Source organism: Miscanthus floridulus, chromosome 9 (assembly GCF_019320115.1).
Source record: "Miscanthus floridulus cultivar M001 chromosome 9, ASM1932011v1, whole genome shotgun sequence".
Classification (NCBI taxonomy): Eukaryota; Viridiplantae; Streptophyta; class Magnoliopsida; order Poales; family Poaceae; genus Miscanthus; species Miscanthus floridulus.
In genome coordinates, this window is record NC_089588.1 from 108065434 (window position 1) to 108137522 (window position 72089).

The window sequence follows — 72089 nt, forward strand, 5'->3', positions numbered from 1 at the left end:
CTAACTGCGTTTAAAAATATCTATTTCTATAAGCAGTTGGAAACAACACCCACATCTAGAAAATAAATTATTAAATAACAAAATGCGAAAATAAGATCACAGCCGGTTCACCGAAAAAACCAGCAGTGATGATAGGCATAGCACTGCTGGCTCAAGTACTAAGCCAACAGTGTTGCTCAAATCAGTACTGCCGGTTTGAGCCCTGAAACAGCAGTGGTCACAGGAATATCACTGTCGGCTTGGGTGATAAACCGGCGCTTTTGTTCGACTCAACACCGCCGGTTGGCACCATGAACCGGCTGTGTTGGTTCAACAAAACACTGCCGGTTTGTTACACAAAACGGCAGTGAAGGTTGTCAGTGATAGGACCGACACGTCACTGTCGATTTGGTATTGCCGGTTCAAATTCCGGCAGTGATAGGGGCTTTGAACCGACAGTGATGTCCTGCTCCGAGGTAGTGATATATATATAATATATTTTTTAATAAAACAAAAAAGACAATTGTGAGTAGAATATAAAATATATCAATTCTATAGTTTCCGCTTAACGCATGGATATAAAAATGGCAATAATAAGATATCTTAGGACGTAGTAAAACCCCAAGTAGGTGCAATGCAAAGAAATAAAACACAAAATAATTTTTAAATTTACAACCAAATCAGATTATAGAGTATCTAACTGTGTATTATGTCACAAAATACTAAGTCTATCCACAAACCTTTTAATACTTTTAAGTAATCTAAGTTTTTTTGGCCTTATTGGAACATGGGTGATGGGCAAGGATTTGCTAAATTTTAGGTGCCTGAATTTTAGTTTTTTTTCAGGCGACGGTTATTACCACTACCCCAGATCTGGACATCACTGCCGGTTCAAAAACCCCCTTCATTGCCGGATTTTGATCTGACAGTGGCATACCGGCAGTGATGTGGGGTTGACATCACTGTCGATTCTTAAAAACCGACACTGATCTACAGGCAACAGTGTCAGTTCCTGGCTTCACCCGACAGTGTCTAGTTGAACAACACTGTCGGTTTGTAGTCTCAACCAGCAGTGATGGTTGCTTCAAGAGTGTCGGTTCTTGGCTCAAGCCAACAGTGTTGAGCAAGCCTACACTGTCGGTTCATGGCTCAAGCCGGCAGTGTTGATCAAGACAACACTGTCGGTTCATGGTTCAAGCCGGCAGTGTTGAACAGTCCAACACTGTCGGTTCATGGCTCAAGCCGGCAGTATTGAGAAATCCAAAACTGTCGGTTCATGGCTCAAGCCGGCAGTGTTGAGCAAGAAAACATTGTCGGTTCATTGCTCAAGCCGGCAGTGTTGAGCAAGAAAACACTGTCGGTTCATGGCTCAAGCCGGCAGTGTTGAACAAGACAACACCGTCGGTTCATGGCTCAAGCCGGCAGTGTTGAGAAATCCAACACTGTCGGTTTGTTGATAACCGGCAGTGATGGTTATGATAATACTGCCGGTTCGTTGCTAACCGGCAGTGATGGCCCATTCGCATTTTATTGTTTTATAATTGATTTTAATTTATTTTTTTCGTGAAATTGGGTTTCGCTTTATATACGCTACGTAGACGACAGGTCCATCAATATTAAACATTACAAATGTTACGGTTATAGTTCAAATGTTCTTATCCAGATCTCGATCCCTCAAAACAAAAAAAGAAATTTTCTCGGACTTCATAGATTGTGCAATGCTTCTCGGACTTCTTACAATAATCTGGTGAGCCACTCTGGGCCATACTGGTCCTTGTACCTCACGGATTGTGCAATGGAAAATACTCCATCTTTTTCCAATACCTCGGCTAAGATGAACTTTGCGAGCTCCGATTGCAGTGCGACGATCTCCATGTCTAACAGCCTTTGGTGGTTATATTTCTTGCGCTGTCGTTCAAAATAGATGATATCCAAAGAGGAACAGTAAATCATTTTGTTGAATTATTAATAGACATAAATGAAATGGGGATTATACACACCAACTTATCGGCTTCTTCCGATTTCCCGCCGATGTAGCGAAGCATTGCCCACATTACATAAAACCCGCATTCATTGTTTCCCGCCGACTGTGACAGGTACTTCCCCTCCATTTCGACAACCTTGAATGGGACCGGCGTCCCACCGACATGTCTTCTTCGGACACTGAGCAACATTAAAGGGAGAAACATTAGAAAGCGGTATGTGTGATTAGAAAATAATATATTATTAGAATAGCTTACTAATTCAGCACTGCCACCAGTGCATCCAAATGATGAAATGATTTTTTTTCGAGTCTCACACCTCGATCAGATTTTTGGTAAGATTAACACAAATGAAGACGAACTGGTTGCTACAATCATAGAATCCTAATTATCGAATAATCTTAACAAAAAAAGAAGCATAAAATTAAAAGCTGAGAACACATACTTGCAGTTGTAGGGTAGTAGTATGTGGGTTTTATTCTTCATCGTGAATTTGTCAAAAACAGCAATCAATCTCTGTTTCAGGTCTTCCACGTCACATCCATAGAGGCCTAGACATATCCTCTCATTGACTCGCAGGGGGTCCAAGAAGCCTATGTAATCCCATTTGCTTTTTACAATGCAAAATTTTGATATACACCTACATAAAATCATGGGAAGTGCTCAAAAGTTAACAATTTGTCTCGAGAGAGTAGTTAATTGTAATATCGCTCGTGTAGGGTACTTACATAGTCCACATCGTCAACATTTGAACATCAAGATCGCGTTTCTGGTATAGCTGGAACAAGCACTCCCACTCGACATCGAACTTCTCTTCTTCAGGATAATGGAAAACATGTGGCGAACGGATAATAACCTCAAAACCAAAGTCGTCCATCTCTGTTACTTGAGCCATGTAATATTCATGCAACTGGCGCATATATGTTGTCAGATTTTTATACTCGTCATCGGAAACCAAAAGATTGCCCCTTTCATACTTCATTGCCGGTGTTCTTGTCCCTTGTACATCATAATAGATGTTCGCGGCCTCTTCCATGGTTAATCCTGGGTTCTCTTCGATGTACTTCTGTATGTTTCTTAAATCTTTATTGTGTAATTCTTCGTCCCTTGTTGTAGCGTATTTATTCTGTGTTTGCCTTTTGAATTCGGACTTCAACATATACGAAGGCAGTGAGGCACAGAGATTGAAGAAACTAACACAATCTTCCTTCGAGATGTGTGCTGTAAATTTTTCTTTCATCAAGGTGGTAATGCTGCCACTGAACGACCTTTTTCTTTTCTGTTGGTCCACTTTGGGAGCATTAGCGAACGAATCCAAGGACCTTTTCTACGACTGCGAGGATGTCCTTGATCTTGTTTTGGGCTGAGGTGGAGGAGGAGAAGGATGAGGAGTCTCTTTTCTAGGGTTAATGAAGATGGAGTCGGACGAGGAGGAATAGAAGGAGAATTCTGTCTTCTCGGGGGTGATGGCACCGGATGAGGAGGGGAGTAATCTCTGTTGGGAGATGGTGAGTGATCATCGCGGGTGGGCAAAGACTCGTAGTCGTCCTCATCATCAGAGGACAATTGATGGTCAAGCTTAATGAAGCGCTTGCGCCAGGCCACTTGAGAGCCCTTGTTTTGACCAAGTTTCGGCCTGTCTTTCGCTACGGGGTACTCAATGGGTACCTTGTTAAACTTCTTATCAAGTATTCTGTCAATGGTGACGCGAGCGTACCCTAGTGGAATTGGGTGGCCATTAATTGTCCTGTCTCCCGTAGGCCAGGCCTAGCCGAGTGCCACCTTGTCCTTTGTCCATTCCTAACGGATGTACAACCTGACATTGACGGGTTCAGTGATGTCGTCCACCGGATGAGGCACATTCACCTCTTCTTCATGCGACCAGGGTGCTCCTTGGTTCTGAGTGCTTGGGTGAGCACGTCTTTCTCCCTATTAGAAGTTCGAGTCCTTTGCCTCACCTCCTCAGTTACCTGGGAGATCCTCTAGATGAGTTCGCTCTCGGCGTGCCGTACATTTCTCCCCATATAGTATAATACCGATCTGGGCTCCCAAACGGCGGTCTCAACCTGAACGCCTTCCTCAGCAAGGCGATCCATCTTTTGAAGTTTTGCTTAAAATTTTGGCATCTTTTTAGCGTAGCCACGAGAGCCGAGATGATGAGGATTCGTCGCTTTCTGCGAATTCTCCTTATTCTTCCTGCTCAGTTCTAAGTACTCCTTAGATAACCTGTATTCCTTGAAATTCTGCCAGAAGTCCTTCTGCTTGCTAAACTGTCCACCATCGAAATCTGGCTCTTTATTTTGGAGGACAAAATTCTTGTACAATGTCCCCTTGAAATTCTTGAAGCATGTCCCCATGATTTCTTTTGCTTTTTTCTTGACTAACTCCCTGTCATACTCGGCTGGGAAAGTGAAATACTCTAGGATCTTGACATCCCATTTGTAATCCTTCTCGCTTTCGGGAACCCTCCACCGGTCATCATCCTTCCCAATCCACTTCCTGTACTTAATCGGGATGAAGTCCCTAACAAGTAACCCGAGGATAGTATTGTATTTGGTCAAAGCTATAGGTGGTGAGAGTGGATCCCCGAATTCATCGAACTCAGTAATGTGCCAGTGTGCATTCCTACCAACAGGAATCTTTGCCATGCCTCGCTGGCCTTCCTGATACCCGAACCCTCTGGCTCCTCGGCCGGCGGAAGCTCCTGCTAGAGACACCAAGTAAGCTATGACCCTCTCAATTGATTAGCGTGTGTGGCTACATAGTGACATGATACCAAAGTTACCTGGCCATCTTGGTCATTTTGACCCAGATCGAGCAGGTCGAACGGGGTCCATGGCTGCTCGTTCTCACCGACCTGATTGACACCGTCACCGTTTGTCGGATCATGCGGCTCTCCCGTCCCAGTGATATCAGCTGCTTCTTGTTGCGGATCCGTTCTTCGGCGACGGGGTAACAGGCGACGATGAGTCATGGCTGTGACACGATCGTGGTTAGTTTTGGCTGCGGACAACTACTAATAGCATATTTCATATATATATATATATAATATGTTTAATGCAAAGTCTAATAATAAGTCCACATACAACAAAGTCAAATAATAGCATATGTTCACCTAGAACAAATTCATTGTTTAATTGACCACATACAACAAAGTCCACCTACTTTTCTATGAAACAAAGCCTACATCAACTTCCTAATAAGAAAAGCGATGACCATAGCCATAAATAAATGCATGACATCTTTCTAAGACCAAGGAGCAATTCTCCTAATCTTCACATCTCCGGCGGGTGGCTTCTCTTCGATCTCTAGTGCCCGCGGATGGCCATGGTTTGCATTCATTGGACCATAGTAGGCCGGTTGCCCATGGTTTGTAAGGTAGGCCGGATGACTATAGTAGGCCCTCAAAGCTTCAACTTCTGTGTTGTATTTTTTGTGCAAATTACCAGGGTAGTGATTGACTTGAGCATAGCAATCTTCCTAGGTTCGATAAATCCCAGGCATGTGACCAGCATGCACTACATACCATGTCATGGTTGCCTATACATTTAACTAAATTAGACATGTGGTAAGTGATAATGGTAACTCACTGAACAAGAGTTATTATTCAAGTTATATGGCCAAACTAAATCTATTTAATGTTCTTTATCCTTGACATGATAAAAAATTACCTCAATAATTGGACTGTTTATTATTCGGAGATCAATGTGGTTTAGTAATCATACTTGCTGCTGCTGCCGAGCCAATTTTAAAAGTTGTTTTTAACTTTTTTTCTGGAACAAACATCTATAGATGCCTTTTTTTAAGCATGCTATACATTCCCCCTAATATTGAATCCCCAAACAATCAAATATTGCTCTAGTGTGATTTGGCGGTCTAGGACTATGACAACAGGTCTCTGAAAATAGTATTATTTTTAAAATATACTAAAACTTATACAAGAAATAAATAATTTCTTATAGTATATATAAGAAAATATTAGATGAAAGGTCAAAGCAAAACATCTACAACAGAAATGAAATAGGCAAGTCATTGTAATTAACCAATATGACCAGTCAAATAAAGTAGGACCATATCAAAACACCAGAAAGTTTCTACAAACATATTTGAAGGACCATATCAAGGTCAGATCCTAGCTAGGGATTCAATAAACCTAAGGATTGTAAAATTAATTAAGATGAGATTGTAGATAACACCAGAACCAGACTAGCTATTACGAAGGGAGATTACAAAGTGAGATTAGATTGTAGATGGTAGTGAACCTGTTTTATCTGACTATAGACTACTATTACAAAGTGAGATTGTCTAAAAAAATAGAGGTGATTTTAATAGCCCGCATACATAAGGAATAAAAAATGTGTTTGGATTAGTGACATTGCATAACCTGCAATGGATAGAGTTGCATACATTCTTCATCTTTAAAACTATTTAAAAAAATTAAGTTAATTTCTTGTTCCTCCAAAAATAATAAAAAGTATACAGGACAACTTACTTCCGCATATTGTTTGTCAACGTAAAGTCCATTTCAGCTGCTATTGGGAAGACAACAACCGTGGGGCATTTCATTTCATCAAACACTTAGCGGGCAGTGAGCCATGCACTCACCGTGGGGGTGGGAAAGCAGTAGTACACCCAAATTAAAACCGACAACGGGCAGTGAGCCACTCATCACTGCCTATTTTTTAAAACCGACAGTGATATTTATATATATTAAAAAAATTCTTTTATATACGGAATAAATAGAAGCATATGTATTCCTTTGTCGAAATGGCTTGAAATTTTTTTGACAAGCGTGTACACCCAAATTAAGATCCCACACAGGATCTTAGGTTTTTCTGTTCATTTTTTTATTTATTATATTTTTCTGTGTGCTGAATGAGACAAAAGAGGGTGAATTTCATCTTGGACCCAATAGATTTTTTCATCCACCTCCACAAAATTCTTATCCCTAGGGCACATTAGAGCCTGTGTAAAAGTTTGGCACCATTCCGGATCTTTTCGTGGGTAGACTTAGTTCAACCTATAATTAAACGGTCTCGTCGTCCGGAAATTCAATTAAACCTCAGAAAGTAGCAAACCATCTCCGAAAAATCCCAAACTTGGTGTTTCCTTCATACGTGGCACGTGCAAGCCTAAGAAAAAGTTTGAGACCAATACGACACCGGAATGCCTATGAACCACAGAAACCTTGATAATCTATGTGTATAGTCATGGTTCGATGAAAGGGCACATGTACCTCTGTGAAGCATGTATACTCCGCCTATGTCGAAATGGCTTGAATTTTTTTTGGCAAGCATGTACACCCAAATTAAGACCCCACACATGATCTTAGGTTTTTCTGATCATTTTTATTTATTTATTATATTTTTCTCTGTGCCAAATGAGACAAAAGAGGGTGAATTTCATCTTGGACCCAATAGATTTTTTCATCCACCTCCCCAAAATTCTTATCCCTAGGGCATATTAGAGCCTGTGTAAAAGTTTGGCATCATTCCGGATCTTTTCGTGGGTAGACTCAGTTCAACCTATAATTAATAGGTGTCGTCGCGCGGAAATTCAATTAAACTTCAGAAAGTAGCAAACCATCTCCGGAAAATCCCAAACTTGGTGTTTCCTTCACACGTGGCACGTGCAAGCCTGAGAATAATTTTGAGACAAATACGATACCAGAATGTTACACGAATTACATGCATGATAATAATTAAACACACAAAGCCGTACATATTAAAATTAGAACCCAATTAAACTACGACCTTAAAAACCTAGCTACATAAACATTAATTACTATCGGAATCATTGCCGAGATCGATCGGACCACGCACACTAACATGCCTCTGTAGCCATATATGGTAATTGATGTCACGGATTATGTATCCGCTTGTATCGATGAAGTCCGATGCCCGTATGAGTGCATTCTCTCGTGCCTCACAATACCGAAGGAATGGTCGGCCATAGATGTAACCTACTGAATGACCACTGCCCCTGTTAGTAATCCTTATGCAGTACTGGCGTCCTTCTATAGTGAGCTGGCCGAGGTTTTCGTTGCAGAAGTCCCAATCGTACCCGAGTTGCTTCGTAGCTTGGTCTAGAACGGCCCACAAGCCACATGCAGCATAGGTAAGGTCCTGTACCACAATCTGCATGCGGAGAAAAAGAAAAAAAATTAGAGAATGTTATTACAATAATAAACAACAAATAACCATGACTCAGGTATAAGTGACCATTTTACCACATCTGCATGGTTGTAGCTTGCAAACCATTCGCTTGCTTGCAGGACGGGGATATCACCAGCAGTCAAAGAAAGTGCCTAGAAGTGCGAGAAATCAGGCACATCATAGCAAATACGTCGAAGTGCCTCTAAACAGATGCACATGGCACTTAATTGGGCGCTTATCATGTCCGGGCTCTATATTTCCGTCCTGTAGATATGGTTCCGATGATTTGAACCCCTCACAGGGATGAAAACACTGAGTTCACATGTCCATAGCCGACCACTTGCATTAGATGTCGTGTTCTCGACGATGTCCGAGATAAAGAACCAGCTAAGTGCTGTTCGCAGCCAATCTATTAGGGATATAGTCTGCGACATATATGCATGCAACAATGATATTAAACTAATTATAGTTATTTGTTAGCATCAAAAAATAAAAGATGTTGGAAAATATTTCATACAATAGCTAGAACAGGGAACCGTGGAATGGCCACATTAGGAGCGAATGGCTCATCGCCAAGGTAAAAACCTAGTTCTTGTGGTGGGGGAGGTCCGTTGTTCATACCACCTGATCGATAAAATGCAAAAAAAAATATGAACATAAAATATTTGCACAAAAAATTCTTCCAAGTAAAATGTGGCAACATAATTAAATATAGATCGAATGCAAGGAATAAGAATATATATATAAATGTAAAATGCAAAGAAACATGAATATAAATATAGATCAAATGAATATCAATTCCATTGAAAAATGCAGGAGCCATCACCAAATCACGTAGAGAGAGAGAGAGAGAGTGGATGTCTTGAGAAGTGAGAGTGAAATATGAGAAATGAGATTGAGAGAGTTCGTGGGTGGGTGGGATCGATGTATGTGGCCGGCAGTTTGTTTTATATAGGGGGGCATGGACATCACTGCTGGTTTTTAAATAGAACCAACAGTGAAAGTTACTATCACTGCCGGTTTTTAAATAGAACCGACAGTGAAGGTGACTATCACTGCCGGTTTCTAAATAGAACCAACAGTGAAGGTGCATATATGTAAAGGATATATTTATTTAGATACTACAGTTGGAAAGTTTTAACAACAATGATATATTTATTTAGATAGTAATGAAATACATCAAAAAATTACAAAAAATTAGAAAAAAGTTACACATACGATAGCAAAGACCTTACACTAAAATTTCATATACGATAACAAAGACCTATTTACATACAGGTCAATGTTACCATCAATGTGTATCAACACATTATAATTTAACCACTTTAGTAGCATTCTTCTAGCACCAATTAGGGTCAAACAACAGCACCGAGGTGGTCTACGAGCTATACCTGTTGGAGATGATAAGGTGGCATCGATGAATCCATGCCTCTGCTGTACATGGCCTTTTTCTCGGTACAGTCCAGAGCACATCGGATTCAGCTCGGCACCACAGTGGATGGCACTGTGAACCTCGTGGCATCTCCAATCTTCGGCGTTGCTCTATCTTCAGTAGCATTCTTCTAGTACCTCATGTGTGCACTATTTTGGTGGACTATGATGTATAATGATATCTGTGGTTTGTTGTGAGAGGAAAACATTATATCATGGCTGATAAGGCCTAGCTAAAACAATATGCATGGAGAGGCTAGCTCCTGGCCGAGGGCCATTTTATAGGGGCTAGCAGTCGTGGTACACTGTTGGCATGTGAGGAGCATCTACACATCACTGTCGGTTTTAGTTTAAAACCGACAGTGAATTGGGCCTTCTGTGTCGGTTTGAGCAACCGACTGTGATAGAAGCTAAGCTATCACTGCCGGTTTTTAAACCAAAACTGGCAGTGAAGGGCCCTGCCGCCAACTTTAGGTAAAAAATATAAAAAAACAGTGTCGGTTTGGAGCTACCATCGCAGCCTTTTGGAAAAAATATTAAAAAATTTGGCCCGCCTGAGATTCGAGCATGGTTCACGGGGTCGAGAGTGCGCGGCCTTAACCGCTGAGTTAGGATAGGGAGTTCGGTTAGAATGGTTTTATTTTTTCTTTTATCCCATTGTAATGCACTACTAAATAATAAATGCAAAATCAAAAAAGTTTGGCCCACCTAGGATTCGAGCGCGGGTCTCAGAGTATAGAGTGCGTGGCCTTAACCGCTGAGCTAGGATAGGGAGTTCGCTTAGTTTGCTTTTCTTTATTTATTTATTAATAGAAATAATGCAGTTAGTTTATATTCTAAAATAACACAAAAATTTGTGTCTTGATTATTTAATTCTATGATAATTAATTAATGGTCTATAATTATCAAATAATAGTGTTTGTGGACATCATCTTAATATTTGATTACATAGTCAATAATTAAATTGTAGTGATGCGCACAAAATATAAATTAAATATTTAGTGCGAATTACTAATACAACATCTGCATAATGATTACATAGTTAACAATAATCTAACTATCTTTAGGTGCATCAACAATGAGGGCCTCATTGTGATCAATTCATACGTAAGCAGGTTCGTCACCCTCTTGAAGGATAGGTAGGGGTATGTTCGCCCCGAATGGAGGCATTTCCTGATAGCCCCTGTAGTCTTCTTCGTCCGTCACTCCATCGGCACCGACAATCTTCATTTTTCCTTCTAGGACTACTTTTAGCCTTCCTTTTGTCTTGTTGTCCCTTGCATAGAAGACTTGCATAACATCTCTTGCAAGGACGAAGGGATCGTCTCTGTATGCGGTCTTAGTGAGATCAACGGTAGTGAACCCTTCGTTGTCAGTGTTGATTTCCTCGAGCCGGACCCACTGGCAGCGAAAAAGAGCTGCCTTCAACGGACCATAGGCTCGCTCCCATATCTCCTCTATGAAACCATAGTATGTCGCCTGCACGTTGCCGTTCTCGTCGTGAGCATCAAAACGAACACCACAATTTTGGTATGTGCTCTTTCCATCTTGCTTTTTTGTGTAAAATGTGAATCCATTGATCTCATAACCTTGGTACTTAAGATATGTACTCGAAGGTCCCTTGGCTAAGGCATCCAGTTGATTACCCAACTTTATTCCAAGCAAGCGACATCGCAACCAGCTGACAAATTCCTCCTTATGGTTTTTTATCCAGCCAAGCCTTTGACCTGCTGGGATACAGTGTTTGCAGCGATTGCCTGTGCTCATCAATGTATGGCATCACACCCTCGGCTTGCTGGAGAACAGCGAACTATGCCTGTCTGAAAGAAACAGGGTCGTCTACTGTAACAGATTTCCCCCCGATCGTTCCTTTGCCACGTAGTCTTCCCTCATGACGAGATTCTAGAACTCCGACCCTTTTGATGTCCAGATAATATGTGTAGAACTCAATGGCCTCCTCCATTGACCATCCTTCAACCATGCCCCCTTTTGGCCTGAATCTGTTCCTAACATACCTCCTGAAAACTTTTATCAATCTTTCAAAAGGAAACATCTGATGCTGGTACATTGGGCCAAGGGCTCTAATTTGGTCAACAAGATGAATGACCATGCCCCCCCAGTGTCCATCAAGGTGTTAAGAGTGTTAGCGCACACGTTTTTAGTGATGTGCATGGGATCAATACAGTGGCATACAGTCAGAAATGGCCAGTAAGGTAGTTTCTAGAAAACCAATTTTTTCTTCCAAATGCTCCCATCAGGCGCTGCTACTGCATTGTCCCCCTTCCCAAGGACAACCTCCAGTTTATTGAGTTCTCGAGGTATCGCAGGCCCGTCTTGATATTTCAGAGCTAAGCGTTTCTCAATAGTACCGTTGAAATTTTTTCTGTTCCTGCGGTAAGGGTGATCCTTAGGTAGGAACCTACGGTGTCCTATATAAACTATCTTTGAGTTATTTGGTAGATTTACCGCATCGGTGTCGTCCAAGCACTCGACACATCCAGTATAGCCTTTTGTCTTCTCTTCGGACAACGAACCTCGACCTGGCAGGTCGGTGATTGTAGCGATAAGTACTCCCTTGATCGTGACATGTTCCTTTTGTACTCGTCCCAAACATCCAGCACACCCTTTTCAAACATCTCCACTAGTTCATCGATCTCTGGTTCTAGAAACACATCGATGTCATTCCCAGGCTGTCTTGGCCCTTGGATCAGTAGTGGCATCTAGATGTACGACTGCTTCATACAGACCCAAGGTGGAAGGTTGTATATACAGAGCGTCACTGGCCAGGTGCTATGATTGCTTCTAACCTGGTCGAAAGGATTCATCCCATCTATGCTCAAAGCAAACCAAAGGTGTCTTACCTCTCCACCGATGTCCTTATAGAACATAGTATTGATAGTCCTCTAGTCATGCCCATCGGCGGTGTGCCTCATCATTTTGTCTTTCTTACGCTCTTCGCCATGCTAGCGTAATAGCTTGGCTGACTTTGCACATGCAAACAACCTATGCACCCGGGGAGCTATAGGGAAATACCAAATGACCTTTATGGGACCTCCTCTGGTCATGGTACCCTCATCTGACGGCCCTTCCTTGTACCGTGGAGCTTCACCCTTGGGGCACTTGTCCAAGTCTTTGTATTTTTCTCCACGGTACAATATGCAATCATTGGAACACGCGTGGATTTTTTCAACCTCGAGGCTGATGGGGCAGATCATTTGCTTGGCCAAGTATGTCTTTTCTGGCAACTCATTTTTTTTCTGGGAACATTTTCCTTATTATACCTAACAACTGATCGAAGCCTTTATCGCTCAATCCGTCTGTCGATTTGAACTCTAACAACATGATGTCGGCTTCCAGTTTGCTCATTGGACAATTCCTATACAATGGTGTTTTGCCATCTTGTCTCATTTTCTCTAGCTTTCTCAGCTGTCTTTCACTAAGACATCCGGTCTCTACATTACGTAGCAGCTGAGAAATGCCATCGTTATCCTCGGTGTCATCAGCTAGCGTGTTCCTAAACACATTATTAACTATGGCCATAGGTTCCGTGTTCACACCGGGTTCCTCGTCAGCATCGTGGATGGCTATGTCAGGCATGTCCACATCATCATCGTTTTCCCGCAGAACATTCACACCAACCTCGCCATGCATAGTCCATATCGTATAGTTTGGCATGAACCCCCTGGTAATCAAGTGCGATCGTATAGACTCAATTTGACGAAAGTTCCTATGATTCTTGCAATCTTTGCATGGGCAGAAGACTTGGTTCTCATTCCCAGCATGGGCTTTGCCATTGGTGATAAACTGGCTAATGCCATGCATGTACCGCTTGTCCATTCGGGACAGATGCATCCACTCTCGATCCATCTCTGCACAAAAAAATAATGAGACAGTAATTACAAAGAATTAATAAGAAATTGAGCTTCATGAACATTAATTATAGCTCGAAAGTACCATTTTTGGAAAACATTATTGTACACTAATTATTAGAAAATTGAAATTGGTAGCCCCGGCCTGTAAATTGAAAATCGTAGTAAAAAATAATTATTGCACAATATTGAAGAACAACTATTCTACTCTACTTCTAAGAACTAATTATAGCATCACACACTAACAATGATGATCTTGACCACCATGGAATAATTAGCTAGGAATTTAAATGTGTTCATAGACACCAACCTTTTGGATGATGGATTCACCACAATTTGAGCCTTGCACAAATGTCCAATTGGAAAAATGCTCTCTAGAATGGAGAAAGAACTAGAATGAGAATCAAGCAATGTAGCCATAAAAATGAAGCTAATTAAGCAACAAAATCAAAGGAGTGGATGTTTGTTACTAACCTTAAAGCAAAAAGATCAAGTCATTCTTCAAAATCCAAGCACTAGCTTTATGGTGAAGACAGCTGCAATAATGGAGGGAAGGGTCCAAACGCGCGCCTCTGTTCTCGGGATGGAAGAGAGGAGGAAGGAGAGGACGGCTGCAGCCTTTTTGTATTATAGGTTTATCACCGTCGGTTCTTGGCTAGAACCGAGAGTGATAGAGCCCAATCACTGTCGGCTCTTGGCTTAAACCGGCAGTGCTGAGTGCCCGCCAAAACACTGCCGGTTCAAACCACAAACCGGCAGTGATGTGGTCCTTCACTGCCAGTTTTAACCCAGCCCCAATCATTTTTTCATTTTCAAGATCATAACCGGCAGTGAAGGTACATCACTGCCGGTTCTCACAAATCCGGCAGTGATGAGGCCGGCAGTGATGTGCAAATCTGGCATAGTGGTACTTCAGGCGCGTGCTGACCTGAACCAGTATATTGTTACTAGCATCGTGTGTTAGAATGCCAGAATGATTTGTACGTGACACTTTTTTCTTTCTTCTGTTAAGCTTTCATACTTGACTACAGTGCGATTTTCTATCTATAGCTTACCTCATTTGAATAGTTCAACTTTTGATGGTTCTCCCGCATTTATTTCACAGATAGAGATATGATGCCATCTTTACTTTTCAAAGATAAAATATGTTTTAATCATTTCAGAAGAAAAAAATGTTGTATTAATCCTTTAAAATTTGATACCAGGTTCTTGTTGATGATTTCGCCACCAGTCACCAGTGCATATATCCATGCTTTATTTAATGGCTTCCACTCCACAGGATGGAAGGCACAGCAGGCAAGCACGGCAAAGTGCAGACCACCACAATAAAACCATCACCTTGCTGAAGTGCAGCTGCAGACCACCACATGAATGAAGATCCATAAGATGATCTCCTGCCCATGTACATGGCAGATGTCCATGCTCACTCTTATCACCAATACCCTCTTGGTTACATCAAACTCTGTATCTACTACTAGTACGTAGCACCCGGTTTTAAGAACAAAACCAGATACACACCATATGTGAGCTCAGGAAGTCAAATCTCACATATAGCTACAAATAAGGGTAATATCAAAAGACAATATCATGTGGCAGTGATCCAGCAAGCTGGTTGAAGCAAAGCTTAATTACATTGATAGAAGAAATATTGAAGAGTGATGGAGGAACATGGCCGTCAAGCTTGCTATTCATTACATCAAAGATGTCAAGGTTGGTTAACTTACATAAATCTACGGGGGTGTTGCCACTGAAGTTGTTCTTAGCAAGATACAGCTGAGTCAATGATGTTAGGTTGCTCAGCCAAGCAGCCAGCTAAGGATTTGGACCTGAAAGGAGTTCCTCCCAATACTAAGGACCATTAGCGTTGTGACATTTATTAGTGTCGTTGCAATTTCACCAGTCAAACTGCTGTGGCTGACATTGGAAGTTTTGAGCTTTGATAAGCCACCCAGAGGTGCAGGGACAGAACCAGAGAAGTGGTTAGCACCCAAATTTATAGTATGAAGTTTTCTGCAATTGCCAAGGCTGGACGGAATAATACCTGTCAGGTTATTGGGCGACAGATAAATGAAATGGAGGTATGTGAGGTTGCCGATCTCTTGAGAGATGGTGCCTTCTAGGACATAGTCATGCAGATCAATAGCAGTGACATGGCCAGGATGGTGGCGGCCGCCGCAGGTCACGCCAGTCCATCTGCAGAAATCAGGAACTGGATTGTTGGTGTCGTTGCTAGCTGCATCCCATGACGATAGTGCCCCTGTTGGGTCACTCGTTATGTAGGATTTGAGGGATAAGAGCGCCAAGAAATCACGGTGGCTACTAGTGTAGCACCCGGTTTTAAGAACAAAACCAGATATACACCATATGTGAGCTCAGAAAGTCAAATCTCACATATAGTTACAAATAAGGGTAATATCAATAGACAATGCTCAATATCCATGCTTTATTTAACAGCTTCCACTCCACAGGATGGAAGGCACAGCAGGCAAGCACGGCAAAGTGCAGACCACCACAATAAAACCATCACCTTGCTGAAGTGCAGCTGCAGACCACCACATGAATGAAGATCCATATGATGATCTCCTGCCCATGTACATGGCAGATGTCCCTGCTCACTCTTATCACCAATACCCTCTTGGTTACATCCAACTCTCTATCTACTACTAGTATGTAGCACCCGGTTTTAAGAACAAAACCAAATATATACCATATGTGAGCCCAGAAAGTCAAATCTCACATATAGCTACAAATAAAGGTAATATCAAAAGACAACGCTTAAATACATAGCGTATTAGTATAAAGATTATAACCTTAGATAGCAAACAGCGGAAAGACAACTCCGATCTTCGGGTGAAGACTCCAATTCCACAGGGACAACTAACTGGTTGATCACAATCCTAATTCCTCCACTAGTACAGAACCGAGCTTTACTCCCGGTGGGGAACCCCCTCTAGTCCCGGTTCCCCACCCGGGAGCAAGCATCCGGGACTAAAGGGGGGGTCCTTTAGTCCCGGGTCAGGAACCGGGACTAAAGGAGGACCTTTAGTCCCGGTGGGTAACACCAACCGGGACTAAAGGTGCCTCCTGACATGCCACGATGGCCGGCACCTTTAGTCCCGGTTGGTAATACGAACCGGGACTAAAGGTTTTTTTCTTTTTTCTTTTCTTTTCATTTTTTTGTTTTCTTTTCAAAATAGGTTTTCGAAGTCGTATTGTACGCTGCTAATTATACATTTATACGCGCATATAGTATGTTTCGGTTCAAGCACAATGAACGTATTAAATCACACAATTCAATCATAGAAATATATATATATATATATATATATATGCATGCATGCATCATATATATATTTACATGCATGCATGCATATGTGTATTTTACATTATATTATTTCATGTGCATATATTACAAAAGATTGCATTATAGTTGTTGTGACATAACAAGTTTCTTCTCATCCTCTAGCTTGGCTTCAATGGCAGTGTTGGGTCGAAGTAGAACTCGCCCTTGGAATCGATGACCTGCTCATTAAAAAATCCGGCTATAGACTCTTGAATTGCTTTGATTTGGTCTTGCCGTATGACCTTTTCCTCCAACCATCGAGTCTACAGGTTTGAATTAAAGGAAAATAAATTAATATATGTACATATATATATATAAAGACATAGTAACACAATCAATAATAATAATTAAATGAATATATAGTGTATTTTTAACGTACTTTGAGTCTCTCTGTAGGAGTTCTTTGGGAGACCACCTTGATAAACTTGCAAACATAGTAACCACAGTAGTTGTTCCCCTGTTCCTGCCTCAGACACCACTTTACGAGAAAAAGATTTGTCATCCAATCTGGTGATCCGGTGAAAGCTATATGTTTAATTAATAAAGATGATGCGATTCAGGGGACTTACTTTCAATGGGATTACATTCAGTGGCGCTTTGCATTTTTCCATGTGTTGCTTCTCAATAAAGGTTTTCCAAACACTGCCCAATAAAAAATTTGCCACGTCATCAGATATAGTTAATCATCATGTTTGTGTGTATATATAGTTGCTAGAGATCTCGAAATTACCTCTGGATAATATCTATCATATCTTGGTAGTCTTGTTGTGGTTTTCTCATCGAGTCATAAATTATCAAGTGACTTTTCACCAGATCGATGTCCATCAATATCCAGTGATTGCTGCATGTGTTTATAGGATATAACGCATAACACTCATTAATTAACTAGAATCAACATATGAGCCATTAAGGCTATGATCGACATGATTAACACTCACTTGAAGTTATAGGGAAAGAGTATATCCTTCTTGTGGCGTTGGTTCACTAAGAAGTTCATGAGGTTACTCTCTGACTCAGACTTCCAATTAGTCATTGGAGTAATTGGGTCTTTGAATACTATATGGGGATCAACAAAACCAATTTCATTGCAGCCTTCCTTTCTGAGCTCTGTCATTGTAAATCTGCATATATATAGTACTTGTTAGGATAATTTATATGCATATACACACATATGATGAGTTTAATAATAGATCGAAAGAATTATTACTTACAGGCAATAGCAGCTAATGATAACTTTGTCCAGAGAGGTCAGGTGGCATAGTTGATGAAATTCTGCAAAGTCAACATACATAACATCATCGCCACGGAACCAATGTTCGTCTCTAATTCTGACACCAACGCAGAAGTCTCCACTGGTAGACGCCTGCATGTACCACTTGTTTAGCAGGTACATTTGTGTCCCCAGATCAGATAAGGCTTGAGGGTTGTATAGACTCTGGCCTAGTACAAATTTTTTCTTCCAAATATCAACCTCCGCCGCACTCTCAATGTTTCCATCACCAAACATCTGGTAAAGGTCGAGACCAGTCTCATCAAGAAATTCACCAAGGTGATCCAAATCGACATCCGGAGGTATGTTTGCCTGATGCATTAATCCTAAATTCGAACCATATTCATTACCAACAACTAGCGGGGGGATTGATTGGTGCGCTTGTTGTCCGAGTTGGGCAACTCCTTTCCCTGCCCGCTTCTTTTTCTGTGCCGCCTCAATTGACTTGGTGAGAGTGTGGTCATAGTCTGATAACGTTGATTTGGACGGCTTACGAGATTCCCGCTGTTGATGCTGGTAAGAAATCACCTTTTTTCTTAAAATATCCGGAGCTACGAAGAAGTACGGTTTCTCTGGGTTTCTCCTTGCTTCTTGATTCATTTTAAGTTTGTCATAGAATCTAGACATGTCTTTTTTATATGCATCAGTTCCTTCTTCCTTCTCTTCAGATATTATTTTGGGAATAACCCTTGGTTTCACGGTGGCTTTCTTTGCAGGCGGGGACTGGTTCTTCGTTTGAGGGGCTGGCCTCTTGCTAGGCTTCTTGGTAGGTGGGGGCGGGGGAGGCGTTGGAGACCTCCTTGGAGGTGTTGGCAGCGGCGTTGGAGACCTCCTTGGAGGTGTTGGCAGCGGCGTTGGAGACCTCCTTGGAGGTGGCGGCTGCGGCGTTGGAGACCTCCTTGGAGAGGGTGTGGATGCAGCCTCGTCTTCCAACACAATGTCATCGTACAGAGCACTATGATGATCTGGCGATTGAACAATTGGATTTAGATTGGGGGAGGATCTGCTACAAAAAAAGGAATGACATATTATTATGAGCAGATTGTTAATTATTTAAGCCAATACAAATTAATGATGTAGTGTTTTCATCCGCACATACCTATGGTGAGGTAGTTCAGGAGGAGGTGGAGCCGACATCCCTGGAATGATGATGTAGCGCTTGCGCCATAGAATGAATGTCTTCTCCGCTTCTCCTAGAGTCTTCTCGCCATCACCTCCAGGAATGTCAAGAGGCAAATCACTAAAACCTTTTTCAGCTTTATCTACCGAGATGGTGGCATATCCTTCTTGGATTATATTTCCATGAATCCTTGGTGTCTTGGTTCGGTCGATAGGATTAACAAGACCGATAGCCACCTTGATTGTGGAATTCTCCTTCGGAATGTGTAGCTCACACGTTGTACAAGGTTCAGTGACGTCATCCACAGGGAAGCGCAGTCCTGTGTCCCCTTGATTTGGTATCTCCGTGGAAGCGCAGCTGCTTTTCAACTGAACAGATTGGCTAATGTTGATTCCTGGCTCTGATGCCTGCTTGCTTGCACTCACTGCTATTTGCACTTGCCTTTTGATTTCCTCCTGCATTCTCGCTTCAAGGTTTTTTTCCCGCTCCTGTGCTTCACGCACCGCTTCCTCCAACCTCTGGAGCCGGTGTGCCTCTTCTTCCTTCTTTCTCTGGCGACTTCTGTAGGAAGGTCTGTCCTGAGGGAATCCATGCTCCCACGAGACACTTCCTTTGCCTCTAGTTCGGCCACCATGTTCAATAGTCCCGATGGCGTATGTCAGCTCATCCTTCTCTCTGTTGGGCCTGAACGCACCACTAGCAGTAGCTCTCTGAGCATAAAACAATCTTTCTGCTGCTTCTTGCAGTCTTGCGCCATAAACGCACTTCCCTGTCTCCTGGTCTAGTGTTCCCCCATGAGCGAAAAACCAATTCTTTGCACGTTCTCCCCACTCGAGTGATTCTGGTCTGATACCCTTGGCAAGAAGGTCTGCTTCCATTTTGTTCCACTTCTTAATGGCAGTCAGGTAGCCACCTGATCCCAAGGTATGGTGGTATGTCTTCTGTTGGGCATTATGTTGGTTCTTTATCACCCGACTCACACCCTCTTCCGAAGTCTTGTACTGTACAAACTCATCCCAATAGGGCCTCTGCTTTGAGATCGGGCCTGGGACAGTAAAATCTGGTGCTATGTTCTTCTTGACATACGTCGTGTATAGGTGTTTCTTCCAAGTCTGAAACTGGGTGGCCATCTTCTTCATTGCCCAATCCCTAACTCGCTCCTTCAATTCATCACCATCTATTATATCATCATAATCATCTGTTTGGAGCGTGAAATGTACCAAGACATCATTCCAAATTAACGCCTTGTCACGATCGGAGACAAAACTGATATGAGGAGCATTGGTCTTCTTCTTCCATTCACGGGTACTAATCGGGAGTCGGTCCCGTACAAGGTAACCACAGTGGTGCACAAATTTCATTTTATTCGGCCCCCCCGGTTCTCCTGTATCCACATTGAACTCTGAGATGATGAAGCGACCCTCCAATGGCTTTTTGGGACCTCGAACATTTTTACTCTTCGTTGTAGTTGTTGATGTCGATCCAGAGGGCTACAAAACATAAACATTATTTTTAATGTCATGAGCACACATAGGACATATGATAATATATATATATAGCTAATAATAAAAAATATATACTTGGCCAATATGTTGTTGCTCATTTTGTTCAAGAGCTAAGTACTGACTCCCGTCATCTACATCCTCTTGCATGTTATTTTTAGCACCATCATCGCCGGCAACTTGAGTGCCAGTGTTGATCAAATTCATCATCAACTCCTCCTCATCCATATTTCTCGGGTCGGCCATCTAGCTTCAAAAAACAAAACCAATATATAGTACGTCAAATCTTTGCTTATTACATGCGTAAAATCTACAAACAATATGCATTATTAAATCTTGCCCCTCGATCACGGACGCAATTCGCCACACTAGGACGAACTACGTCGGTACTAGGGCGAATTAGGGCACGAGAAAGGGCGGTGTGACAAGAGTGGCGGTGCTCCACTCCGCCGTATATATGTCTGTACACATGGGTGAACGAGGGCGGCGGTGCTCCGCCGTATACATAGAAACGCATGGACGAAATGCATATGAATACAAATGACGTATATATACGTGTCGGCGCGGTGGCCGGTGTGCTGACGACGATGACGTGAGGCGGGCCGGCGTGCTGACGACGACGACGACGACGTGAGGCGGGCCGGGGCGGTGTCGGTGCGTGATGTTGTGATCCTATGTACCATGTGATCAACCATGTAGTCATTCATCATATGAGAAAATTCTATGTTAATAATATAAGTATAAGTCATTATGAAATGTAAGTATATGTGTCTTATTGCTCATATAACCATTACTATTTCCGAAATGATAAGAATTTATTTTCTTCTTTTACAGGCGATCTCTGATGCTATGATATAAAGTTTGAAGATAGTCTTCCCGGAAAAAATATGTAATGCTCATATTACTTTAGCAACATTAATATATTATATCTGTATATTCAAAGTTCACAAATGAAGAAACATGTGATATTTTTGATAAACTAAAAAACGCTTAGTTTACAAACTGGGTATCAAAATTGAGTTCCTATTTGACCATTATATATCCTACAACAAATCCTTCAAAAAAAAAGACCCTACATGAATATATTTGGATAAAATTTCGTTAACAAACATTGATCTATGAAGATAGAAAAAATTCTTCTATTAATGTAGCGTTGTTTCCGAATAATATATAGCGTGTTTATTAACAAACATATCTTAACAGCAAGCGGATGGTTCGTAGCGTTGTTTCCGAATAATATATAGCGTGTTTATTATACAAGCCATGGATTTATATCGATCCAATTAATTTCTAAAGTAATTTTATTGGTGATCCTTAATTATACTTGTCATTTAGAGTTCCAAATATTCAAAACTTGCCTTAAGATATGTTTTTATTTAAAATCATTTAGAGTTCCAAATATCGGCAGTGTACCTACTGGAGGGCCTCGGGCCGGCGCGGTGGGGCAACGCGCGGTGGAGGGCGTGTCGGGCGCGGAGGAGGGCGCGGTGGAGGGCCACGGGCAAGCGCGGAGGAGGGGCACGGGCGCGCGCGGTGGAGGCCGCACGAGGAAGAAGACGGCGACGCCGGTGTCACGGAAGGCGAACAGACGCGGCGCGAGGAAGAAGAGGGCGGCGGTGTTCGACGAGGAAGAAGACGAGCGGATCGATCTGCCAGGCGCTGGAGGTTATATAGCAGAGGAGAATTACTCCCGGTGCCATCCACCAACCGGGAGTAAAAACCCTTTACTCCCGGTGCGTGTTACCAACCGGGAGTAAAGGTACCTTTACTCCCGGTGCGTGTTACCAACCGGGAGTAAAGGTATACCTTTACTCCCGGTTGGTAACACGCACCGGGAGTAAAGGATTTTTTTTGGCGGGCCGCGAAACTGCAGCCCACCTTTACTCCCGGGTGGGCTTCCCACCCGGGAGTAAAGGTGGCCTGCAGTTTCGTTTCCCGCCTGTTTTAAGCAATAGTCTTGTTACATACAATAGAAATGCAATAGTTTTTATTAAATACATAGTAAATTAAATAAAAGGCATAAAATTATTTTGTTAAAAATATGAATTTTATTTTTGTTTATTGCACATAGGAAAAATCGATAACCTAACTTTTTTTATTTTTTGTTAGAATTATAAAACATAATGTAACTAATATTTATTATTTTGTTAATGCAAAAATGTAGTGTTTAATTAAAATTATTAAAATTATTGGTTTTGGACAGGAAATTTGTTTTCATATCATTTTAACGTTAATATTTTAATTTTTCATCACTCAGTATCCTAATAATTTACCTTTTTGAGAGAGAAATCCCACCAAATCAAACATTGATTTAATTTAAAACATGACATAATAAACATCTGAATTCACAATTATTACATAATATCTCAAACACACACTATATTAAATCACTATATCATCAAGTGGGCACAGCAGTGAACTTCTTCTTTATGTATGTCCCTTGGTTATGATCGCTTCGTAACCATGGAGTGTCCTCATCATTTACCAAGATGCTAGGGTCTTTGTTCACTTTGAAGGGCGGAATTCGGTCATCCTTTTCATATTCTTCTGACATGTCCGACTTGTCCTCAATTCCCACGATGACTCTTTTCCCTGAAAGAACTATGTGGCGCTTTGGCTCTTTGGTTGAGTCATTATCATTTTTCCCTCTTTTTGGTTTGGTAGACATATCATTGACATAGAACACCTGATTCACATCCTTGGCAAGGACGAATGGTTCGTCTTTGTACCCAATATTACTAAGGTCTACTGTTGTCATTCCATACTCGTTGTCTACTGTTACTCCGCCTCCGGTCACCTTGACCCATTGGCACTTGAACAATGGGATCTTCAAAGTAGGTGCATATTCTAGTTCCCATATTTCATCTATGCGTCCATAATATGTCTGCTTATTCCCATTCGGGTCTGTGGCATCTATGCGGACACCACTGTTTTGGTTGGTACTCCTTTTATCTTGGGCTACTGTGTAGAATATGTTCCCATTTATCTCGTACCCTTTGTATGTGACGATATGCCATGATGGTTGCATAGCCAATAAATACAGTTGCTCATGGATGCTCTCATCACCTTGACATTTTTTTCGCAACCAACCGCCGAAAGTTTCCATGTGCTTATGCGTAATCCAAGCTTCAGTCTTCCCAGGAAACTCGGATCGTAAGAGATCCTTGTGTGTCTCAATATACGGATCTACCAAAGAGGAGTTCTGTAGAACTGTGTAGTGCGCTTTATTGAAATAATCATCATCCGTACCAATATATGTTTTCCTCCCTAGTGTCCCCTTTCCGCTTAGTCTCCCCTCATGTCTCGATTCAGGAACACCAATCGAGTCAAGGTCGGGAATAAAGTCAACACAGAACTCAATGACCTCTTCTGTTCCATAGCCCTTGGCGATGCTTCCTTCTGGGCGAGCACGGTTGTGAACATATTTCTTTAGGACTCCCATGAATCTCTCTAAGGGGAACATGTTGTGTAGGAACACAGGACCGAGAGTGAAAATCTCCTTGACTAGGTGAACTAGGAGGTGTGTCATAATATCAAAGAAGGAAGGAGGGAACACTAACTCAAAGCTGACGAGACATTGAACCACATCATTCTGTAGTTTAGCTAGATCAGTTGGATCAATTGCCTTCTGAGAAATTGCATTGAGGAATGCACATAGCTTTACGGTGGCTAGACGTACATTTGGAGGTAGAATTCCTCTTAATGCAACTGGAAGTAATTGCGTCATGAGAACGTGACAGTCATGGGACTTTAAGTTACAGAATTTCTTCTCTGGCACATTTATAATACCCTTTATATTCGAGGAGAATCCAGATGGTACCTTGATGTTGTTTAAGCATTCAAACATGATTTCCTTCTCCTCTTTGCTTAGAGTGTAGCTAGCAGGACGTAAGTAATGGCGTCCATCATCTGTCTTCTCTGGATGTAGGTTGTCTCTTTCTCTCAAACAACGCAGGTCCTGTCGTGCTTCAAATGTGTCCTTAGGCTTTCCATACACACCCATAAAGCCTAGCAGGTTCACACAAAGATTCTTCGTCAGGTGCATCACGTCGATCGAGCTACGGACCTCCAGGACTTGCCAATAGGGTAGGTCCCAAAATATGGACTTTTTCTTCCACATGGGTGCGTGACCGGTAGCGTCTTTCGGAATAGGTTGGCTTCCATGTCCTTTTCCAAAGACGACTTTCACATCATTGACCATATCGAGTACATCCTCACCGGTTCGGTTGCGAGGCTTGGTCAGGTGGTCTGATTTCCCTTTAAAATGCTTACCTTTCTTTCTTACGGGGTGATTTGCAGGAAGAAATCGACGATGGCCAAGGTACACGACCTTTCGACATTTTTTCAAGAATACACCTCTAATATCACCGAAGCAGTGTGTGCATGCATTATATCCCTTGTTTGACTGTCCTGAAAGATTACTTAGAGCAGGCCAATCATTGATTGTTACGAACAACAATGCTCGCAGATCAAAGTGTTCCTGTTTGTACTCATCCCACACACGTACACCTTCTTTATTCCACAAAATGAGAAGTTCATCAATAAGTGGTCTCAGGTACACATCGATGTCATTGCCAGGTTGCTTCGGGCCTTGGATGAGCACAGGCATCATAATGAACTTCCGCTTCATGCATAACCAAGGAGGAATGTTGTAGATACTTAGAGTAACAGGCCAAGTGCTATGACTACTGTTCTGCTCTCCAAAAGGATTGATACCATCTGTACTTAAAGCAAACCTTAAGTTTCTTGCGTCATTTGCAAACTCCGGGAATTCTCTGTCGATTGCTCTCCACTGGGACCCATCAGCAGGGTGTCTCAACATATTGTCTACCTTACGGTCTTCTTTGTGCCATCGTAACAATTTTGCATGTTCTTTGTTTCTGAACAGACGTTTCAAGCGTGGTATTATAGGAGCATACCACATAACCTTGGCAGGGATTTTCTTACGTGGACGTTCGCCCTCAACATCACCAGGGTCATCTCGCCTGATCTTATACCGCGACGCATGGCATACCGGGCATGCATCCAATTTCTCGTACTCTTTGCCACGGTATAGGATGCAGTCATTAGGACATGCATGTATCTTCTCTATTTCTAGCCCCATAGGACAGACAACTTGTTTTGCTTCGTAGGTAGTGGCGGGCAATTCATTGTACTTCGGAAGCATCTTCTTTTGGATTTTTAGTAACTCTCCAAATCCCTTGTCAGATACACCATTCTTTGCCTTCCATTGCAGCAATTCTAGTGTGGTTCCCAACTTTTTCTGCCCTGCATCACAAGTTGGGTACAACAATTTCTTGTGATCTTCTAGCATCCGCTCGAACTTGATCTTCTCCTTTTCACTTTCACATTCTCTTTGTGCATCACGAATGACCTGACAAAGATCATCAGCCAGCTCATCTTCTGCGACTACCTCTTCTTCAGCTTCTCCCATTGCAGTATCATTGAAGCACGCACCATCAGGAATAATATCATTGTCGTCCCATTGTTCTTCTTCATCTTCTTCCATTACAACACCGGTTTCTCCGTGCTTTGTCCAACAAATATAGTTTGGCATGAAACCCGACTTGAACAAGTGTGAATGAAGAGTCCTTGAGCAAGGATATTCCACCGTATTCTTACATATGGCACATGGGCAGCACATGAAACCGTCGCGTTTGTTTGTCTCGGCTGCACGTAATAAAGAATGCACGCCGTCAATGAACTCTTGTGAGCGGCGATCAGCATTATACATCCAATGACGGCTCATCTGCATTACATGACATAAATATCATATTAAAACCTAGATCATAATTAATTATTTATACAACATGCGTGCCACCACAAAAGATACAAATTTATGAAAGCATCGCTACAATGTAGACAATCCCAACTACCACTAAAAGAACTAAAGCTAAAATACATTTCAGGAGCACAAGGATTTCGTGACCAATCTCAACTAAAACAGACAGATCCCCCGATTGTGCAACATCTTTGGGCTTCTTCGGCTGGATCATTGCCTCATTAGCCGCCGTATCTGCCTGTTGTGCAAGATATTTTTGCACGAGTTCAACATACTCTTCCTCCCAGTAGAAGCCTGAACATCGTCCACTGCCATCCCACTGAAATTAAAACAAAAAATTAGAACTTTAATCACAACCATCATGAAAATAGGTATAAACTAACCATAATCATTAAATACGATAAAATAACTCACATTGCGATCCGGACACTTGTAGAAGATACGATCCTTGTTGGGACCCTCCTTCTTCACTCGGTACTCCATCACAATCTTCATCTCATCACGACACTTGCCGCATGGAATGAGAGGAAGGCCCGGCCTAAGTCGCTTTGGAAACCCATGAGAGGCCGAGGACCCGGAAGCAGTTGCCATCTACTCTCTATACTCATTTTTTAATACACTATAAATTTCTTCTTTTATAAACAAATAAAATTAACAAACTATAAAATTATCTAGATCTCTAAACAATGATATTTTTAATGGTCATTGTGTTCTCGTCTTTTACTGCGGCAGGTAAGTAATTCATATGATATTTCCGCAAATTAACAGAAGAATGGGAATGTACACACATAACAGACTACTACGACGATATCGGGACGTGTGAATAAATAACCATCCGTACTAGTTGACCTTGCTTACGTGATCATCTCGGCGAGCATTTCTCCACCGGACAGCACCGTACTTGGTCAAGGAAGAGCTCCGATTCTATGAGGAAGGGAACACGGTCTCCCACGACCGTTGTCGCTCTCCCTCGTAGAATCAAAGCTCCTCCTTGATGTCCGTTACCGCTCGACAGAGAACATGCTTGCCGAGCTGAACACGGTCCGCAAGTTCAACTAGTACGGATTTTCTATAATTTTCTAACTATTTTCTAAGTTTTTATTTATATATACTACGTTTAGGTACGGTGATTGACAGACTACTACGACGATATCGGGACATGTGAATAAATAACCATCCGTACTAGTTGACCTTGCTTACGTGATCAGCTCGGCGAGGATTTCTCCACCGGACGGCACCGTACTTGGTCAAGGAAGAGCTCCGATTCTACGAGGAAGGGAACACGGTCTTCCACGACCGTTATCGCTCTCCCTCGTAGAATCAAAGCTCCTCCTTGACGTCCGTTACCGCTCGGTAGAGAACATCCTCGCCGACCTGAACACGGTCCGCAGGTTCAACTAGTAAGGATTTGCTATAATTTTCTAACTATTTTCTAACTTTATATTTATATATACTTTAACCTTCTTTCATGTAAATATGCAAGCTTAAAGTGATTTTGAGCTCAAATTGCTTACAAATGAAAAAAAAACCACAATAAAGAACCATAAATATATATAGTGAATAAAATGGCATAAGAAAATGGTAAAAAATGAGAGTATGAGATTGGTAACCTTTACAACTGAAGAATCGACGGAGGAATCGAATAATGGATGGAGGAACAATGGAGGGAGGGAGGAAGCAAGAACACTACTGCAGTGAGCTTCAAAATGTGCTGAGCTCGGGCTCGGGGAGGAAGGAGGAGACGGCCGATTTATAAAGGAAGAACATTTGGTCCCGGTTGATAGATACAACCGGGACTAAAGGTAACTTTCCAACCCCGGGCGCAGCCACGGCCCGGGAGTAGACCTTTACTCCCGGTTGGAGCCACCAACCGGGAGTAAAAGTATACCTTTAGTCCCGGTTGGTGGCTCCAACCGGGACTAAAGGTCCCTGCCACCTCTGTCTGGCGCAGTAGCCGTTGGGCAGGGACCTTTAGTCCCGGTTGGAGCCACCAACCGGGACTAAAGGTATTTCTAGTCCCGGGGGCAAAAAATTCCGGGACTAGAGCCCATTTTGGCCGAGGATCAAAGGTCTGTTCTCTACTAGTGCTCCTAACTCTAGCAATCTGGTACCCATCCGGGATTTTTATCCAAATATGTGAAAAAATAAAGCAAGCGTAAGTACATGTCGTACTCAACAAATATAACATAGGGTTCGTAAGGCTTAAAAGGCTGACACTGGTTTAATATCAAAAGACAATATCATGTGTACCACATGTACTTTTGAGCCTTACGAACCCTATGTTATATTTGTTGATCGCAGTTAAACCAGTGTCAGCCTTTTGATCCTTACGAACCCTATGTTATATTTGTTGAGTACGACATGTACTTACGCTTGCTTTATTTTTTCACATATTTGGATAAAAATCCCGGATGGGTACCAGATTGCTAGAGTTAGGAGGAATTAGGATTGTGATCAACCAGTCAGTTGTCCCTGTGGAATTGGAGTCTTCACCCGAAGATCGGAGTTGTCTTTCCGCTGTTTGCTGTCTAAGGTTATAATCTTTATACTAATACGCTATGTATTTAAGCGTTGTCTTTTGATATTATCTTTATTTGTAGCTATATGTGAGATTTGACTTTCTGGGCTCACATATGGTGTATATTTGGTTTTGTTCTTAAAACCGGGTGCTACATACTAGTAGTAGATAGAGAGTTGGATGTAACCAAGAGGGTATTGGTGATAAGAGTGAGCAGGGACATCTGCCATGTACATGGGCAGGAGATCATCTTATGGATCTTCATTCATGTGGTGGTCTGCAACTGCACTTCAGCAAGGTGATGGTTTTATTGTGGTGGTCTGCACTTTGCCGTGCTTGCCTGCTGTGCCTTCCATCCCGTGGAGTGGAAGCCGTTAAATAAAGCATGGATATTGAGCATTGTCTATTGATATTACCCTTATTTGTAACTATATGTGAGATTTGACTTTCTGAGCTCACATATGGTGTATATCTGGTTTTGTACTTAAAACCGGGTGCTACACTAGTAGCCACCGTGATTTCTTGGCTCTCTTATCCCTCAAATCCCACATAACGAGTGACCCAACAGGGGCACTGTCGTCATGGGATGCAGCTAGCAACGACACCAACAATCCAGTTCCTAATTTCTGCAGATGGACTGGCGTGACCTGCGGCGGCCGCCACCATCCTGGCCATGTCACTGCTATTGATCTGCATGACTATGTCCTAGAAGGCACCATCTCTCAAGAGATCGGCAACCTCACATACCTCCATTTCATTTATCTGTCGCCCAATAACCTGACAGGTATTATTCCGTCCAGCCTTGGCAATTGCAGAAAACTTCATACTATAAATTTGGGTGCTGACCACTTCTCTGGTTCTGTCCCTGCTCCTCTGGGTGGCTTATCAAAGCTCAAAACTTCCAATGTCAGCCACAGCAGTTTGACTGGTGAAATTGCAACGACACTAATAAATGTCACAACGCTAATGGTCCTTAGTATTGGGAGGAACTCCTTTCAGGTCCAAATCCTTAGCTGGCTGCTTGGCTGAGCAACCTAACATCATTGACTCAGCTGTATCTTGCTAAGAACAACTTCAGTGGCAACATCCCCGCAGATTTATGTAAGTTAACCAACCTTGACATCTTTGATGTAATGAATAGCAAGCTTGACGGCCATGTTCCTCCATCACTCTTCAATATTTCTTCTATCAATGTAATTAAGCTTTGCTTCAACCAGCTTGCTGGATCACTGCCACATGATATTGGCTATAAGCTTCGCCCAAGCTAATTGTTTTGGGCACATTTGAGACCAGTTACTTTGAGGGCCCAACACCAGCCTCCTTATCAAATGCATCTCAACTCCAATATCTGCTTCTTCGTGGAAACCAATATCATGGTTTGATCCCACGGGATATTGGTATTCATGGTAAACTGAAGATTTTCTCTGTAGGGCACAATAATGAACTACAAACCACAGAGCCTAGGGATTGGGATTTTCTCACATCCTTAGCCAACTGTAGCAACTTGCAAGACTAGACCTCGATCAAAACAACTTTGAAGGTGTTATGCCAATTAGGATCGCCAACCTATCTCGAGAGCTCAGTTGGCTTACAATTGGCAGAAATCACATAGCTGGGACCATATCTTTATGGTCGTTAGGGACGTTACAAAAACTTGTAAAGCTTACCCTTGACAACAACCTATTCACAGGCACCTTACCTCTAGAAATTGGCCAGCTTTCTAGCCGCCAGCATCTTGATCTGTCTCATATTGGATTTGACCACTCATTAGGCAATCTCACAGTACTGAGTAATCTTTCTCTATCTAATAACTTTCTGAACAACAGCATTCCGGCAAGCCTTGGTAAATTAACAAATATTATATCCATAGATCTTTCTTGTAATTTGTTGAGAGGCCAAATCCCACACGAGATACTTAGTATTCCTTCCCTGACCATACTTCTTAACCTTTCCACAAATGCTCTAACTGGAGCAATTCCAACACAGATTGGGCACTTGAACAGCCTCGTTGCAATGGACCTCAGTGAATAAGCTAGATGGTGAAATCCCAGAAGCTATTGCAGGCTGTGTCCAACTGTGCTTCCTATACTTACAAGGAAATCTACTGCAAGGACAAATCCCAGATGGGCTGAATGCTCTGGGAGCACTTGAAAAAATGGATCTCTCGAGTAACAACCTAACAGGGCCCATACCCAAGTTTCTAGAGAGCATCAGATCTCTGAACTATCTAAACCTGTCCTTCAATAACTTATCTGGTTCTGTGCCTGATACAGGTGTCTTTTGTAATGGAACTATATTGTCAGTCGCTAGTAACAGCATGCTATGTGGTGGTCCTCCATTCTTGCAACTCCCTTCATGCCCATCTATACCTTCTCACAAGGCTTCACTACATCGATTGCACATAGTTATCTTTGGAGCTATTGGAATATTCATCTTTTCTGTATGCTCTGCAACTGCTTATTGCTTTATTAAGAGAAGGACCACACCAACTTTTGTTGGTCCAGAGTACCTATTCTTTAATGAGGAACATGAGAGAATATCCTATGCCCAGTTACATGCAGCAACAGGATAATTCTCTCCAGCGAATTTGATTGGTTCTGGAAGCTTTGGCAATGTATACATAGGAAATTTAACAATTGATAATAACTTAGCTACCGTAGGTTCTTGATCTTTTTTTTTTAAGAAACAGGAGGGACTCAGAGAGCCCCTACTGAAAATTTATTGAAAGTAACCAAGAAAGTTACAACAAGGAGTACAACAGGGAAAGCAAAACAAAGACAGACACCGAGGTTCAGGAAACAAAGAAGGACACAAAGAAAATTAAAAAAATTACACAAACTGCTCTAGCCATAGTTCGATAGCAGGGAAATACTTCTTCTTGGTCCTCCATAAGAGTAGGCCAAAGATGCTTCGAAAGATGTCAGAACATCTTTGAACAGAAGCAGGAATACCTCTGAAGATGACATCATTTCTAACAGACCAAATGCTCCAGCTCATGATAATCACAATCTCCATGAAAAAACTGACATTAAGTTGTGCTATGAAGCTTTCAAAAATCTGAAATGGAGCAAGGGAGGCATCAAACACTATCCCTAACCGGCTCCAGCAGGATTTGGCCATCTCACAATCCAAAAAAAGGTGCTGGACAGTTTCTTCAGTGTTCAGAGAGCATAACACACAATTATAAGAGGGTAAGTGCATGCTTTTCCTTCTCAGAATATTTCTAGTGCTGAGCCTGTCATGAGAGAGTAACCAAAAGATGACCTTATGCTTATGCTGACATGAAGATTTCCAAATCCACTTGTAGATTGGATGAGACCAGCTTCTTCCCAGGAGCTGACCATAAGCTTTCTTACAAGTGAATAAATGTCTACCCCAAATGTAACTCCAAGAAACAGGATCTAAAGTAAACTGAGTGTTCTGCAAGATGCTTTCAAGCTGCTGAAATTGTGCAAAGGCTTCTGTTGACAAGGGCAGATTAAAAAGGTTAGAAATGTTACTAACAGAGGCTGCACATTTGAGGGATAAATGAGGCTTCTTGACAAAGGAAAACAGCTCAGGGAAAGACAATCTTAAGGGCTGACCCAACCAGCAATCCTCCCACAGGAAACAAGAGGCACCATCAGCAACTGAAACTGTGGCCATCCCTTTAAACTTGTCAAGCAAATTGAGAACATCCTTCCACCAAAAGGATCCTTTCTTAACATGATTTGGAAGTTTGCGATTTCTATAATATTTCTCCCAGATGAGATGAACCCAGGGAATGTCAGCTCTGTTGAAGAACTTGTGAATTTTTTTCAAAAGAAGGGCCTCATTTTGAGATTTAAGATCTAGCACTCCAAGTCCCCCCTCCTCTTTAGGTCTTGTCAACATGGGCCAAGCAGCCTTGGCATTAATTCTACTGCTTTCATCATCCCCTCTCCAAAGGCAATGTTTTCTAAACTTGTCAATTTGTTCCCTAACAGTAGAATGAAGGTGAAAGGTGCTCATAAAGAACATTGGAAGTGAGGTAAAGACTGAGTTGGTGATCTGAAGTTTCCCAGCTTGAGAAAGGAAGAGGGAAGTGTAGACCAGTCTTCTTTCACATCTGGTTATCAGGGGGCAGAAAGTCAACAACTATGGTTTAGTGAGGCCCAAGGGAAAGGCTACCAGTGCTGCATCCAAGCCTCCCTTCAGGCAGGTTAATGGGAACCATCATTGACTTTGAGAAGTCAATCCTTAAACTAGTGGCACATTGTTCCAGAATAATTAGTGTATCGTCAGCATATTGGAGGATAGGAAAATCATTGGTATACTGAAGAGGGATTGAAAGATTAAGCAATCATTGATCCTTTGCTTTGTTAATGATTGATTGCAAGAGATCTGCAGCTAAAACAAACAAGAGGGGGGATAGAGTGTCCCGCTGTTTAACACCCCTTCTGCAATGAAAAACCTTGCCAGGAGTGCCATTTAGTAATACTGAAGAAGTACCAGAACTGAAAATCAACTTCATCCAAAACAGCCACTTTTCTCCAAAACCTTTCTTTCTCATAATTTCTAACATGGCCCCATGCTCAATTCTATCGAAAGACTTTTCAAAATCTAATTTTAAGATGATTAGTTCCTTTCTAGAGGTATGACAGAGGTGCAGGTATTCAAAGGGCCAGGCAAGGTAGTCCTGAATAGTCTTTGACCTGATGAAACCATACTGATTAACATGCACCAGCTTTGTGATCAGAGGTTGGAGTCTATTGGCCAACAACTTGGTGATGATTTTAACAGAGGAACTGAGTAAAGAGATGGGCCCGAATTCACTGATTCTGGTTGGCCCAACAACTTTGGGGATGAGGGTAATGAAGGAGCCAGTGATACTTTGAAGGCAGATATCCTCAGAGTGAAAGGCAGAGCAAAGATTATAAAAATCTTGCCTGACTAAGAACTAGCATTTCTTCAGAAAGCCATTATTAAATCCATCTAGTCCTGGGGATTTGTCAGAGGGTAAGTTCTTGATAACATCATCAATTTCCTGACTGCTAAAGGGCTCTTGTAAAGAGCTGAGGTCAGGAGGCTGGCCAAAGAGGGACTCAAGGTCAAAAAGCATGCACTGAAAGTTTGAAGAACCCAATCTCTCTTTAAAATCAGACCAGATAATATCAGCCTTTGCATTATGATCAAAAACAGGGTCACCAGAAGGGCCAGAAAGGGAGGTGATCAAATTCCTTCTATGTTTAACAGTTGCAACAGCATGAAAGAACTTGGAGCTTTCATCACCCAGCTTCACCCATTTGACAGTACCTCTCTGTTTCTAGTAAACCATTTATTGATGAAGGAGAGAAGATGTTATGAACGACGTATAGGAATAAGAAGTAAAGAATCAAGCCACAGAGGAGACACACGATTTAACGTGGAAAACCCCTCCGATGTGAAGGGGAAAAACCACGGGCACCAGCCAGCAACAATCTCACTATCTCAAGAGTTTTGGGTTACACGCCTATGGCGGCTTACAAGAGAATCAAGTCTCCACAAAACCCTAGCAAGGGTGTATATACCGTACCGTACCAAGCCTCCGGCGACGGGCCTCCGCTTCGCTCCGTCAGAAGCATGGCCTATATCTTGGAGTGAATTTGGAACAACTCCAACAAACTCCACCTTGAGACAAATTCATCTTGTATCATAAATCAACCCTTCATCCTGAACATAACAAAGATAGAAAACCACTGGTGCCAACAACAGTCTCTTGGACTATCCAATTAAACCAACTAAGCTTGAGCACAGCTCAAACTTAGCAACAGGAATAGGCTTTGTCATCATATCAGCAGGATTATCATGAGTACTAATCTTGCATACCTTCAGCTTACCTTCTTCAATCACATCACGCACAAAATGATACTTGATATCTATGTGCTTAGTTCTCTCATGGAACATCTGATCTTTAGTGAGGTAAATTGCACTTTGACTGTCACAGTGCAAACTTATGCAAGATTCAACTCCACAAAGCTCAGCGTACAAACCTTTCAGCCAAATTAATTCTTTGCACGCTTCACAAATAGCCATATATTCTGCTTCAGTAGTAGACAACGCAACAACTGACTGTAAAGTAGCCCTCCAACTCACAGCACAACTGTCAACAGTAAACACATAACCTGTAAGTGATCTTCGCCTGTCCAGATCAGCAGCATAATCAGAATCCACATAGCCAATAAGACCCTTATCAGTTCTTCCAAACTTTAAACAGGAATCTGCTGTGCCTCTGAGGTACCTGAAAATCCACTGAACTGCCCTCCAATGTTCTTTGCCAGGATTAGACATATATCTACTAACAAGACTCATAGCATATGACAAATCTGGACGAGAGCAAACCATGGCATACATCAAAGACCCAACAGCACTAGAATAAGGAATCCTTGACATGTATTCAATCTCTGCATCTGTACTAGGACACTGAGCAGCTGACAACTTAAAGTGAGGTGCAATAGGGGTACTAACAGCCTTAGCATTTTGCATGTTGAAACGCTGAAGAACTTTCTTGATATAATTTTGTTGACTAAGAAATAGCAAACCAGATTTTCTGTCTCTACTAATTTCCATACCAAGAATTTTCTTAGCACTACCAAGGTCTTTCATATCAAACTCACTACTCAATAGCTTCTTTAACTTAGTGATTTCAATCTTACTCTTGGCAGCAATCAGCATATCATCAACATATAACAGCAAATATATAGGTGATCCATTAATATGCTTGATGTAAACACAGCTATCATACTTAGATCTTTTAAAACTGTGTGCTAACATAAATGAATCAAACCTCTTGTTCCACTGACGAGGGGACTGTTTCAAACCATACAAGGATCTCTTCAACTTGCACACATATTTTTCCTTGCCAGGCACTATGAACCCTTCTGGTTGGTCCATGTATATGTCCTCCTCAAGCTCTCCATGCAAAAACGCAGTCTTCACATCTAACTGCTCAAGCTCAAGATCATGTGAAGCAACAATACTAAGGAAAGTACGAATTGAACTATGTTTTACCACTGGAGAGAACACATCATTGTAGTCAACACCTGGAATTTGACTGTAGCCTTTAGCAACTAACCTTGCCTTATACTTTGGAGGCTCGCTTGGAGATAAACCCTCCTTTCTCTTGAAGATCCATTTGCAGCTGATGGTCTTCTTATTCTTAGGCAAAGGTACAATCTCCCATGTACTGTTCTTCTCAAGAGACTGCATCTCCTCATGCATAGCTGAAATCCAATTCTCAGTATCACCACAATAAATAGCTTCTTTATAGGTTGCTGGCTCATGAACATTCTCCACCTGTTCAGCACAACTCAAAGCATAGTAAGACAAATTACACTCTTCAATAAGACGTTTAGGAGGTGCAATTGTCCTTTTTGACTTGCGTTGAGCAATAGGTAAATCCTCCTCTAACTGCAAAATAGGAGTTTGCTGAACATCATCATGAGCATCATCCTCAGCAACATCATTATCATGGTCACCATGCTCATCAACAGGCTCCACCTGCACACCTGTATCATCACCAACATGCTCCACCTGCATGCGCATACGCTGCAGCTCTTTTTCTGGAACATGATCTGAGGGCAAACTGTCAGTAAACATCACAGATTCATTGAAAACAACACTCCTGCTCATAAAAGTCTTTCCTGTTTCAGGATTCCATAATTTATAGCCTTTGACTCCCGAACTATAACCAAGGAAAAGACACTTAACAGCTCTAGGCTCTAATTTTCCATTATCAACATGAGCATAAGCAGTGCATCCAAAAACTTTCAACTGTGAATAATCAGCAGGCGTACCAGACCATACCTCAATGGGAGTTCTTTTATTTAGTGGAATAGAAGGCGACCTGTTTATCAAGTAACAGGCAGTATTAGCAGCTTCAGCCCAAAAATGCTTGCTCATCCTGGCATTAGACAGCATGCAACGGGCCTTAGATATGATGGTTCTGTTCATGCGTTCGGCCACACCATTCTGTTGTGGAGTATGGGGTATGGTGTGATGCCTAACAATGCCTTCCGATCTGCAATAATCATTAAATTCACGCGAACAAAATTCTCCACCATTATCAGTACGAAGCAATTTTACCTTCCTTTCAGTTTGCCTTTCTATCATTACTTTCCAGTCCTTAAAAGCAGTAAAAGTATCATCTTTCTGTTTCAGAAAATAAGGCCAAACCCTTCTAGAGTAATCATCAATAATTGTAAGCATGTAACGAGCACCACCAAGTGAGGACTTACGGGAAGGACCCCATAAATCAGCATGAACATAATCAAGAGTACCTTTAGTGGTGTGAACAGAAGTGTTGAAATGTACCCTTTTATGCTTCCCGAAAATACAATGCTCACAAAACTTTATTTTACTCGAAGTGCAGCCATCCAGCAGGTTTCTCTTCATCAATTCTGCCATACCATGGTGACTCATATGTCCCAAACGCATATGCCAAAGGTTAGTTTTACTAGATTCATCATTAGTAACAGCAGCAACAGCGGAATCAGAACCAGGTAAGGTACACCCTCTAAGAACATATAACTTTGCAGAATTAAGATCACCTTTCAAGCAAACAAGAGAACCTTTTGATACCTTCAAAACGCCATCTGAACCGGAATATTTGTAACCTTCTGCATCAAGCGTGCTCAATGAGATAAGATTTCTGGACATCCCTGGTATATACCTGACGTTTTTCAGCGTGCGTGTCATGCCATCATCAGTCTTGATCTGAACTGATCCAATCCCCACAATGTCACACGGGTTATCATCTCCCATCCGCACAACATCCCCTTTCTGCACAGGCTTATATGAGCTAAACCAATTTCTGTTAGTGCAAATATGAAATGAACATGCGGAATCGAGAATCCATTCATCATGACCAGCAACACAACCAGCAAATACTACCAGACAATCTCCAGAATCATCATCAGACGCAGCAGCAGCAACAGAGACCTTACCAGCCGACTTTTGTTTCCTCTTCTCCTTATTCTGTACTTTTCTACAATCCTCAACATTATGATTTGTCAGCTTGCAATAAACACAGAACTTTTTATTACCATGCGGCTTGGACTTTGAACGGCCTCTCCTTTCGTAGTTCTTTCTACCATCATTGCCATCAGTTGAGGATCTATTTTCAGTTCTGCCTCTCACATGCAAAGCATCGCCCTTGGAGGACGACGTCCCATCATTCTGCACCATGCCTCTCATCTTCTCCCTAGACTGGAGAGCCTCATAAACTTCCTTTAGGGTTAGTTCATCACGGCTCAAAAGTATGGTGTCACGCAAATTTGCATACGAATTTGGCAAAGAACATAGCAGTAAAAGACCTAAGTCCTCATCATCATACTTCACCTCCATCGACACTAGGTCGGCGACGATCTTCTTGAATTCAGCGATGTGGCTCATCACTGAATCCTCCTCCTTCATCTTCAGGGTGAACAGCTTCATCTTCATCTGCATCTTACTGGTTAGATCCTTGGACATACAGATCGATTCCAGTTTCAGCCATAGTTCTGCAGCAGTTTTCTCTTTCAGACACTCCTGCAAAATATCATTATGAAGATGCAACTGAATTAGGGCGAGCGCCTTCTGATCCTTGCGGATCTCTTCTGGAGTCCACTCGGCCTTCCTCTTTCCGAAACTATCCAGCGCCTCATCATAGTCATGAGTCTGCGCCAGAATCCCCCGCATCTTGACTTGCCATAGCGAGAACCGCGTGTCGTAGTTCAGCAGCGGAAGATCGAACTTCATCGACGTCGTCATGAACCCTAACAGCAACCAAAGCTCTGATACCACTTGTTATGAACGACGTATAGGAATAAGAAGTAAAGAATCAAGCCACAGAGGAGACACACGATTTAACGTGGAAAACCCCTCCGATGTGAAGGGGAAAAACCACGGGCACCAGCCAGCAACAATCTCACTATCTCAAGAGTTTTGGGTTACACGCCTATGGCGGCTTACAAGAGAATCAAGTCTCCACAAAACCCTAGCAAGGGTGTATATACTCCGGCCCAAGCCTCCGGCGACGGGCCTCCGCTTCGCTCCGTCAGAAGCATGGCCTATATCTTGGAGTGAATTTGGAACAACTCCAACAGAAGAGAGTTTCAAGTTGAGAATGTCCCTAAAGTTCCATTCCTGCAGAGTCAGATCCCTCCATTCCTCAATAGCATCCAAAAAAGAGAACCAGTTTAATGTTGTCAATGGTGATTTTAAGATTGGATATCTAAGACTGCCAAGTTTTGAGAGCATTTCTGAGGGCTTTAAACTTAGCAGTAAGAAGTTTGGCTGCATCCTGCTGGGGGAAGAAGCCATTCCAATAGCTGGCAACTAGAGGCACGAAACTATCATAGGACATCCAATAGTTTTCAAATCCGAAGATCCTTCCTTTGGGAATAAAGGTTTTAATCTCAATCACACAAAGGCCAATGGTCAGAGGTCTCCATGACTAAAGAGTGAGCAATTGTGTGAGGGTACCTGAGAGTCCAAGATTGGGAAGAGAAGAACCAATCTAGCCTTTCCAAGAGAGGAGGCTGCTGCTTGTTAGTCCAGGTAAATTTCCTCCCATGTAGGGGAATCTCAACAAGCCCTAAAGTACTAATGGCATTGTTAATACAGAAGCATATCATTTACATTCCCTCCTTCCCTATTTCTGTCTTCAGGCTTTTTGTAGAGGTTGAAGTCCCCAACAATAAGCCAGTCGAAATCATCTGGCATTTGGATATTCTCAAACCAGTTCATAAATGCCTCCTTGCCTTCACTATCACAGGGTCCATAAACAGAGGTTAAAATCCAGGGATCATTGTTGTGAATGGAGGAGAACTCAACTGAGCTTGCAAAGTCATTGTGAAAAATCTCACTGCCAGAGAACACAGAGCTTTTCCAGACAACAAGGACACCACCAGAAGCACCAATGGAGGGAAGAAAACAAAAAGCATCAAAGGAGCTAGGGCAAAACTTTCTAATATAGGAAATATCAAAAGTATCCCTCTTAGTTTCCTGGATGCTAATGATATCATAGCTACTCTCAGTGATTTTATTTCTAATGGATTCCCACTTATTTTCAGCGTTGATACCCCTGATGTTCCAATAGAGTACCTTCCAAGAACGAACTGAAGGCCTACTATCCATTAAGACATAAAAAAAGTGCAGCCCTAGTACAAGTACATAGTTCGGGCAGGAAATAAAGATAGTCTTTACATGAGCCAACAGACCAACAACAACAAAAGGGGTAACTGATAGTTCAGGGAGTAGGAATCCCTAACAAATGAAATAAAAAGGAAACAAAAGCATAACAACCAAAAGGACTCAAAGACAGTCCTTTTCTCCCATGCCCCAAGAGGTTGGCAGTCTTCAATTACTTTAGGCATCTTCAACATTCTTCTTGCTTGGGTGATCAGCCTTCTTGGAGGGAGCAGGCTCTACAGGAGCTGCTTTACCCTTCTTTTTCTTGCCAAGTGTACTGACAACGCCTTGGGAGGCACCAAGGTCTTCATCCTTCTTGGGGGAGCAGGTCCCACAGGAGTTGCTTTATCCTTCTTCTTGCTGAGTGCTGCATTAGTGACCTGAGAGGCATCAAGATCACAAAGAGTGGAGCTAATTTTTCCGATAGTCTTGGAGGAGAGGGCTGGGGGCTTAGCATTGCAGCCAAGGCAAGCCTTATCCTTGCAGATTGGATCCTTGAAGCCATTCTTATTGATCTTTATCCTGGGACTCCTCCTAACATCACTTTCCACCATAACAGTGCCCCTCTTCTTTTTGGTCTTTTCTGTCAGAATCTCATCATCAACTGGAGGAGCTTCTTTGGGATCCACTAACACATCTTCAGCTATGAACTCTGTCCCATTTTGGCCTGCCATCGTATCTTCAGATGTAGCAACAGTGAGGGAAACACAGGAAGGAAAAGCTTTCACAGGGCAAGCAGCAGGCAAAGAGAATCCAATCTTTTGGCCATTGTCAATGCAGGATAGGAGAGCATTAGACTGAATGAACTCCTTGGCTCGGCTGAAGTGAGAAGGTAACAACAAGAGAGCAGTAAAGTAGCTGGCCCAGTCACTTGGAATGAGGAACTGTGGGATTTTGGAGCTGGGGCTGGGAGCCAAGTATTTAGCCCAAGGCCCAGGAGGCCCATCATAGAAGCTTGTAGCACTGCTCTATCCAAGGAGGGATGAAAAGACATCATTGGGCTGGCCATTGATCATAACAAAACCCACTTGCAAATTCATCATCATCCATGATATCATGTTCTTGAATTTCCAGAGGTAAGAAATTTTCTGCAGGTGCATTAAAGACAGGAATGTCCACCTCAACAGGTGGAGGATTGTTCAAGACATTGGCTAGCTCTTCTTGGATGGGATTCAAGGCTTCCTGATCAAGTTGCTCATCTTCCTCCTCTTCATTTACCTGATTGAGTAAGTCATTTAGTGCCAGAAACATCTCCTAAGGATGAGGTCCAGGAACAACAGGGTCAATAATCATTTCCTGCATATCAGGGACGACATTGAGATTGATATCAGGTGGATTCTCAGGATCCGCATTGAGGTCTAGGTTTGGGATTTCCTGAACATTGTCAGGCCAACCTGCCCAAACAGCATCAGCAGGTTGTTCATCCTGTCCTTCATTTGCTCGCCCAAGTCCAGCATGAAACAGATTGGGCCCTCCCTGTTGATTTGGCTGAGCAACAGGCCTAGGTCCATTCTGGCCGAATCCAAACAAGTCGAAGGGACCCCCAGGAGGGAAATCATTAGGCCCAGGAGCAGGGTCCTCATCCTGAGGTAACCCCCCAGCAATTGTCCCTGCAACACTTCACACTGCACTGTTCAGGATTCACCCTGGAACCCTTCACCTTCAGTGAGCACAAGAAACTGCGGGATGGACTCTAAATCAACAACACGAGCCCTAACCAAGATTCTTGACAGATGCCTACCATCATCTACCCAGGAAATGACTCTTCCAAAAGAATAGATTGTATTGACCACATACTCATCCTCCCGGAAATCTGGTGGATAACCCAACAAGAGCATCAAACACTCTCTATTGAAATTGGTAGCACGCCAGTTTCTCCCTTTATTATGCTCAACAAAAATAATTTTGACATTGCCAAAGATATAAGCACCATGCTGGATCAACCAATCTCTATCAAATGCATTTCTGAATCTAACATAAGCTTGACCAAGATGCGTCGGTTGCATATCCGTGAAGACAACATGCTGATCATTCACTAAGAAATCCGAAACAACATCCCGAATAGCCTGGAATGTTACCTGCTGCTCTGGCATAGGATGAATGGAGACGATGGCCAAGTCTTGGTGCTTGGCTCGCGGACGCATCAAAACCACTCTCTCCATAGGCTTGCGCTCTTGAACATCAATGCGATGCAGGCCTTCGGGGAAAGGCGTAGGATCGGCGTGAAAGTACGCCATTGTCGATTCCTCTTCGTGGAGTTTGAGAAAATGGGAGTTCTGCAGACTGGCGTTTTCAGGATGAGCAACAAAGTCTGCAGTAGACGGCGAAGAGCCCTAAAGGTCCCAATGTATAGTGGGGGAAGGCCAAGGGACACCTGAAAAATCTGTGAAGTCCTGAAACCGTGGAGGTGTGGAAGGGCCCGCAATCATACGTGCAGGGTTGAACCAGCCCGAGTGATCAAATGATGGGCCAAAATCCTTTGCAAAATTATCCAGGAAACGCCCGTTCACACGATTCTGCAAACTTTTCCAATTGTCACGGCAAGAGGCTGCCACATGGCCCCACCCAAAACAAGTATTACATTTAATAGGAGCCTTGCATGCATACCTCGGGTGGGAAGAAGAGTGACAGCGCCGGCATAACACGGGAGCCAAAGAGGGTGAACTAATAGCACCATGAGAGCTATCATTAAGAGAACCCAGATTCAAATCCAAATTCAGAGAACCCCGCTCAATACTCTGCCGTTGTAAAGCAAGATCAAATCCCTGAAACTGCTTATCTGAAGAAGAACTTGGGCGGGTCTGAGTGAAATGCTCAGGAGGAGCACGACGCATCACAGGGCGGACTGAATCCCAACTCAAACGATCAAAGACTGAAACTCTCAGAAAAGAGAGGCTATCAAAGACTGACTTGCGATGAGCATTGGGAGCGGCAATCTGTCGAGCAGGTGGAGTGCGGATTGGAACTCTTTTCGCACCTGTAAGAAACGCAACAGGCCTCTTGGCAGGAAACTGCTTGGCTTTGGGAAGAATTGTTGCAGGCTTCTTGACAAACTCAGCATAAGAAGTTTTCCCCATTACCTCAACCCAAGGATAAACTGGCAGGTTGCTTGAGGAGGAGCGAGCAGAGAACAAACCGGCTTCATTGAAGAGATGGAAGGAAAGCTCAAGTTCAGCACAGATAAACTTTCTGATCTTGTAAACTTCAAAGCCAATGTCCTTGGAAGAAACTGAGAAGAGGAAGATCCGATCCTCAACCATACAGACATGAAAAAGCTCCGCAGGGCCGCCCAGAACGAGAAATTTCATTATTTAACCCTGAATTCGCAAGCCTCTTAGAATTTGACATCAAATTCGCAAGCCTTTCAATATTTAACCCTGCGCACGCGAATTGTTTCAATAAGAGGGATTCTTCTCTTCTCCTCTCCTTTCTTAATTTCAATAAATCTTGGGTACTGTTTGGGACACGGGAAAAGACCTTTATACCCCTCTCTACACAAAAGAAGTCTGGGAGAAGATCCGGCTCTTGGCCTGTGCGTGCTTGTGCTCTGTCCATACAGGCCCTCCCCAACTCCTCTGTCAGTACAGACCCCCCAACAGCTACACACATGTGTTGTCAAAGAAAAAACAGCTACACACATGTAACATATATTTGATAAAAATTAATGTAAACAAAGTACAAATTATAATCAAATTTCAAGATAGAAAAAATAACATTAATATAATTTAAGAGTACATGTTCACTGACAATAGCCATCCATACATTTTAGTAAATAGGTTCAAGTCAATACAACCATACAAGCAATTTAAAGAGTACATGTTCACTACAATCATCCAGCCAATTTAAGATTACAGGTTCACAAAGACAAAGGAAACTCATCCAGCCAATTTAAGATCACAAGTTCAAATTGACAAAAGAAACATCCTGATGGCTGGGCATTACAAAAGAATCATCCTGATGGCTGGGCATTACAAAAGAATCATCCTGATGGCTGCCATTCAAACATCGATCTTCTTTGCCTTCTTTGGAGTGAGTTTTTTCTTCAGACCTAGCCTCCTCCTTGGAGTGGTTATAGCATTACTTGCTCCTTCTCTAGCTTGACTGAATACAATAGGAAAATTGAGTGGTTCAGTACATGAACTAAAATAACCACATACATGTTTAATAAAGTGAATCATTTAACCTTTTTGTCACTGTTCTAGGGCTTGTACTAATCTGATTTGTCCCTCCAAATCCAGCCAATGTTATTTGCATTTGGCTAAAAATGAGACAAATGTTTAGAGTAAAAAATGGAATAGTATTCCAAGTTCTAACTCAATGTTGAGTGCATAGAAATTCACCTTCTTGTAACAGCCCCGGGACTAGTGCTAATTTGACTTGTGCCTTCTGGTACTTCCACAAGTCCAGGACTATTATTCCCTGAATTTTCTTACACTTGAACCTTCTGCCTTTTGGATGAACTAGGAGATGCATCACCTTTGCTACAACCAAGAGGCCTACCTGCCTTTCCTTTCTTGGCTCGACTCTTCCTGTAAATGTAAAATGGTTAGTTCAAAATATGAAGCAAGTACAAGTTAGTTCGAAAAAGGCATACATATTTACCTCTTCTTTGTTCCATTGAGAGGGCACTTAGGGGATGTTGATCTATGGCCATGACCTAAGCATTGTTTACACTGCACCTGCCACATGCCTTTGCCTCTGGGCTTATTTCCCTTGTTCTCAAGGCAGCTAGGGGTTCTCAGTTTCTTTTGTCTTCCAGGATCCCTCTTTGTGAGTGGTGGCAACACTTTGAATCCAGGATTCACACGTACCCATTGGGACTTATCAGGTAGTGGTTTGATCACACCACCATAGGCTAGTCTAAAATGGTACACAGAGTAGTATGGATCAAGGTAATCTTCCATCTTAGGATTTCTATGTGTGGTGATTAGAAGCAAAGCATGTGCACAAGGTTTCCCTGAGACTTGCCACTCCCTATAGGTACATGTGTGATTCTGAATATTAACCACATGTCTTATGATCTTATGGGAATCTGTGACCTCTGTCACCTCTGCTTCATCCCGTCCACCTTCTTTTATTTTCAAGTGACCCAACTGCCGACTCATTGCATATAGTTGGCGAACAACTATTGGCAGCATTACATGTCCTTCAAATTTCTCACCAATTCTCCTCCTTCTTGCATAAAGCTCCATGAACTTTGACCTAAGAGTGTCAGCAAGTTCAGCTATGGGAAGGTCCTTGATGTCCTTCACCCAATTGTTCCAAACCTCAGCCACATTATTAGTGATATGATCACACTTTATTGCCTCTGAAAATTTGCTCCTCATCCACTTCAACTTGTGATTGGCTTTCAACCATGGCTCAACATTTTTATTTACAGCATACATCTTGTTCATCAAGTACTCATGGTATTCTGGTTGGAAAGTCCTTGCTGCAGGATACATTCTCCCAAATGCAGGTCCTTGAAACCTCTTACTGAAATTCTTCATGAGATGGACAAAACATTCTCTATGCTCTGCCCAAGGGTATGCATTCTTCACTGCATTCTCTAGACCCTTGCAAGCATCTGAACTTATAGCTAGGTGCGGTGGATTCCCAATTGCCTTTTGCAGCTGCTGCATAAACCAAGTCCAATTATCAGTACTCTCACCATCAAAAAAACCAAATGCAACTGGAAACATCCAGTTGTGCCCATCAAGTGCTGTAGCTGATGGTAAGTGGCCACTCCATCTACCATTGAGAGCTGTGGAGTCAATACTTAAAAATGGCCGACAACCATTTAGGAAACCATCAATGCTTGGTTTCAAACAACAAAAGAATCTGTGGAAAAATACACCTTCCTCCTTATTCACGACATCGATCTCCACAATACTTCCTGGCATCCTGAGCTCAATCTCTGCCTTGAAGTTGAACAAATAACCAAAACTTTCTTCCCATGTCCCATGAATTTTTTCTCCAGCTATAACAAAACCCATATGTACAGTACCATACCCGATTGTGATATCATATTTGTCCTCCAGCTCTTCTTGTAATTTTTTTGCACCCATGGTTGGATGCTTCATTAGTATGGGGATTGCCTTCTCTGCTACCCAATGGTATGATGCCATCTTGGTCTTCAGTCTCGCAGTAGATGGACAAAAATGTTGTTCCTTATTCAATGTAATCTGTGAAATAGAAACAAATATGTTAGTAATGCAACACACATGCATGAGGACTAATAATGCATAATAAATTAAGTTAGCATACTGCATATAAGTGTTAGTACCCTGACTTGGATTTTATCAGGCATCAACCTTGCTACAATAGACCATGGACAACCCTCAGCTTTGCAGTACCCTCTGAACAAATCTTTGCAAGATTTCTCAGTTCCAAGTTGAAATTTCCCATTTATAGCATGCTGCTTTACTGCAGCCCTGAATTCATTCATACTAGCATATATGGTTCCAGCTTCCATTGGAGGGTCTTCTCTGTCATATAAAGCAGAATCCTCACCGGGTACACGATCATGAACCAACATGTCGGTATCTTGTAGGTCCATATCATCAAGATTAATTGTGGCCGCCATCCTAGATTGCTCAGCCCTCTCATCCTCTGCCCTGAGGCCAACAAACTCATACATCGCATCTTCATCCATCACAGGAAGTGCGGCACCAATTTGATCTTGTCCAAGAGGAATAATCTCCATACTGTCCCAGTCGATTGCATGAGAAACAAATGCCTCCTTACTTGAATCTATTGGTCCAATGACATTATCATGCCCCACATTGCTTGCTGCTACCTCTGTTACAACTTCTGTAGGTTTGTCCTCAACATCAACAAACAAGAACAACTTACTGTCACCCATCCTTTCAGAAAATGCACGGAACAGATCTGTGTCATTCAGCAACTTCCTTTCTCCACCACTCATGTCAAACTCATGTACTACAGGCTGTTGGCTACTTCCCCAATTGACCCTAGCTTTCAAGTCATTTTTTAGCATCTCCAAATTATAAGATCGGCAATCCACAACCCATTCATCAGATTTCCATGGCACATCCACAGAGCAACCATCATCGAGCTTAGCAGTGAACTCAGAAAACTGAACACACAACCTAAATGGGCCATCCCGATCGACTCTACCATGTGTACCAACAAAAAAATAAATGAGACACAAAATCAATTTTGTGCCCCTCACCAAGATCAACAGTACTGTAAAATTGAGAAACTGAGAAGGGGGATTTAGGATCGGGCGCTTACTCTGGAGGAGCCATGGAGACGGAGGGGGAGGACGACCTGCTGGCGTCGGAAAGAAAGAAGGAACATGAACATATCAAAGAAAGCAATTCATCACCCACCAGACAAAGACATACACGGGTACCAGCAGAAATCGTACACTGGCTCACCCTCGTTCACCTGAAGGAATGCGCCATAAGAATCTGCAGGGGAAAGAATTGAAACTAAAACAGCAGATTGGAAGTAGAGAATAATTGAACCAACAGAGACAACCAAAGGATAGGCTAAGCATTGAATGCAAGCATTTACATGAATACATGATACACTGCCACATTCGCAACAGCAAAAAACTCAAAACCAGAGACGCACCTTCACCTCCGACGGCGGCCTCGGCAACGGGCTCTGCCGCACTGTACGCTTCCTCCGGCCTGTCCAACGGAAGAAGGAAATGCCCCACTTTTAGCCACTCGCCGCGCGTGCGAAAGAGAGCGTCAGCATATCAGAAAATGTAAGCGTGCGGTTTACAACTTACAAGTAGAACAAGCAGAGGGAGTTATCGTCGGAGTTGGTGAGGAAGGAGGACCCGTCGGGCGACCACTGAGACTGCCGGCGGGGAGCTCGGCCGCCCCTAACCCTAGGCCGTCGGGCCAGGGAAGGGCGGCACGCGGACGGGGCCGGGAGGGCGGAGGGGCCTGTGAACCGGGGGAGATCAAGCCGGACAGACGGTCGCGGGCGTTCTCCGGCGGCGGGCGGCGGCGTCTGCGAGCGGCGCTTCTCCGTCTCGCGAGGAGCGACGGAGAAAGAACGAAGCCTCTCCCAAAGTTACGTACGAGTACAACTTCAGGATAGGAATAAGGAGGCAGGGGTAGTTAGGTCATTTTCCATGTCCTGTAAAGTGTCAAAAGATATTAGAAAATAGAAAATTAATAAAAATCCTAGAAATCCCTCGGATTAAAACAATTCGCGTGCACAAGGTTAAATATTGAAAGGCTTGCGAATTCGATGTCAAACTCTGAGAGGCTTGCGAATTCAGGGTTAAATAATGAAATTTCTCGCCCAGAACGGCGCTGAGGGTGCGAGCAACAAAACCTTCCTCAAGATGGGAAATGCATCTACCAAAAGCCACAAGCAACGAGAAGATGCCAAGATGATGCTCATCAGGAGCCACAGCCAGCCCAAACTTGTCCAGAATGAACGCAGAAAACTTATCCCCCACAGAGGCCGAGGAAAAAAGGAGGCAAACCAGCAGAGGAAGCCATGTCGGCAGGGGAGGGTGGAGGCAGGAAGGGTAGGAGCTCACCGGAAGAGGGAAGGGAATGAAGGCAGGAGCTCACCAGAGAGGCAGAGGGAGGGAGGAGGGCCAGGGGCCGCTCAAGCCGCCGCCGGGGTCGCCCCGGTGGAGGGGGGGAGAGCCCTACGGGAACGCCTCATAGTCTTCTGATTAGGTTCTTGATCTTGGCCAACAAGGAGCCAGTAGAAGCTTTTTAGCTGAGTGCAATGCTCTAAGGAGGATCCGCCACCGGAAATTAGTGAAGGTGATCACTGTGTGCTGTGGCCTGGACCGTAATGGTGATGAATTCAAGGCACTTGTCCTAGAATATATTTGCAATGGGAGTTTAGATGAGTGGCTGCATCCAGACAAAATGACAAATAGCATGACCAGAAGAAGTCTAAGTTTGATGAAAAGACTCAACATTGCTCTAGGCATTGGAACATCTTCACGATCATCATATCCATCCACAGATAGTTCATTGTGACATTAAACCAAGCAACATACTTCTAGATGATGATTTGGTTGGACATGTTACAGACTTTGGTTTAGCTAAGATAATGTCCTCTGAAGCAGGCCAGAAAAACCATCCTGAAACTGAAGGCAGCTCATTTGCAGTCAAAGGCACAATTGGATATGTCCCCCCAGGTCAGTAATTAAACTGTTGTTGACACATACGAATATGTTGCTGTTCTGAAGATTATTTATCTCACAAACTGATAATATTAATTTTTATGTGATATTTTTATAATATAGCCATAAAAAATAAAAAAGAAATCCCTTTTCTGTATATGGCAGAGTATGGATCAGGATCTGAAGTCTCCATGGATGGTGATACATATAGCTATGGGATGCTGCTTTTGAAAATGTTTACTGGAAGAAGGCCAACTAACAGCTTCATCAATGGTGTGGCAAATCTTGTCAACTTTGTGAAGATGGCTTATCCTAATAATCTACTGGAGATACTTGATGTTACTGCAACATACAGTGGAGACGCAGACACCCAAGCTATACTAGATATTCTCATTTGTCCAATATTTAGAGTTGCTTTAGCATGTTGCAATGACTCGCCAAGACAAAGAATGAAGATGCACAACGTAGTGGAGGAGTTGAATGCTATTAAAAAAGGCATGCGCTGTTGATTTGAGAGGCCCTGCTCATGAATTACGGGCAGACATATGAACTAGGCTAGCAATCAGGTGGCTCATTTTTATGTTTTTTGAATAATATTATTTTAATTAGCAATTGCAGAACTCTTGTTTTTATAAAAATTATAAAACTTGCATACTATCGGTTCTTCAGAAGCCGACAGGACACAGACCTGCATAACAGCCAAAATCGTAAAGCAGGGTCCAATCAGCAAATAATAGCCGACTAGAGCAGATTCAGCCATCAACTACATACATTTCAGCTTCACAAAAGCATGTATTTAGCTTTTTAGTTTGTGTAGAAAGGAATAGGGGAACACCTCACCCCATTAGGGAGGGGTGACTTTCATATATATATAGTCGCAAGGAGCTCGGTACAATTACAATTAGACCCCTAAATATATATACATCTAACACCCCGCGCAGTCGTAGCGGGAGGTTCACGGACACATAGACTGGACCGAAAATCAGTGAATAACTATACATGCATGCCCTTAGTCATGATGTCCGCGAACTGATGCGAGGACGGCGCATGTAGGACACGAACTTCACCAAGCGCGACCTTCTCGCGGACGAAGTGGATGTCGATCTCGATGTGCTTAGTTTGTCGGTGACGTTGTCACAGAAGACTACCGTGGCGGAGGGAAGCGGTAGATGGAGCTCCTGGAGAAGCTAGCACAGCTAGCAGCACTCAGGAACGGCATGAGCGACATCACGGTACTCTGCTTTAGCACTAGAACGAGAGACAGTGTTCTGTCGCTTGGCGGACCAGGACACTAGGTTGTCGCCGAGGAAGATGCAGATGCCGGAGGTGGAGCGACATGTGTCGGGGTAGCCCGCCCGGTCAGCGTCAGAGTAGGCGGTGAGCTAGTCGACGGGTCCGGTGCCCAGGTGAAGACCGGCAGAGAGGGAGCCCTTGATGTACCGGAGAATGTGCTTGATCAGCGCGAGGTGAGGCTCGTGGGGATCATGCATGAACAAGCACACCTACTGAACAACATATGCCAAATCAGGCCGTGTTAAAGTGAGGTGCTGGAGGGCACCAGCGAGACTCCGGTACTCGGAGGGGTCGACCACCAGGCGCCTGTGGTGGCGGACAGCTTGTTCCGTTTGTCGATGGGCGTGGCAGTGGGATGGCATTCAGACATGCCAGCCCACTAGAGAAGGTCAACGGCGTACTGACGCTGCGACAAGAACAGCCTGAGCTGTAGCGCGCCACAGAGATGCCAAGGAAGTGGTGAAGGTCGCCAAGATCTGTCATGGCGAACTCAGAGTGGAGACGTGCCATGATGAGTTGTAGCAACTCACGGGACGAGGCCATGAGAATGATGTTGTCGATGTAGAGGAGCAAGTATGCGACGCGATCTCTGTCTTTGTGGACAAACAGAGATGCATCGGACTTGGAAGCGGTGAATCCCATGCTGCAGACGTATGTGGCGAAGTGCTGGTTCTAGGCCCTAGGGGCCTGCTTGAGCCCATACAAGGACTTTTGCAGGAGACAAACATAGTCAGGTTTGGTGGGGTCGACGAAGCCAGACGGCTGCTGATAGTAGACTGTCTCCTCGAGGTGGCCATGGAGGAAGGCGTTCTTCACGTCCAGCTGATGGATGGGCCAGGAACACGAGGCGGCGATGCTGAGGACGGTGCGAATTTTGATAGTTATCTTGTTGTCTACTAATTTAGTTTACCACTAGCTTTTGTGGGATTATCCTTGTCCTGTTGAGTGTGGAATAGATAGGGCAACATCAACCATTAGACCTTTTGGCTTATTTCTACAAGAAAATCATCAAGAGCCTAGGGTGCCTGGTCATTCATGAATCATCAACACCTTCACCCTGCCGTCTCAAAGGTATGTGCGTCCATACATTCTAACCATGTGCAGATGGAGAAAAGGTCACCGTCAAGAGGAGATAAAATCATCATATGTGACGGAACAAAGACGTTGCATCACTCACAACTCCATCTGAAGTTGTTGGTAATGGCAAAATCAATCAATGTATGTGAGAACCTATCTTTCCATTTTATTCTCACCATTCCATGTTTGCTTAAATCATCAAATGTTTAGTACTTTCTTTGGGTAGCTCCTAGTCTCTGAACTGTAGTCGGGTACTGTTCCTAGTCTAGGTAGATGGCAAATTTCCTTTGTTATCTATCTATTCGGGTTCTTAGTCTAGCTTCATAGTAGACGTAAGTTAAAAGGGACCAACGAATTCATATGTTGGCTAAATATGCCATTCAGTATGATATCAGCTGATGGTTCGTGCTACGGGAAAAAGCTACAGCCTGAACATTTATGTTTAAGCGTTCATTTAGTTAGAATTCTTGTTTCAAAATCATAGCATTCATTTAGTTAGCTTTCCTTTCTATAGCATGCTTGTTTAATTGGTTCACCATTAATATTCTCATCTCTGCTTAAATAAATCTTAAATTGCTTTCATGCTTCCTTTGATTTATGCTAGTATGTTCTAGTTTGGAAGTATTAATCATACATTTATAACATTTAAATTAAGCATGGTGCCTAGTTTAAGGTTTGGATGCACTGATCATATTTCCATAGGCTTTTTAAATTAAGCATGGTGCTTAGGTTAAGTAGCCTTTCTTAATTAAATTAGACATGTAGTCTAGTTTAATTATTGAACTAAAATTACTTGTGTAGATAGTGGTTGCATGTAAAATTGTAAATATGAATGGATAAATTTTTGAGATAAATTCAAAATGGAGAAAAATTCTTGTGATGAAAGTTTTTGCAAGAACTTGGTGAACAATAAACAAGAACTAAAAGAACATGGGAAAAACTATCCTTGCTAACTAAACAGGAGTGCCAACTTGTCATCACAATCACCCTTGTTTCTTTGTAAATTCCTTCGGGTATGTGTTGTCCACTGACCTTTGCAGAAAAAGAGAAGATCAAGATGGTGTGGCAGAAACAAGAAATTCAAACTAAATTCAATGAGGAAGTCATCAATTGACTTGACACAACAAGTCCTCGCCGATAGGTAAATCGGTATGTATCCAGTATTTAATTTTTGCATATTTTCTTTCATGCATAATAAATTAGAATAGTCTTGTCTTAGGTTAAAATAAAAATTAAAATAATAAATAAAGATTTACTTGCATTATTTCTTGGCATAATAAAGCTTGCAACCACTCCTCTAATAAAGCCTCTCTTAAAGAAAAAAAGGCAATAAGGGGAAAACATGCTCCTAGGACAAACTCCTTTTGGGTATCTTTGTTCAATAACTCTTTTAAGATTAAAAAGAACAAGGGAAGTACCATGTCCAAGAACTCTAAAACAAAATCATGTTTAGTCTCTTCTCTTTGTTCTCACCCGAGAAAAAACAGAGAAGTAACTTTGTAGAGTGAGAACAAAAGCATCTGGTAGAACTTGTATCCTTCGGGTATTTTTGTTGCTAAACCTTTCAGGTTGAACACAAAAAGGATGAAGGGTCAAAACAACAAGGTGGCAATAACTTGAGCAAAACGTCATCCAACATTGGAGTACACTATGAGGGATGCCCCAACATCTACACTAGGCTTTTAATGTCAAATGACATAAAAGTATTAGTGTGGGGGAGGCTGTCTGATTCTTTTCTCAGGCCTCCACCACTTTGGCATGCTGGTTTGCACTCCCTCTACCCACTCTTGCTTTATTCTTATATGTTTGATGTGTTGAAAACATGCTGTATACTAAAATCAAACTTAAAATGTGAATCATGCCAAATTATGAACATGACTTTATAAAGATTGGCCAACATAGACTTTATACTTGGTTCATATACTTGTTATCTGTGGACATATCTATATTAGGAAAAATATGTCAACTAAGTTGTTGTGAAATGAGATATGATATAGACTAAAGAAATCCTATCTTCCTATATAAGCTCTTGGAGATTTCTTGTTTTGATAAAACATCAAAATTAATAGCCTCACTTCTCCTCAATGGTGATATTTCCTACCAAAGCCAAATACCATGTTATATGTTGAAAACCTTCCATATATGCTACTTGTCTTTGCTTTGAACTTTGTCAAATTTTGTTGACCTTTGTTGAGATTTTATCATGCTCTTAAGATCAAGGTCACATACACTCCACCAAATATACTAGTCTTTCGGGCGCGCCCATGCGCGCGGTGCACTGGCCAAACGTTTTTTTTGGGAAAAAAGATATAATCAAAGTTGGACTGTAGGTTGATTTGAGAAAAATCCGAGGAGGTTTTCGCAAAAAATGGTGAGAGGGTTTGTAGAGCGCGGGTCGATTTTCGGAAAAGGTAAGGTTTTTTTTGCAAAAAACCCGGAGGGCATCTGTTCTGGACTGCGGGTTGATTTCAAAATAATCCGAGGTGGGTTTTGCAAAATTTTCTGAGAGGAACTATGGAGCGCGGGTTGATTTCCGAAAAGTAGAAGGGTTCTTTCGAAAAATGACCGCGGCTCGTCCGATCTGGGCCGTCCGCGCGGCCGATCGGACGGCCACGAAAAGGCGGCGACGTGGCCACCCTCAGGCCACGCCGTGGCCACACCAAATCATATATAGTAATGCTATCCTTCTACACTGAAAGTAAGCAAAAACATGCCTTTCCATTTCCACCAAATAAATACTCCACGTTTGTTAGCATGATTTTCTCCATCATTATCATAAAAGAGGTGATCCTCTGCTCGTCCTCCCCGCTGGAGCGCTTGGCCACCACCCGCCGGAGGTCCCCTGCTCGGCTGCTCCTCCCCGCCATGCACCCGAGGCCTATGCTGTTGCGCAGCGCAGGCAGCTTGCTCGCCGCCCTCTGCCATTGACGAGGGCCACAAGGTCGTTGGCTTGATTCCCTGCTGCCGCCATCACCACCACTAACTCAATTTGAGGGCACTGACAAATCGACTGAGCTCCGATCCAGAGATTCGATATTGATTGATTTTACCATGGATCTTTACAGAGGATACGCCCGTGGAGATGCAGAGTATACGCCCGTGGATATAGCAAGCACTGGCAACACAAGATTGGAGTTGGAGATGCAGATTGAGCTGTTGTTCGTGGGCGGAACGGAAGGGGTGGCGGCTGTGCGAGCAGCTTGAGCTGTGAAGCTGTGCTCGCACGGGGTCGCTGCTGCCCCGCAACAGTGAGCTCGTCCCGATGCTAACGTGCTCGCGAGGATGGCCACGTGGTAGCGCGACAAGGAGTCTGTGACGCGGTGGTGGGGACCTCGCGGTAGGGTCTGCGTGACGCCGGCGGCGAGCTCGTCCACCGTGCTGTTCTCTGAGCATGCAAAGCAATTGTTGGATGAAATGACTAAGAGGGGTAACCTTACCAAGTTAGAGAAGAGGTAATTTTATGCAATGAAAACCAGACAACTAAACGCACCTAATGCTAGCCAGGCTTAGACAATACATGCAACAAAACAACTAAAGATTGGCTTGTTGGAACCAGGCTTCGGCTATCCAGGCTTAGATTCTACCCAAGCTAGAAGTAAGCCAGGAACCAAACATACCCTGTATATATGGTTTCGTGTTGGACTGGGAGAATTTGACGTTAGCTTCTGGTGGACAGCTATGACACAGTTCTGGAGGCCCTCACGCTGAGGACACGAGGTGGTATCGTCGATCAGAATGGTTGTGATGCAATAAACAGTAGTCAAATCTCATTTGTATTCTAGGTACAGACGAGATATGCACGAGAGTGTGATGTCACAGCCAGGGAAAAATTTATCGGCCGAAATCTCCCGATATTTCCGATATATCCTTTTTATCCATAGGTGCCGATAAGAAAATTTCTATCTTTTTCGTATAAATTTTGTTTAAATTTATTTAAATGTACTTAAATTCAAATTAAGTTTTATTTAAATTTGGTCCGATATTTCCGATATATCCCGTTTATCCTCTTTATCTGTGACCTCCGATAAATTTTAATTTCCGAAAATGAAAACCTTGGTCACAGCACATAGCGGCACAGCACAAGTTTCTACTTCCCCAATTTATCATGTTGTGTTCTAAATGGTTACCTTTGCCGGCCTATTCTATTTTTTAATTTAAAATTTTCATTTCTCCTAATTCCTGGTCCTGGGCTCCAGCATTTTTTTAGTTTCAGTTAGTTGTCTGGCAGCGTCTACTTCTAATTGTGTGCTCTGCATCCATCGTCAATCAAATTATTATTAATTATTACATATAATCCTTTTTATATGTCAAAAGTAAGCACCAGTCTAGTCATGTTTTTCTTTGGCCGTCTTCGTAACCATGCTTTTATTGCCATTGTTAACTGCATATGATTTTGTCCCTTCCATATATCGGTTTGATTTTACATGTACAAAATTCATTATGTTCCATCAAATATTCAATTAGCTATATGATACTACAAATTCCCACAACAACGTGTGGGGTATCATCTAGTATTTGTAAAGCTAGAGCATGATAGGTTTTCATTAAATATGCACAAATGGCCTAAGAAAGAATAGTGGTATGTCAGGACACTTCTAAAGTAAACAGTTTTTAGAGGTGTTCTGTTTCTTGTTTTAGAAATCGATTGCCTCTCCTCAGAATATAAATAGAGACTAACTGATCGACTGTCGTCCCTAGAAATCTATTAACTTTCATGAATTTTATAATGAATATGTCGGTTTCTAAACAATTTCAAATAAAAAAGGTCTGATAGATCTCATTGATTACAATAACTTTGATTTAGGGCATCTCTCCATCTGAGTTGGTTTGAAAATTTCAAAAATCTCAAAATGTAAAATATGATTTTGGGACCCTACAAAGTGGTAGATCTTTTCAGGGGCCAGAGATTTGTTTGAAGGTCATGCATCAACTTGAGGAGATTCTTCGTTCGATAGCTAGGGTGTGTAGGAGGTGAGGGATGATAAGGGATCTTGGGGATACGATTTTCTCGATAGAATCTTGCTTTACACGAGTTGCGAGATAAACATCATGCCAGTGGGCTTCACCACCACACGGGAAAGGTAGAGAGGGGAGTCTTCGGGTACACGAGAGTTGTGGTTCAAAGTTGGGAGAGACTCTAGGAGGTCAGCTAGGTTGACACCTTGGGAGAGGGAGGTGATAGTTAGTCATTGGAGTCTGTGATGAGGGGGCCTTTGTAAAGTTTAATTTTGGAACGACAATCGGGTCGTGACAATGCTGAGGAGGTGCTTGGCCACATGGATCTTCTCTGGGATGTCTCCTAGGCAACATGCAACGGCAACCACATTTTGCGCCACGTGAGGGATGCCGGCACTACTACACAAAAACATAATCAAGGCGTTTGGAAAAAGGCCTCCGAGGCGGTTGGGCCGGTTGCCCGCCTTGGTTATTCGTGGCAGGGCAGCCGGCCCAGCAACCGCCTCGGTTAATGCTTAACCAAGGCGGGGAACATAACAGAACTACCTCGTTTAATGCCTATTAACCGAGGCGGCTGTCCTATATTAACCGAGGTGGATGCCTATAAGGCCTGCCTCCAAAAAGGCCAACGCCCAATAGGCCCAGGCGAGGCCCGGCAGCCTTCTTTGGATATAAATACATCACCTTAGGGTTTCTCTTCTCATTCACCACTCCTCTTTCTAGTGAGACTAAGCCGAGCGGCGCCCCTCCTCGCGAGTCACGACTTCCCTCTCCTAGACCGAGCCTGAGCGATGCCGAGCCTCCTTCCTCGCGACCTCCCTCTCATTGCGAGCTCCCTCTCCCTCCTTATGACCTTTCGGCAGCAGGCACCCATAGCTCTGGCGGATCGAGGCGGGCTCCCTCCCTCCCTCTCTCCTGACGCTCCCTCCCTCCCGGCGCTGGACCATGGTGGCTCAGTGAGGGATGTGCGGTGGCCATGGTGGCGAGTGGCGCGGTGAGGGGTGCGCGGTGGCGAGCCGCGCGACGCCCCTCAGATGCACGCGCAAGGAGCAGGGGCACGGGCATCGGGCTCTATCTGGTGGCACAACTGGTACACAAATCCCAGCCCCTCTCTCTTCCCTCTCTTCACTCCCTCACTCTCCTTTTGTAGATCTAGTGGAGCAGATGTAGATCTAGTGGAGCAGAGGCAGATCCGGTGGCAGGACTCTCGAGAAGGGGTAGATCTAGGCGATGCCACGACGGGAGCATGGAGGGTGGCTGGCATTGGCGTGGGCATGGATCTATCTCTAGGGCTAGGATTGGGCTCGTCGGTGGGCTCAGAAATGGGCTCACCGGTGGGCTCTGAGTTTTTTTTAAATCCATTAACCGAGGTGGGCATTTGCAAGACGCTCGCCTCAGTTAATCTATTAAATGAGGCGGTTGGCCAACCATCTTCGTTAAGGCCTAATTAACCGTGACCTTTTGACGTAGCCGGTTGGCTTGCCCGCCTCGGTTAATCGATTTTGCCTGCCTCGGTTAAGTTTTCTGTAGTAGTGCGGGGGTGCCAGGAGCCCCTGCGTCGTCATGTCATCTTGGATGATGTGAGCGTGACCATGGGCCTAGTTCACCAGGTGGCGCTCTAGTTTCTCATGCCACCACTCGAGCTCCTGGTGTTTGACCTCGAGATCGGCCTACATCGCCTTAAGTCGCTCTTCCTTCTCGTGAAGGTAGGCAACCCTTCAACTAGGGGTCATGTCCGGTAGTGTGGCCTAAAGACTCCCATTGCTAGTGGACTGGCCCACAATTATGGAGAAGCACTTGCGCTACGAGTGATAGCATTCAGCCTCATCAGAGTCGTTCTCTGAGTTAGTCCCCGAGAGCAGCTCAGGGAGAATACGTACCGAGGTGGCGTTGGTTTCGGTGGTGCCTGCAAGGATGACGTCTTTTGATGGTTCTCCACTCATCAACTACGTGAGCTCGACCTGGAAGATGGTGGCTACATTTCAGATCTCGTAGGAGAGATTAAAGATGCAACAAAAGCATGGTAGCTCCTCTCTAGTGGTGAGTTTATGGTGAAAATTGGCTAGAGTGCAGAACATTCGACGCCGATCTATCGCGGCTAGGTTCGGGCCCAAACCAAGATGGATCTGGCAAGAGAGGACCTTCAAGTTAGCCTATGGAAGGCAAAGCTCACCGCGAGATTGGCAACGTAGTTGCTCCCAAAGTTGAGAGCTTCGCCAGGAAGGAAGGTGGTGCCATTGGAGAAGTCCTCGTGAGAGAGTGAAAGCCACCCTCACGAGCGGTGGTTCCAACTCAGGAACCGGTGGCAAAATGAGCCACCTAAGATCGATGAACACACATGACACTTCCTACCCGTTGGTATTTATTAATGTACACAAATAAATCCACAAGCGCACGGATACCATTGTAGCTTTCACCTGGAAGTATTCCAAGTATCGTATCCACAGGGAAGCATGTGAGACTAACTAAGGTCTAACTTAACTAAGGGTAGCAACAAGGTTAGGATAAACAGGAGCGTAGAGAGGATAACTAAGTTCTCTAATTCTGACTTCGGTAAGCTATGTCTTCTACTATTCAACTAGGGACATTACTAGGAAAAGGCACCAACAGAGGATGCTTTCCTTCGTAACCGGGTCCTAATTGGCCTACAAACGGGAGTTGGACTACAAAGGATTCAACGAGGCTAGAAGAGTCACCCTCGTGAGCTATCACCGATCTGGAATGCAGGGTACATCTACGATTAACCTAAGTCTAAGCACCATGCTTACACTTACGATTAATACTTTACTCCCCCCTAGGAAGAGAATAAAGCACTCAAAAGAGTCGCAAACCTGATGAACAATATAAACAAGATGCTTACTTGAATCAGAAGTTGATTACTAGAGAAATCTCAGAGACAAGCTCAGATAGAACTTGGATCCACCATGGTACAAGCCATAGTGTCGGGGTTATAACCCTAGGGTAGCTCAAGGCATCAATTAGATGGCATGCCGCATAGCTCACAATGCAACAACAGACAAAGGCCCAAACATCCAAAGCCTAGCAAAAGCCAAATAGGTCAGGCCAGGCACTGAGGTCGAGGTTATTCACGACCCCTTCCACCTGCCTTGGTCTCACCACACTCGCAAGGCGTATGACCTCTCTCCGTCATGACCTCCAGAAGAGATAGAAAGAGGTCACGCCTTGCCAAGCGAGCCTACCCTGACAGGGGCAAGCACGCTGCACTAACCCTATAAGGACCAAGGCAATAGTAGTCACCTCAGCTGGGTCAGACGCCAACCCTGTGCCACGCTGCACGGACAAGACAACACTGCCTCGAGGCAGTAACAACGAGTACGATGACACCGATCGGACATGGCCCAACCAGGAAGGTATACAGTCCTACCCACTATGGAATGGGAGCCATGACAAGGGTCTTAGCGCAGATGCTGACCAAGCCAGTTGAAAACCCCGACCCTAATGATCGGGGTCGTGGCCCTCAGCCTCGAGAAATGACTAGACGAGCGATGACCCGGGGTAGCTACCTGCTACGGGTACGACACCCTAGGGAACCTAGAAGCGGCGATGAAGACCATGACGGACACCGCGTTGCACATGACGGCTGATGAACCACCGATGTGCCTACTGTGCCTGCCACGGTCGGCATAGTAGCACCACGTCTCGCCCTGCCACAACACAGCACAAGACCTTGACGATGGCCATGCCTAGATGGACACCAGAAGAGGGCGTAGCTTGCAAGCCAAGTTAGTTAGGACCTCCCTCAGGCTCATGACGCTTCGGTCAGGGGAACCTCCTTTTTGTATCAAGCCATGGCTCCAAACTCTATATAAGGGCAGCTAGGGCACCCACCTCGAGACATCTTCACATTCTTCATCATCTACCATTCCATCCATAGCAGTAGGGCTCTTGGAGCTTCTCTTCGGGTTGCCCCTCATCTAGCTTAGGTTCTACCACCTCTTTCACCATTCTTGCACCCCCATTGTAAGAACTTTAGAGCATTTAAGCAAGGAACACGCACTCGATCATCTCTGAGACTGGATATAGGGCTCCAACCTGAACCAGTATAAATCCTCATGTCTATTGGATGCTACCATCGTCTTCCTAGAGCAGTGTGGCAATCGTATAAATTTAATAGTCCGGTTTACGAAACACCGACACGTAGATAGAGCACCGATAGGCCGACACCACCTCCAAACTCTTCCCTCACTCTCCATCTCATTATTATTTACAAGACTAGATCCTATGAAGGACTAATCTTCTCTTGATAGCTAGCTCATGACGAGGAGAATATGAATTAGGGTTTTAGGATGGCTCCAGGGAGGGGGGTCTGGGCGTCCTTATATAGGCCAAGGTGGAGTAGGGGGCATGGAATCACCACATCATCGATCCACGTCAACTCCCTCGATCACCATTGGATGAACCGACCTTGATCAACGGCAGAGATGGACTCTCAAAGGCGGTGGGAAATCGACGTAGAAAGGAGACACTGACCGATGGGACCCATAGGCCAGCCGGCCTATAGGTGGGGCTGGCCGGCCTATCTTTGCAACAGGTGGGCCCCACCCTCTGGTGGAAGCTTCTAGACTCTGTCTTGAGTTGTTTTTCGTAGGTTTCACGAGCCGAATCTCTTTCTAATGTCGGTTTGGTTGTTTGGAGAGTATGACGGTGGTCCCAGGGGCTGTTTTCTGGATAAATCCTCCTGCATTCACATATTCACCAAACCTCATGGAATTCATTAGTTTAAACCCCTATTCCAATGTTTGGTGATGAAATCATGTATATATGCAGGTTATATTGACGATTTATAATTGGTGTTAGTGACCATCAACACTACCCAGTGACCAAACTGTCATGGGTTTGTAACCATGGCTAGTGATGAATGGTTGGGACTTTTGTTGCTAACACTCAAGACATAAGAAGGTTTATCCTTGTTCGAGCTTCGAAGCCCTACGTCTAACAGAGAGTTCTTCATGTTAGAATGATCAAGTGAGTTCTTATAATTGAGAGAGAGAGAGAGAGAGAGAGAGAGAGAGAGAGAGAGAGAGTAGGAGAGCATATGTCTAGCTCTGATCTAGGGTTTTTGGGAATGAGTTTGATTTGTTGATCGAGTGTTTGATGGGTCCATCCCAGCTAAGGGTTCCCTTGCCCATCCTTATATCTTCGGAGGGCAAGGGGCATACAAAGTTTGGGGTTTTCTCTAGCTTCCTTGATATCCATCCGAGTGCTCTAGCTACGTTGTCTTCATCTTTGAGCCATTTGGGGCATCACCGCTCTAGGTGTGGTCGTGGTCGACAACGTAGAAACTGCCCATGGTAGCTTTTGCAGATGACAGTGGTAGGTCTAGGATGACCGAGAGCTCACCATTCCAACCCTCCCTGGCTCGCCCACCCTCTAACATTCCTTGCACACCAATGGAGACAAAGCCTAGGGGTTCTGGCACCTCCCTTGTCCCTTATGTGTTACCTCAAGCATGACCCATCATAAAAATAAGTGGGCAGCTCCATGCTAAGGAGAAGGGAGCAACGCCCTAATGGAGCTGACCGCACTGTGCCTCTACGAGGTGTGAGGCTCTTAGCGTTGTGGCAGGTTCTTGTCGAGAGCTCTACGACTTCTGCCCAAGCCACCCTATCGAGCCTCATTTGGTCAGTTGGGTCCCTCGGGTGATGACGTCCTAGGCTGTCTTGGGTTCTTGCCCTACTCCTGAGCCAACTTCGCTTGACTAGAGCCCCAAGGAGATGGAGGCTCAAGGCCCGTGGGCTCTGGTCGAGACCCAACAGGGGCGCACGAGTGCACCCATTGGGTGTAGCTTCCTAGGCCCTAACCGATTAGGAGAACCGGTCAAGGGGTTAAATATGCTATCATGGTGCTAATCCAGGGGTTTTGATAACCCAAGTGTTAGATATTCATCACTCCGCATACCCTGGGATTGAGAAACACACTCCACCCACTTGCTTTTCGAGAGATTGCATTTGTGTGAGATTGGAGAGTTTCTTGTGCCTTGCATTGAGAATTTGCTTCTAGTGGTACTTGGTGAATCATTCTCGCAATGGAGTTCTTGTTACTCTTGGTGGTTGCCACCACCTAGACGGCTTGGAGATATGGTAGATCATTGAAGCACTACTTGGTGATTATGCAGAGGCTCTGATCGGTGGCATTGTGAGGGGATTTGTGCTCATCCCTGCAGAAGTACAAGAGGAGCAACTCTAGTATAATCAAGGAGGATTGAAGTGGTTCTTGGTGACATGCCGGCTTCTGCACAAGTGTCCAAGTTGGGGGACGAGCTAGTGTACCTGCGAGGCTTGTGAAGCGATAGTCTAAAGGACTCATCTCAACGGGGATTAAGTTGCCATCAAGCAACCGAATCTTAGGATAAAAATCATTGTGTCTCTTGTCCTCGGTGGTTTGTTCACTACTACACTTGCATTTACTTTACATGGGTTTGCTTGTTGTAGCTTTTGTAGTAGTAGCTCTTATCTAGTGAGTAGAGTAGTTTAGTTGCTTGACTTGTGTAGCTCACTAGTTGTAGTAGTTAAGCTTGCTACTAGAATTGTGTGAAGAATAAGAAGAGGAGGAGAGGAAGGAGGAGGAGGAGGAGGAGGAGGAGGAGGAGTCCACCACGCTGGAGGAGCCAGCCAACGACGAGCTTCCCCACCACAACCATGCCCTCAACCTCGCCGAAGTTAGAGATGGAAGCCCCAAGGTTCATTTTCTTCCTCGTGTTCATGGTGGTGTCTCGAGGTCGATCTCCTTCCCTAAGCCTTCCTAGTGCAAGCTGCTGCACATGGAGCATACCCACAGTATGGTGAGTCACCCCAAGCCATCTGCCCCTCCATCCCCTCTAAATCAGCCTTCACACAAAGCTTCAAGTTCACTAGCCAGCTTGGTTTTCCTATATTAGCAGGAAACAACCAAATTTTGGTGCGAACACTTGCTTGCCACCTCCCACTACTGGAGGGTTGTTCAAGCACTGGGAAAAGCACAAGTATAGTGGCATGGGCACAAAGTGCAAGTCTAATAAGTGTTGGCGGAAGCCAAAATCTCTCCCACACTTGTCTACTGGCGTTGTGGCTGCCTCGCAACTGGCACCCAGCCACCGCTGCTTCAACCATTTGGTTGTGCAAAAGGCCTTGGAGTGGTGCACTGCTCTTAAGGGAACAAAGATATTGTGCAGGCTTTCAGTAGTGCAACATAGGCTACACGTCTAGCCGCTCCTCCCTAAATACTGCCTGGCATGCAGCCCCACCTTTGTGACTTGTGAGTAGCATCTACTTCAACTCCCATTGCAAGGTGCTCAACATGTCCTGCAAGAAGCATCCATTGTGACATTTTTGGCCATGAGATAGGGGCATAAAAAACAAAAATAAAAAAAGTTTAGTCATTGGCAGGTGGACCTCAAATGTCAAAAGGCCATTGGTAGGTGGACCCCATATATCAAAGAGACTTTAAGGTGGAGGTACCATGAGTATACTGTTGGAGGATGTGACAAAAACATGAGACATGTTTGATAGAAGACATTGGATTTGTTCGAGATGCTCTAATCGAAAGGGTGCACAATCTTGTGGTTGTGAAAAAAAATGAACCAACTCAGTGGACAAGTGTTATTAGCTACTTGGATACAAAAATTGTATTAGAGCCCTGAATTATATTGTTCTTTAGTATTATAGATACTAGATGATACCCCGCGCGTTGCTGCGGGAATTTTGTAGCATTGACTTGAAGAGGATTGATGGAGTGAGATATAGTAAAATTGTGGAAGAATACATATTATTTTTATTAGAGCCTTCTATGCATCAACATTTATTGTGAATTCATCAGTATATTTCATTCATTTATGATGTTTGTCGTCTGGTGTGGAAGTGGAAAAATGCAGTTGTAGACTGTAGCCACAATGGTTAAAACACAATAAAATAAAATAGCATTCTGAAAATAATCCTTGTACATGATATCTGGATTTATATGATTTTTGTATGCAAGGATGGGACATTGAAGTAGAGGAAAGGGGGAAAAAGACACGGAGTCTCAATCTGAACAATTTTTGTTGCTTCACCATAGTGTCAAATTCTAAATCATATCTTTTGAGGCATATTCTCAATGATATTAGGCAGAGAGAAACTTCATTCACTACCAACGAACTGGAGAAGAAGTACATATATACATTTTTTACTGCAGTAGATAAGTGTTAAAACATAGTCGTGCCTGAGAAGGTAAACTAAGTCTGCAATATGAGACATTCATACCGTGCTCGAACAACGTAGTGCGTGCCCCTTCAACTTCTATGTAGCGTAGATGCGCCGCCCACGTACCGGGATCAGTGCTCCAGAGCTCCCGCAGTTAGTTCGCCAGTGTTCTTCCGTTTTGCTGATGGATGGATCGCTAGTGGCCTGTTCTTTATGCTGTGCGACTGATGATCTGCAGCAGATTTTTGATGTGGCTGATGGATGGATCGGCAGGAAGTATTGGCGATGTATTTTTAGTTTGGTTTCATTGGCCTATTGTTGATCGATTCCTATTTAGGTATAGATGATTAAAAAAAATTAAACATATGTAAAGTAAAAATCAGTGGCAATATACTTGACTTATGAATCACCAATAAAAGTCCTTTTACAAATCGGAGGTTCACAAGGAAATTAGCAAACTTGGAGGTTCACAAGGGATATTAGCAAGCTTGTAGACTAAAATGAACCATCTTATTGCCAGCCTAGTTCATGTGTCAGCCCGTAATTTATGAGTAGGGCATCTGAACAGCGCATGCCATTTTTATAGCATTCAACTCCTCCACTATGTCGTGCATCTTCATTCTTTGTCTTGGTGAGTCATTGCAACATGCTAAAGCAACTCTAAATACTGGATAAACGAGAATATCTAGGATAGCTTGGGTGTCTGTGTTTCTACTGTATGATGCAGTAACATCAAGTATCTCTAGTAGATTAATAGGATAAGCCATCTTAACAAAGCTGACAAGATTTGGCACGCCATCGTTGAAACTGTCAGTTGGCCTTCTTCCAGTAAACATTTCTAACAGGAGTACCCCGTAGCTATATGTATCACCATCCGTGGAGACATCACATCCTGATCCATACTCTGGGATATACAGAAAAGGAAATTTCATTGGCTACATTATAATTAGATCACATAAAAATTTAATATTATCAGTTTATCAGATAAATAATCTTCAGAACAGCAACATATTCATATGCGTCAACAACCGTTTGATTACTGACCTGGGGGGATATATCCAATTGTGCCTTTAACTGCAAATGAGCTGCCTTCAGTTTCAGGATGGTTTTTCCTGCCTGCTTCAGACGACATTATCTTTGCTAAACCGAAGTCTGTAACATGTCCAACCAAATCATCATCTAGAAGTATGTTGCTTGGTTTAATGTCACAATGAACTATCCGTGGATCAATATGATCGTGAAGATATTCCAATGCCTGTGCAACGTCAAGAGCAATGTTGAGTCTTTTCATCAAACTTAGATTTCTTCTGATCTTGCTATTTGTCGTTTTGTCTCGATGCAGCCAGTCATCTAAACTCCCATTGCAAATATATTCTAGGACAAGTGCCTTGAATTCATTACCATTATGGTCGAAGCCACTGCACACGGTGATCACCTTCACCAATTTCCGGTGGTGGATCCTCTTTAGAGCATTACACTCAGCTAAAAAGCTTCTACTAGCTCTTTGTTGGCCAAGATCAAGAACCTTGATTGCTACGGTAGCTAAATTCTCACCAAAAGTTAAATTTCCAAAGTACACTTTGCCAGAGCTTCCAGAACCAATCAAATTTGCTGGAGAGAATGATCCTGTTGCTTTATGTAGCTCGGCATAGGATATTCTCTCATGCTCCTCATTAAAGAATAGGTACTCATGATGAACAAAAGTTGATGTGGTCCTTCTCTTAATAAAGCAATAAGCAGTTACGGAGCATACACAAAAGATGAATAATCCAATAGCTCCAAAGATAAATATGTGCAATCGATGCGGTGAAGCCTTGTGAGAAGGTATAGATGGGCATGAATGGAGTTGCAAGAATGGAGGACCACCACATAGCATGGTGTTACCTGTGACCGACAATATAGTGGAATTAGAAAAGACACCTGCATCTGGCACAGGACCAGATAGGTTATTGAAGGACAGGTTTAGATAGCTTAGAGATCTAATGCCCTCTAGAAATTTGGGTATGGGTCCTGTTAAGTTATTGCTCGAGAGATCCAATTTTTCAAGCACTCCCAGAGTACTCAACCCTTTTGGGATTTGCTCTTGCAGTAGATTTCCTTGTAAGTATAGGAATCGCAGTTGGACACAACCCTCAATAGCCTCTGGGATTTCACCATCTAGCTTATTCATTGATAGGTCCATTGTGTCGAGGCTCTTCAAGTGCCCAATCTGTGTTGGAATTGCCCCACTTAGAGCATTTCTGGAAAGGTTAAGAAGTATGGTCAGGGAAGGAATACTAAATATCTCCAGTGGGATTTGGCCCGTCAACAGGTTACAAGAAAGATCCATGGATTCAATATTCGATAATTTTCCAAGGCTTGGAGGAATGCTGTTGTTCAGAAAGTTATTAGATAGAGAAAGAGTAACCAGTACTGTGACATTGCCTATTGATTGTGGAATCTGCCCTTCAAATCCATTATGACTCAGATCAAGACTCTCGAGACTAGAAAGCTTGCCAATATCTATAGGTAAGGTGCCTGTAAATAGGTTATCCTCAAGGGTAAGCTTTGTAAGGTTTCGGAACATCCCTACCCAAGATATGGTCCCGGCTATGTGATTTGTGCCAATTGTAAGCCACTCGAGTTTTCGAGATAGGTTGGCGATACTAACCGGCATAACACCTGAAAAGTTGTTTTGTTCGAGGTCTATTCTTATCAAGTTGCTACAGTTGGTTAAGGATGTGATAAACTCCCAATCCGTAGGCTTTGTGGTTTGTAGTTCATTGTAGCCTACCGAAAAAAACTTCAATTTACCGTGAATACCAATGTCCCGTGGGATCAAACCATGATATCGGTTTCCATGAAGCATAAGATAATGGAGTTCAGATGCATTTGATAAGGAGGCTGGTATTGGACCCTCAAAGTAATTGTTCTCGAATGTGGCCAAAGTAAATAGCTTGGGAAGCTTAAAGCCAATATCAAGTGGCAGTGATCCTATAAGCTGGTTGAAGCCAAGACCTAAGGTAGTGATAGACGAAATATTGAAGAGTGATGGAGGAACAGGGCCGTCAAGCTTGTTATTCATTACATCAAACTTCGTGAGGTTACTTAACTTACATAAATCTGCAGGGATGTTGCCACTGAAGTTGTTATTCACAAGATACAAATCAGTCAATGATGTTAGGTTGCTCAACCAGCTGGGGATTTGGCCCTGAAAGGAGTTTCCCCCAATTCTAAGGATCATTAGCGTTGTGACATTAAATAGTGTCGTGGGAATTTCGCCAGTCAGATTGTTGTGGTTGACATTGAAAATTTTGAGCTTTGATAGGTGACCCAGAGGAGTAGGGACAGAACCAGACAAGTGGTTACTGCTCAAATTCATAGTACGAAGTCTTCTACAATTGCCAAGGCTGGAGGGAATATCACCTACCAGGTTATTGGACGATAGATCAATGAAGTGGAGGTATGTGAGGTTGCCGATGTCTTGAGAGATGGTGCCTCCAAGGCCATAGCCATGCAGATCTATGGCAGTGACATGGCCAGGGTGGCGACGGTCGCCGCAGGTCACGCCAGTCCATTTGCAGAAATTAGGAACTGGTTTGCTGGTGTCGTTGCTTGCTGCATCCCATGACGACAGTGCATCACTTGTTATGTGGGATTTGAGGGATAAGAGCGCCAAGAGATCATGGTGGCTAGGGTTAGGAGATGGAGAGGTGGATGTAACAAAGAGGATATTGGTGATAAGAGTGAGCATGGAGATCTGCCATGTACATAGGCTGGGAATCATCTTATGGATCTTCATTCTTCAGCAAGGTGATGGTTGTATTGTGGTTTGTCTGCACTTTGCCGTGGCTGCCTGGTGCGCCTTCCATCTCTGGGGGTGGAAGTCGTTAAATAAGGCATGAATATTTGCAGTAGTAGCCCAATCATCAACAGGAACCTGGTAAAAATTTTAAATGATTACTACATTTTTTTCAATTCAAATGACTGAAAATATTTTATCTTTGAAAAGTATTATAGATAGCATCTCTATCTGGGAAATAAATGTGGGACAACCATCAACGTGACATGCAAGAAAAGGATGGCACATGACATGACCAAACGTTGGACTATTCAAATGACACAGCTATAGATAGAAATCGCACTGTAGTGAAGTATGAAAGCTTGACAGCAGCAATAATTCAGTAGTAGATAAGAAAAGAGTGTCAGGTCGAAATCATTATGGCATTTCTACACATGAATTTTGTCATTCCTCTGTGTGGTTTGTGATTTGTAACTTTTCTTTCGGTTGGTTCCACACCGATAGGAATACTTTGCCATCAGTGTTAGGCTAGTAACAATAAACCAGTTCAGTTCAGCACGGGTGAAGTACTTTGTGTCTTTGATTCAGTAGGAGCTATTAAAGGTGATTTTTTCCTTCAAGTTTTTTTAACAAAGATACTCAAAAGGTGCCTCATATTTGATATTCATCAAGAGAAACAATATATAATAGAGAGTATAAAATGATAACTTGGCACAAAACAGCCTCTAAGAAAAATAAGAGAGTACATAAAGACCAACCTCTACTCATCTTATTCCTTCGTTCGTTTAGCGCATGCTAGAGATTGAGCTCACACTAACAGATAGAAAGGCAAAGGGATACCTGCAAACACCTTCCCCATACAAAACTTGGAAGACCACAAAAGCTACCTGTTGCTGGCGGTAAGATCTAGTATCCATTAAAAGAACATTATCTGAAGAAACTCTCCTAAGGAACGTAGACTTACAATCCTTTACCACCAGAATATTAGGGCCGCTTGTTAGACACTTTAAGGAAGCACAAACATATACATGTTAGTTGGGCAGGCAGATCATGCTAGAGAGGGGCACACCCTCGTGAGGCTAGATGTTTACCGCTGGTCCCTGTACCGAATCAGTGGTGAAAGCAAGGATATTTTTCATCAATGTTTTTTCTCCAGAACCGACCATGAAAATGATTTTCATTGCCAATTTTATTACGAATGGGTGGTGATATGTTATCAGTTACCACCTATGGTTTTAATAAAACTGGCGGTGAAAATATCATCGGCGAAAACTATTTTGTAGTAGTGAATAGAAGCTAAACTCTTTTGTGGAGACGGGACCTACTAAAGCATTAATTTGAATTCAACACCAAAATTTGAACTACGCCTGATAATGACCATTAATTTCTCACCTGCGTGCCATTGGTAGACAATGAGATGGGCTTTACAGCTTTAGTCGTCGAAAGATGCAGCGATGGAGATGTGGTATTCAACCAGGACGGGTTAGAGTTCACTGGACCTTAGCTTTAGCGAGATATCACTCCATATGATTTTGACAGGAAAGAAAAAAAAACAATCACTTTCCATCAGGAATTCAATGGCAGAGAAAAAAGATGTCATATAGAAATAATATGTTCATGTGGTCCATCAGTCGCCCCTATCAGAAAGTGAATGAAAGCCATGTTTGTACGACCGTGTAGTTAGCTGGATCCACTTTGAGAAGATGTGTTTGTGTGGCGACCACAGAAAGTTGGGTATAGAGTATAGATTTAAAGCCAATTACTTGACTACAGTAGTGAAATGAGTTAGCTCTGCAAGCTATGAAAACCATTCATAAGGTGGCGTGGCTGAGGCCAGCGTCACCGTGCATTTTTGGGACATCATACAAATGATTACAATATATAGCATTCATTCCTAGTTAACAAGCTCTCTCGAGCTTCATATGAATAAAAAAGCATGTGCTAATCGACAAAAATAATTGTAGTTTAAAGAAATATGAATGTGACCGACTAGGCTCTAAGCAAATTTAGAATCGCAGACTGCGCATATAACTCAAAGCACCCATCAATCTACTATCCACCTATAGGGAAAGCTGGATGCGGTTCCACTTCCACCTATTCTCTTGTATATGAAGTGAGATTGTGGAAGTCCACAAAAACTCTATCGTCCTCCTGCAAAACAAGCTGATGAACAATGAATCTAAAGCATCTCACATGTCACCGAAGTCCACTAACTGTCCTCTGCCATCCGCCAACCAACCACCAAGTAGCACTTGACCAGCAATGACTGATACAGCTGGCCAGATGATTGTGAGCCACACTTGAGATTCTTCCCACAAAGCCCGAACAAACTAGAACATTCCTGTGCACACTCAAAACACCGCCGGGAGAAGACAATTGTGGGCAATATCAATGGTCTCTCCAAACGGACACCTCCAAGGAGGAAACAACATCGAAGGATGTCGTGGATCGATTGAATGGTGCAGGGTTTTCACCCAGGAGATCCACACCCTGGCAGGATGACCCACAAACTAGAACATCCCTGTGCCATCATTGTGTTCCCCACCTTCTCGCGCACCTAATGGTACCCTCGCTTGGCTCAGCGGATCACCGAAGTTACCTCGCCGGCGAGCATGGCGGCCCGGCGGCGGCACGCGGTGGCAGACTCATCATCTCTGGTGATGACACAACCAAGTAAACATGGCTACGGCTTTCACATACTCTAGCAGAGCTCTTGGGTTAGGTCTAAGCCATGGCGGAGCGGCGGTGAGGTCTGGATGCGTGCGCGGAGCTGGGCGATGCTTGCCATTCTGGCGAGGGGGCTACGGATCTAGAGCTCAATGTGACTCGGTAATAGGCACCAGAGCGAGCTAAGGGTGACTGGTTGGGATTGGCCACGGCGAGCCTGAGCTTGTGGCAATGGCGGGCGCGCCCGGTGCAGTCGCACGTTCCCGCGCTGCGGCGGCGGTAGCGATTAAATGGACGGTGGCTCTAGCTTCTAGGACCTACAATGAAGACCATATGAGGGAGAGAGAGGGCGGAGGTGCACGGGTTGTGGCTGGCCATGGGCGAGCTCATGCTCAGCGGCGCAACGCGGCCATGGCGATGATGGCTACTCGGAATGTGGCCTCACTTGGGCTCGAGCGGCTACAATGGCGGGTCAGGGAAGTAGAGCAAGTCACGGCGGAGCTCTACGGGTGAGGGATTGAACAACGGGGCTATGGTGGTGGCGTGTGAGCGTGGTGGAGGTGCGCGATGATGGTGACAGTGGCGCTGCAACTTGCTCTGCGTGCGCGGTCGAGAGAGAAGGAGTGCGCGAGTGGGAGTGGAGCAGCAGAGGCGCGGCCCTCTTGTCCGCACGCTAGCCCGACCATCCTGGCCGTCGCTGGTGTACGGCCACCACGTGGCAGCCGCGGCCTGGCATGGTTGGCCACTGACGGCGTGCGGTGCCTGGTTCAAACTCGGCCATCTGGCCATCTGGCAGTGCAAGTCAAGCCAATAGTACCCCTAATCCGTGGCGAGTTAGCAAAAATTCCATTACTAAGAATTGTAGAGCTACTCGTGAAGTCCAACTTTGCTTAAATGAGCTTG

The 72089-nt window shown here is 43.5% G+C and overlaps 2 protein-coding genes and 1 pseudogene across 7 annotated transcripts; 1 reads left to right on the forward strand and 2 right to left on the reverse strand.

Annotated features, from left to right (window-relative positions):
* The first annotated feature begins 29179 nt into the window (after nt 1–29179).
* Nucleotides 29180–49744, forward strand: LOC136480528 (probable LRR receptor-like serine/threonine-protein kinase At3g47570; annotated as a pseudogene).
* On the reverse strand, nt 44120–48140 carry LOC136484083 (uncharacterized). Of its 6 annotated transcripts, XM_066481240.1 has the most exons (9): nt 47865–48140; nt 47702–47760; nt 47513–47535; nt 47357–47392; nt 46386–47235; nt 44723–46284; nt 44461–44649; nt 44304–44378; nt 44120–44221 (listed from the first exon to the last, which is right to left on the reverse strand). In XM_066481240.1, exons 3-7 carry the CDS (start codon nt 47527–47529, stop codon nt 44550–44552), a joined length of 2565 nt encoding a protein of 854 aa, XP_066337337.1. In that variant the 5' UTR covers nt 47530–47535; nt 47702–47760; nt 47865–48140; the 3' UTR covers nt 44120–44221; nt 44304–44378; nt 44461–44549. The 6 variants fall into 6 exon arrangements, 5 of the variants coding, with proteins under 5 accessions (XP_066337337.1, XP_066337338.1, XP_066337341.1 ...); XM_066481241.1 differs by lacking the exon at nt 47513–47535 and having other exon boundaries at nt 47357–47512; XM_066481244.1 differs by lacking the exon at nt 47865–48140 and having other exon boundaries at nt 47357–47395; nt 47493–47535; nt 47702–47763.
* Nucleotides 49745–65129: 15385 nt separating the features above from the next.
* LOC136484080 (probable LRR receptor-like serine/threonine-protein kinase At3g47570) lies at nt 65130–68575 on the reverse strand. The gene is made up of 2 exons (XM_066481238.1): nt 65783–68575; nt 65130–65642 (listed from the first exon to the last, which is right to left on the reverse strand). The coding sequence occupies exons 1-2, from the start codon at nt 68517–68519 to the stop codon at nt 65284–65286; spliced, it is 3096 nt and encodes a 1031-aa protein (XP_066337335.1). The 5' UTR covers nt 68520–68575; the 3' UTR covers nt 65130–65283.
* Nucleotides 68576–72089: the final 3514 nt, after the last annotated feature.

Bases quoted from the DNA above. Each gene is read 5' to 3' on its own strand.
- LOC136484083 (XM_066481240.1), bottom strand. The intron at 47,236-47,356 runs GTAAGCGCCCGA...TACACATGGTAG, and splicing joins GTCTCCATGGCTCCTCCAGA to AGTCGATCGGGATGGCCCAT. The intron at 44,650-44,722 runs GTAAATATGTAT...TTACATTTACAG, and splicing joins CTCAATGGAACAAAGAAGAG to GAAGAGTCGAGCCAAGAAAG.
- LOC136484080 (XM_066481238.1), bottom strand. From the start codon at position 68,519: ATGAAGATCCATAAGATGATTCCCAGCCTATGTACATGGCAGATCTCC. The intron at 65,643-65,782 runs GTCAGTAATCAA...TGTATATCCCAG, and splicing joins AATTGGATATATCCCCCCAG to AGTATGGATCAGGATGTGAT.